Below are 72,089 nucleotides of genomic sequence, written 5' to 3'. Positions count from 1 at the left end.
CTTGAGGGGTGATCGTTGGCTCCCGAACGATATTGTGCAGCACTGTCGCCCAATGACCATTAGTGAATCCGGGGCCTGGGGTATGTGTACCCCTTGAGGTACGCAGCATTGTTCAAAGGGGTACGTGAGAAGATAATGAAAAAAATAAATATATATTTTTTCAAACTGTATCACATAGAGGTCATATGGCATCTTGGATCAGTAACTTTACTGAGCATACTCGTGTGCATTGGTGATTGTTTAAGGATATAACTGAATAACCAGAGAGACACATTATATATTCCTGTTTGATTTCTCCATGGAAACATTTTATATTCCTGCTTAACTGCAGCGTAACTGCATCAGTAATAGCCAATGAATAAAATACAACGCGACTACCACTCTGCGGCCAGGTTGTCTTAGGAAGCATTCTGCCAGTGCGTTTCCTGCATGTCGTAAAAGGCGACTAAAAGGAATGGGGTGAGGGGACTAGGGACCACCTCCTCTGTATTTTTAGTTCCTACAATGAGACCGGGCGTAGAAAGGGGGATTAAGCTATCTCCGTACCCTGAAGATTGGGTCTATGAATGTGCATGGATGTTGTGCAATTGAAGCTAAAAGGGAGGAGACCGGGAGAATGTTTGTGAGAAGAAAGTTGGATGTGTTAGCTTTGAGTGAAACAAAGACGAAAGGGAAAGGTGAGTCTAAGTTTGGAAGCGTGACTGGAATGATGTCAAGAAGAGCAAGAGAAGGAAAAAGAAGAGTGGCCTTGTTAGTGAACCCGGAAGTGCAGCAATGTGTGACTGAATGGACGGAGGTGTCATCGAGACTGATGTGGGTGAAAGCGAAATTTGGACGTGGGTTGTGGGTATCTGTGAGTGCAGATGGGCCTGGTAGTGAAAGATGAAGAGAAGAAGTCTTTCTGGAATGATGTTGATGAGTGTCTGCAGAGTTTCAGAGCAAATGTAAATGTGGTAATGATGGGAGATCCGAATGCTATAGTGAGAAATGTAGCAGTTGAAGGTGTAGTTGGTATGCATGGTTTGCCTGGAAGGGTGATTGGAAATACCACGTTTGAGAAGAAAGATGTAAGTATTCATGGGTGAGACAGGAGGGTGGAATGGTTGTTGATAAAGCATTGATGGACTAAGTGGTTGTGTCCAGGAATGTAAGGGGAAGAGTGTTGGATATGAAAGTTCTGAGAGGGAAGGGTGGACGTATGTCTGATGACTACCTGGTGGAGGGAAAGTTGAGAGTAGGTATGCGGTGGGTGAGAGCTAGGAGAGTTGGGTGTGGGTGGAAGGTTTTGAATGTGAGTGAGTTGGATAAAAGAGAAAATGTTAGAGTAAAAGGAGAGGAGTGGAACGCAGTGAGAGATCAGGAAAATGGCAGTGTGGAGGAGGAATGGCAGTTGCTTAAGAGTGCTGTGGTCGGGAATCCGGTAGAGGTGTGTGGTGTGAGACGAGTAGGTGGTGGTGTAAGAATGAAAAGTGAATGGTAGTGTGAGGAAGTATGGCTGTAGCTGAGATGTGCATATGAAGTGTGGCTGCAGAAGAAGGGTGAGATGTCATGTGAGAAGTATAAGGAAAAGAGGAATAGGACGAAAAGGGCTGTGCATGATGCTTAAGTGGCAGCAGATGAGAGGTGGGGTAGGCGGTTGACTGAGATTTTCCAACAGAATAAGAACATATTTTGGAAGGAGGTGAAGAGGGTGCGAGTGGGACAGTCTGGGAAGGAAGAGCAAGTTAAAGCAGAGGAAGGAGGTGAAGAGGGTGCGAGTGGGACAGTCTGGGAAGGAAGAGCAAGTTAAAGCAGAGGATGGAAGGCTAGTAACTGAGGTAGATGCAGTACGGAAGAGATGGGTTGGGTATTTTGAAAGATTGTTAAATGTAGAGGTGAAACAGGAGGCTGAGATTGTGGCAGATTGAAGGGTGCACAGAATAAACGTGTTAGGAGAACTGAATTATTCTTTGATCACAATGGAGGAAGTGCAGGAGGCAGTAAAGGAGATGAAAGCAGGGAAAGCTGCAGGTTTGGATGTGTGTGCTGTGGAATGTATGAAAGGTGGTGGAGCGATTATTCATGAGTTGTTAGTAAGACTCCTGAATGTGTGTTTTGTGAGCAGTATGGTGCGTGTTTGGCAAGTGCGTGTGTCATTCCGTTGTACGAAGGTAAGGATGATAAGGATGATAGCAAAAGGTATGGATATGTTTTGGGAGTTCATGGATTTAGAGAAAGCGTAAGACAGAACTGATATGGAGGTTTTGTGGACTGTTTTGAGACTGTATGGACTAGATGGCAGGTTGTTAAATGGAGTGAAAAGTTTTTATGTAAATAGCAGGCCTACAGCGTGTGTAAGAGTGGGAAATACTGTGTGTAATTGGTTTCTCGTGGGAGTGGGGTTGCGGCAGGGATGTGTGATGTCACCTTGGCTGTTTAAAATTTATATGGATGGTGTTGTAAGAGAGGAGAATGTGAGTGTTAGATGGAAGTTTGAGTCTGGTGAATGCTGATGGTAAAGAGTGGAATATGAATCAGCTGCTGTTTGCAGATGACTCTGTACTGGTGGCTGATTTGGAGGAGAGACTGAGACAGTTGGTAGAGGTGTTGGGAAAGTTGTGCAAAAGGAGGAAATTGAAAATAAATGAGAACAAGAGTAAAGCGAAGAAGTGTACGAGGTTGGTAGATGGTAGGAGGATGAATGTAGTTCTGAATGGTGAGTTGCTTGAGGAGGTAGAGTGTTTTAAGTATTTAGGGTCACATGTTGCTGTGGATAGAACAGATGTAGAGGTGAAGTTTAGAATGAATGAAGTAGGAAAGGTGCTGGGAGGAATGTAAGTGTTTAGATGTCGTTCGCTTAGAATGGATGTAAAGAGAAGGCTGTATGAGGGTGTAGTGGTGCCATCTGCATTAAATGGGGTTGAAACATGGAATATGGGTGTAGCACAAAGGAAGGGTTTAAATGTAATGGAGATGAGGTGTCTGAGAAGTGTGGAGTGACATGTATGGATTGAGTGATATAATGAAGTGCAATGGGGAATTGGAGTTATGAGGGAGATGGCTGAACGAGCTGATTGGAGAGTGTTGCGATGGTTTGGGCACTTGGAGAGAATGGATGAAGAGCAATTGGTGAAAAGGTAACTGAATCAGATGTGAGGGGGGTAACGCTGAAAGGAAGACCACGAATAGGATGGCTGGACAGTGTGAAGAGAGCGTTAGATGCGAGAGGGATGTCTGTTAAGCAAGGAGGAGCGGCTGCATAAGATGGCGACGACTGGAGAGAAATTGAATGAACAAATGGTGACGCGGCCCCGAGGGGATATTCTCCCACATTTGGTCTGATCAGCTGATCAGGTCAGGTGAGGGTAAGGGGGTGGGTAAACTAGCACTGCTGTCGGGCCCTGTTGTGGATGTCACTGACCGCACTGGCAGTTGACCCTCGTGCGGTGTGGTGTGGTGAGGATCTGTCGCTTTTCCCCTTGGGGCTAAGATATGAGTAAATGTGTGTGTGTGTGTGTGTGTGTGTGTGTGTGTGTGTGTGTGTGTGTGTGTGTGTGTGTGTGTGTGTGTGTGTGTGTGTGTGTGAGTAAATTGGGAGTGTGTCGTCCTGTCTCGGTTACCTCCTTTTTGGGGGGGAAGCAGCCAAGGTATACAGAGATAAACACGACAGAAATAGCTTCATAATCAGACATTCCGGTACCTACTCTCCTTGTCACTCTCTCCTACTTGTCATGTTCCCTTCTCTTTATTTCCCTTCCTACTATGAATCTCACCATTATAACTTTATTAGTAATTCGGCGGAATATTTGAAGAACACAACGGTATCGTCAGGAAGCCAGGACCATAAAATCTCATAAAAAAGCACAAGTATTCTTGGAATTTTAAGAGAAAAGTGTAGATGCCCAATAATTCACTGTTTAGTTTCCTATGACCATGATGTACAAAGCCTTCCTCAAAACAAAGGTGTAACCAGAAGTTTTATACTATACGTATCAACCCCCTGAGTGATCTGTGCAATCGACTCTTGATCTAGTGAAGTGAGGACTGACATCATCCCAGAGTCAGGAATCTGGTGTCACGAACCATGGATCTGTCCTCCCCTTTCCTCCCCCCCCTTCCCCTCACATCCTCTTCATTCAAATACCACCCAGTTGCTGTACTTAACCAGGTGATAGCTGAAGTGGCACCGACTATGAAGCATCTCGTGGTGGTGGCGGTGGCGGTGGTAGTGGTGCTGGAGGACTAACTCATCTAAGTGCATGCTCGTTGTACTGCAGGACGAAGTTGCCTCTCTTCTGCAGGCCACCACTCTCCCTTTGGGGGACAGGGGTGAAACTGAGGTGGTGTACCTGTGTCACACATTTCGTCCACGAAGGTCCTTGGTGTGACATATGACAATGAACTCATTTTAAAGGACCACATACGAAACATTGAGAGAAGATGCACCTCATGACTCAGTACATTAAGGGCACTTACATGGATAGACTCTGGGCAAGAAAAATAATTCTCCCTACTCTATAAACAATATATCATATCAACGATATCCTATGCATTCTCCGGTACTGGGCCCCATCTTGTCTAACATTCACTACAGCACCTGGCAGAACATACAGATGATCACTCAGTGTATCATCATTGGCGGCACCAATACCACCCCCATTGCTCACCCACATTCTGAAACTAAAGTCCTCCCTATCAGAGAATATACTGAGGCTTACCATTGTACGCCACAGCCTGTGCTAACAAACAACACCTCTGTCATTATATGACAAAGCCACAAAGCACAACAAGGCACATAAAGCAATCACCCAACAAACATTACTAGACCCTACTCAACAACATCCCACCTCTAGACATTCTGACACTAGTACTGCAGATATATATACACACTCATTTCACACGCAGGGCAATATATCATGTCAGTCAAAACAGTATGCTACAGGGCCCCTCCCCCCACCTTCAAACATCCATCCATAAGATGTATCGTTAAATAGAGATGATTGAGTTCTCCTGGCTAGGCGACATCACACAGTCCTCCTCAGTTACCAGCTTAGATTTGGGTTGGGTGTCCCAGATGAAATGTGTTCGTTTGTAGTCATGCCCACACAACCAAAGACACATTATGGAGCACTGCAAAGCACAAACCACACTAAAAGGCAGACACATCAATGGTGTAGGAAACCTATGGGACAACTTCACAGGGGGCAGATGTTTGGTTGCAATAGACGGGTTTGCTGGGTCAGGGTTGATTAGTGCTGAGCAACAACAATAATTTCCCAACAGAAATATAAGATTTTTAATATAATTTGCAACAATGAGTCTCAGCTTGTACTATGACTCTCTTTACTTGTGGGTGAGTGTTTCCTGCCAGTGATTACTGTACAGCTACACCCACTGTCAGACAACTTGTCCCTTAAATCCTGCTCCCCCTCCCCACACCCATCATCTGTAAAGTGGTTGCCCAGCTCTGCAAGACTGCAGACGCTACCATGCATTACTTTATCCCTTCTTTCTGGGTATTATGCAATATAATTACGGTTGCACTGGAATTGTTTTCTCAGTAAATTAAAATTTTTATTAATATGAATTAGTAACCCAACCTTCCAGTCTGCCTCCCCACTTCGAACTTCCTCTTGTGTTCCTCTCTCCCACACCTTATACTTGTGGTTTACCTCGCCAGGCATTCTCGCTTCAGCCTATAATCGATTTTTTTTTTTTAATGTGTCCGACTCTGGGAATAGACTTCACAGTCCGTTCCCAAGGGTCTGTAGTTCTCCTACATACCATACACCTCCACATGTCACCACTTCGGCGCTTAAACCCACAGTTCATACTGAATACATACTAGGACTCTCTCATACAGGATAGGTGGATTGGTATTAACAAGGGTATTCTTGCGACCCCCCTGTGGCGTGGGTGGGGGGACACAATCTGGGCCGCACTATGGGGTGGTTCTACTACTCTGCGGCCAAGTTGTGTTACGAAGAATACAGTAATCACTCCAATATCCGACGTAATAGAGCCATTGGTAGGTCCGGTTATTGGTTTTGTCCGGATATTGGGCCCCAGCTTATGGACTTGTACTTATGGACCCTAACTCAGAGAAACACCTATACAGTAAGCCCCCTCGTTTGGCGAATTTCAACTTGGCGAAACTCACTTTTGGCGGCAGGGTGGCCACGGACCACCGAATGCGCGCTTGGCGATTTGAATTCAAACTTGGCGGTCCCCTGGCGGCCGCACGTTGAACAATATCAAGAAAAATCGAAAATGTCAAAGCAGGCAAAAATAACAAAGTTTTTCTTAGAGAATCTGGACAGACAACGCAATATCCAAGACGTCATTGCCACCATTCCCGTAGACGATGATAACTGTGAAATCATTGATAACCCCCCCCTACTCGATGTGCCACTAGAACAGCCCCAAAAGCAGCCACAAGAACAGCCACAAGAACAGCCGCAACCTCCCCAGCCATCCCAACCTCCCCAACCTCCCCAGCCATCCCAACCTCCCCAACCTCCCCAGCCAAGCTTCGCTGCCCTCTTTAAGCTGGATGCTGACTTTTCTGGCTTCGATGAAGTGGATGATCAAGCGAGACAAATGGTTGCTAAGGGGGTTATGGGGGAGGAGGGGGAGAGTGATGAGGAAAGTGGTGGTAGCAACTAAGCTGCCCCCACTGCCACTCCGACGTCCCCAGCCAAGCAAGCCTATCTTCACTCTATTTACAGTTAGTTACAACCTTTATATCATGTCTTATTAGCTTTATTGTTTATTGGACTGTTTTCTACATGTGTATTAATATGTGAAGGCAAAAGATTTTATTTCAGCTCGAAAGATGGTGTTTTAGGAGTCAAAAGGGGGACTTTGGCAATGACCAAAGACTGATTGAGGCACTTTATAGGCAATTTATATGGTAAAAAGAACTCGCGTTTGGCGAAATTCGAATTTGGCGGTAGTTTCGCCAGACTAATTGGATCGCCAAACGCGGGGGCTTACTGTACAACTCCCTCTGGACATGCATAGCACCTATTTAAGACCCAAATCACACCAATAAGGCACATAAATGACTGAAATAAATGCAAAAGAAACATAAAATGAGGGTTTAGAAGTATGTTCATACATTAATAAACATTCTGGTACTTATGGACCCTAACCTAGCCTAACTCAGAAAAACACATTCCTACTGCACATGCATGAGGTAAGTATAGTATGGAAAAAAGTGCAGTATGAAACATTCTGCTAAGTATAGTATGGAAAAAAGTACAGTATGAAACATTCTGGCTACTTACAGCAAGTCCCTGGCCACCTCGATGAATAACCCCCTCCTCTCGGACTCTGACAGTAAGAACGATTTCCTGAAGCACTTGCAGTACACTCTTCCTGAAGTCTTGCACTGAACTTAGTCAATAACACACAGAAGTCCATTCTCTTCACAGTGTTCACTTTTGTCCAAATAATGCTCCATGTAACTTAGTGTTGCACATTAACTTTTCCCATTTTTTTCCAAATTTCAAAAGCCAAAACAAAGAAGTCTACTTACGTTAAATTTAGTTTCCACTGAGTCTTTTCTCTCAACTCGAAAACCTTAACACAACACACCGTTTTTTTCACTGCACAACACTCAAAATTCCCGTGTGGTCTAGTGGAGAAGTTCTTGCTCTTTATTCACTGTCAGAGTTCGAGAGTATCACTGGCAGGCGACCTAGGGGTGCATCGCTGGGTCGTGGTGATGGCGTACCCACTGCAGAGGACTCTGAGGAAAGCCGCAAACTCACGTCGAGCGGTGACTCCACCGTGGCTGATGTGCTGGGCTGTGGCTCGGAGCATGAGGGCCTGTCTTGGGGAGGCAATGGAGTGGAGCCAGGGCTGGGCACAGCGGGGGTCACGGGCCTGAAAAAACTGTCAATCGTTGACTGACACAAGGACCGACGATTCTGACGATTGATGATGCGCTGCCTGAAAGCACACACTTCCTCCACGAGTCCCAAGGGTCCCATCTCCCTGTCGCAGTCCGGGTGTTCCAGGTAGTCTAGGACGAACTCTACATGTTCCCAGAGTGCGCTCAGCTTGGGGATGGCTGGAGTAGTGTCCTGCTGAGAGGAGTCCGCATCATCGTTGCCTTCGTCGTCGGAATCTTCAAGTTCGGTACTGACACCAGCAACCGAAGACGCGATCTCGATATCAGACAACGTCTGATACCCAGGATCGCCCTCGTCGTCGTCCAACCACTCACGAACATCGTCCACGTCCACATCGTCGCCGTGCGTACATAGCCGTGCATGGAAGTCATCCACGTCAAACCCTAGAAAATCGTACTCCACATCTGTTCCGAGAAGCAGACGAGACCAACCAATTTCAAGAGTTTTCACAGGGACTTCCTTCCATGCACTAGCCCAGTTGTACAGCACAGACTTGATGTTGTAGCGGCGAAGGTTTTCCAAAGTCCGCTTGCCTCGTGTGTCCCGTCCTTCCCTGCGCTCGTCCTCGTCCTCGAGAACAACCATCACCTCGTCCAGGAACTTCCGATGGTATAGGCGCTTTGTTGCCACGATCACTCCTTGGTCCATGGGTTGAATGAGAGCAGTCGTATTAGGTGGCAGAAACATGCACCTAATACGGCCATTCTCAGCAACCAAGTCCTTGTCGCACGGGTGGGCAGGTGCATTGTCGGGCAGAAGGAGAGCCTTTACCTGGTCGCGAGGGATTCCCAGTGTCTTCGACTGGTAATCGATGACCTCCTTGACGAAGTGACGGTGAAACCAGTCTTTGAAAATCACAGCTGTGAACCATGCTTTCAAAGAATGGTACCAGACGACAGGAAGGACATCCATCACCCCACGAAGGCACCGAGGCTGCTTTGCACGGCCAACAACAACGGGCTTAAGCCGGTGCATGCCGTTAGCACTGGCACAACACAAAGCAGATATCCGTTCCTTGGAAAGCTTGCGGCCAGGTACACGCTTCTCTGTCTCCTCGGCCAGAGTGTTCGTTGGCAGCGAGCGATAGAATAGGCCAGTTTCGTCAGCATTGTAGACTTGATCGAGAGTTAGGCCCTCCCTGTCGATCAAGCCTTTCACCTTGTGCCGAAACTTGTCAACTCCATCCTCGTTAGCGTCCAATGCTTCACCATGTGCTTTACGGTTAGTAAGGCCATGTCGCAACTTGAACGCGAAGAGCCAACCCTCGGATGCCTTGAAGTCTGGGGCATCGTGAAGCCTTGCGAACTTCTCAGCAGCAGCCTTCAGCTCCGTTCCACGTACCATCACACCAGCTGCACGTTGCTGTCGATACCAAATCAATGTGGATCGGTCGATTTCTGCAAACTTGGGGGTAAACATAACCTTCCTTTCCACGTTGCGTTTGCTTCTCGACGAGAAGTCAGCCGTGTACTGCATGAGTTTGTCTCGGGAACGTTTGATATCGAACAAAGTCGACCGGGCCAGGTTATACTCGCAGAGAATGCGGGAAGAAGACCAACCCGCATCAACTTTCTCCAATATCTCCCTCTTCTTTTCCAGAGTCAACACCACTCTCTTCCTTTTCTCAGGTGGCGGGGCCATCATCACACACACTAAGAGGAGGCCCGAGAGCAGCAGGAGGCCCTGCAGCAGGTAGGGCACCACCACAAAAGCGAGCACATGGGCAGCCATTGCGAAAAGCGTAGGTCCAGTCGCGGTAAGAGACAGGCGGGAAGTGGGGAGGATGCAGCGGCGCTCTATCGGACGTTGGAGGAATGATGCACCAAAACAATGCTCTCCCGCGGCGCGCGCGGCAAGTTCAAATTACGGACGGGAAAAAATCGTTTATTTTTTTATTTTTTTGGGTTTTCGGACCATTTTGGGAATGTTGGATCCCAGGACGATAAGGTCCGGGTAGTGGGGATGTTCGGTTATTGGGCGTCCAGATATTAGAGTGATTACTGTACTGCCATCGTATTCCCTGCGTGTCGTAAAAGGCGACTAAAAGGCGCGGGGTGAGGGGACTAGGGACCCCCTCCTCTATTTTCCAGTTCCTAAAAAGAGACAGGCCAAAGAAAGGGATGGTGGATTGAGTTATCCCCGTACCCTGAAGATTGGGTCCATAAATGTGCGTGGATGTAGTACGATTGACGCTAAAAGGCAGGAGATTGGGAGAATGTTTGTGAGGAGAAAGTTGGATGTGTTAGCTATGAGCAAAAAGAAGATGAAAGGGAAAGGTGAGTCTAAGTCTGGAAGTGTGAATGGAAGATTGTCAGGTACTGATAGATGAAGAGCAAGAGGAGTGGCCTTGTTGGTGAGTTCGGAAGTACAGCAGTGTGTTATTGAATGGAAGGAGGTGTCATCGAGACTGATGTGGGTGAAAGCGAAATCTGAACGTGAGTTGTGGATGTTTGCGAGTGCATATGGGCCTAGTAGTGAAAGGGATGAAAAAGAGAGGGAGTCTTTCTGGAATGATGTTGATGACTGTCTGCAGTGTTTTGAAGTGAATGTGTAGGCATAATATAACACAATACTATTTGTAACTACTGTATATAGCTATAGGTAACAATATGTAGAACAGGTAGTTATGTCTGAGTCCTACAGGAAGAGTTAAAGAACACATCCCCTTGCCTAGACGAACCAGGAATGTCAATTCACACAATGTATATCCACAACCCTTGTTGTCCCAGACCACCAAGAATTCTTAAGCCATACGATGTATCTCAAACTTCCTCGTAGGCCAGAAAAACAAGAATTTCATGACGTATCCAAAATACGTGGAGTAACCAGCCCTAGCCAGTTAGTCCACGTGATAGGAAACTTACCTTACACATCCTCCCCACACTCTATATATATAATGTCGGAGAGATTCCCTTCAAATCAGAAGGGGGTTAGACAGAGAAAGGGGAGTGAAGGCTGGTGAGAAGGTCCAACATTACTATCATGTTCTACTAAACTGTAGCTCCTCTTTTATAACTTTTTGCAATAAACCTTGTAACCCGAGAGTGCTGTAACTCACCTCATTGAAACTTAACGATCCATAATCAAGTGCCCTATCTCACTACAAGTACCTAAAACTACGCTATCGATATTGGTGGCCAGATAACCTTCTCTGTATAATTACACCCTTCGGCTACGTCCTCCTCGTAACATAGGGTTTGGGTGGAGTCACCCCCTCCCTACACTATTGCCATGTTTCCTAACCCTACGATGTATAACGCCTGTGGTTTGTGTAGTAGGAATGATACATAAACATAACTCATACTAATATAACTGTAATGAAAGTGCTGACATGTATCAAGGAAGAATAAAACTATTCTGCATACTATATTATACGATAATAGAGAAACGTGGCATAAAAATTTGGCAGTGTTGCTCTAAAAATATTCTAATTATTATTTACTTCCCCAACACTTCTAACATTGCTAATTAATTTAGCAAGTATAATTGCAAGAAAATTTGAAGGGATAAAAGTGGGAAGAGGCGATCCTTTCATAATTAAAATAAATATATCAAACAGCTCTGGGGTGGCAGCACTCACGCGACACGTGTTTGTGTGTACGCTGTGGGAGGTCACCAACCCCCTACAGGATTTAGGCCTATTGGGGAAACCTCTATAAAAAAAACGCGCCGTGACTTTTACCTCAAGGGTGGTGCGGAAATAAAGTCAAAATTATAATCCATACATAAAAATGGAAGTAAAAAACCATGGATGACACATAACAAAATCTAGCGAGAGAGAGAGAGAGAGAGAGAGAGAGAGAGAGAGAGAGAGAGAGAGAGAGAGAGAGAAATAATAATAATAATAATAATAATAATAAAACTTTATTTCCACTAAACAGTGGGTATTCTTATACATTATACAGTAGTACAGCATACAGTATGAAAGTTCTATACACAATATAATACAAGTTGATACATATGGTGGAGAATAGTGACAGAGAGGTAAATGGTTTAAAAGGTGTGGGGACACTTAGGTTAAAAATAGATCAATTAAGGGATTTAGGAACGAAGGCAGTGGGAAGGATTAAGACAGATGGGATTGTAAGATTAGGGAGTTTGAGCAATAGGGTAGAATGTATGCTCTCAATAAAAGTATAGCAATTATCAACGGCTAATTATTATACAGGTGTTGATGGTGGGGGTCTATATTTATAGGAGGTGTTGGTGGTGGAGGTATAGCGGATGTTGTTGATGGGGGTGTTGTTGGGGGTAGGGGTATAGGGGGTGTTGGTGGCAGGGGTATAGGGGGTATTAGAAAAACGGAGATCACAAGAGGGAAACAGTGTCAAGGTCATCGCTGATGGAGAGGTCAGCTCGGAAACGTGGCAACAGTGCAGGGAGGGGGTGACTCCACCAAAACCCTACGTTTCGATCTGTCAGACTATACTTACGTTGGTGTGCAGTGAAACAAACGAACCCTCACTTGCATTGGTAGCAGCGGTTCACTTACGCCTTGCGAGTTTATACTACGATATCTACCTCACTACGTTCACTGAGAATGGTGGCGAGCTGTAAACAAAGCCGATTAACTTCTCAATCACAGTAATCTACGACACCGCACAAATTGGCGACTTCATGCAATCAAACAAAAAACAAGCAAAGCAGAGAGTGAGAGCAGGCGTCGCATCAACGCAGCTTAATTTCGTCCCTAATCGCTCCTAAATCACAACTCCACGATTATGAGAAACAGTATCAACGATAAACTATGTCTATCAACAACTCTACAGGCGTGCAAGTTAATCTCAACAAGTAAGGAAAATCAAACACTACAAGACGAAGAAATAAACAAGGAAAGAAGAAAGCGCATCTGTGTGTTGACCCTACTTCAGCACATTTTCTCCCTCTTAGAACCAACACCACCCTCCACCATGACCTCCACCTTCTCCATCCCCAACAACCCCCACCATCTTCTTCCCCACCACCACTACCACAGTGAGGCAAGCAGCTCAGCATTGTCATCATTTGCTTAAGTTGTCATGACCCGTCAATCAATCCGAGTGCCTGACAACACCAGCTTGCCATCCTGCATCTGCCTGCCTGCCAGCCTGTCTGCCTACAATAGCAACGACACCGAGTGCTGACTCTGTCATACCAGGACCTAACCTACCTCAACCAAACTCTAAGTGACGTGTGTGACATCTGACCTCCACCACCAGGAAGAGGAAAGCGAGTGTCTTGACCCCAGATGTAATCAACATTCAACAAACACCACGACTGTATCTCCACTGCTATTCTAGTGAGTTGATTTATTCAAACCAAGGTTGTATTAGTTAACACCACCAATTACATAACTATCCATAAAATACTATCACTTAGTTAATGAACCAAGCAATATATATATATATATATATATATATATATATATATATATATATATATATATATATATATAAATACTATCACTTAGTTAATGAACCAAGCAATATTATAATATATATATATATATATATATATATATATATATATATATATATATATATATATATATATATATATAAATACTATCACTTAGTTAATGAACCAAGCAATATTATAATATATATATATATATATATATATATATATATATATATATATATATATATATATATATATATATATATTTATCATCATTATAAATATTACAAACTACACAATGAGAAACAATTACACGATTTACACTTACATATGTGTTTTATCATTTTAATTTTATAAGCAATCAAGAGAGAAGTAAAATATGATTCATTGTGTAATCCCATTATGCTAAGTTCCACAATTAGTGCCCAAAGGATCGACATTAACAGTGACAAATACCCTGACACAAACACCAGAAAACTATCAACAAAATATAAATTCCGAAACACCATCAGAAACACAAGAACAAGTGGAAAAACAGACTCAGGAAACAAAACACACACTAGATAAAGAACAGCAAACAGATGCAATTTAAGCTGAAGTAAATGACGATGACACTTGGTCGGAAATTTCAGATGTAGCTAGTGAACTTTATAAAAATTCGCTTCCATTTTACTATAATTTAGACCATAGCGTATTAAGATCAGGGAAAAAAAAATAAATTGCCTGTAAACGACGATTGTAAGAAAAACACGGTAAAGATGGCTAATGTAGGTGAAGCACGTACTAGTGCAGTACCTTCTCCACAGAATTCTAGCAATACTCCATTTCCAGTGTACATCTGTCATGAAGACAATGAACTACCAATATTCTCTGGTACGGAAAAAGACAAGATTGACATTAACACACGTATTGAACAATGTCAGCAGTATTTCATTAGGAGACACATTACTGATGAGAAAAGAAAAATTGCCGTTTTTTTCAGCTAGAATAAACCGGGAACGATGTCCAGCAGGAAATCTGTTACGGTCAGACAAGCTGTTGAGAGCTTCAACATTTGAGCAGTTTAAGACAGAATTCCTTAGGAAATTCTCTGGAGGCAAGAATTTTCTTGGTGGTATAATCCCAGAATTACACAAAATTGTAGACTTACTTAGACAAACACACTCAGACTCAGATCTAGGGGAGATTACAGAAGATATTTCCACAATTAAGAAGACCCTTTTATCTAGCCTAGAAAACTCAGACTGGGTCACAGAGGATGGTAATATATCACCAGTGCATGTTGTTGACATCAATGGCTACATAGCAGCTCTATGCCAATCTCCTGACAGGATATTAAAAATCTCAAAAACCATCCCATATAATCCAGGGATGAGTTTACTTGATTTCATTTATGAGGTGGAATTAAACTGCAGTAAAACTGGTGTGACTGACACATCACAGGCAAACAGGCCAGGATCAAAGTGCCAGAAATCGCAGCAAGGATAAATAAGTCAAGTCCTGGCAAAGACCAGAGACAATCTCGACCACTTCAGAAACAAGCACACAGTCACGTTAGCTTAAGGACTCGTTCCCGCATACCAGGTAACAGGGCGGTACAAAAGTCTGGCCGAAGTCCCAGTAGACATCGATCGACACAAAGACAAGCAAATGGAAGATCACCTCATAGTCGAACTCAAGTAACACTCTCTGTTACTATTGTGCAAAGCCATGGTCACACAAAATCGGAGTGTTACATGAAAATGAAAGAAGTTAGGCAAAAGGCAAGAGGTTTCGAGGTATTTTGCAGATATTATAGGTCCACTGGACATTGGACCTCAGATTGTAGAATGATAGAAAAAATGTTATCTATCTATAGGTCGGGGGAAGATCGTACCAGCACAAAAGAATACGACACATAAAACACCCCCAAAAAACAAAAAAGTCAACATAGGAAGTCTCTTTGGAAATGAATGCATTTTGGTCTCTGCTTTATGTGAGGGGGAAGAGATTTCATTATTTTTGGATTCTGGCCCACCAGTGAATTTAATAACGCAAGATGAGTTAGCAAGAATTTTTAGAAATAGAAGAAAAGTGACGTTTTTGGAAAACTCAGACTTAAATTTATACACAGTGGATGGCAAAGAAATACCAGTTATTGGTATGATTGAGCTAAATATAAATTTCACAGAGACCACAAAATCATTCAATACCACCTTTTACGTAATAGAAAAATTATCAATTAGAGGAGAAATGCTACTTGGACTTGACACAATGAGAACATAAAATATAATATTGAAGCTACATTTCAATGGAATTCATTATGACAGCGAATTCATAGAGGAAATTTCATCTCCTGATAATACAACCAGCAATTATAGGAAAACTAGCGCCACAAGAACGATTACACACACAACCAAAATCGGGGAGTCCGACGTACAACTTCTCAAAGAAAATGGGCGCATAGACCATCTGCCACAACCCAACACCCACTCCTCACTCACTCACTCACAGTGCAAACGTGACTCACCCACTTACCCAGCCTGCATTATGATATAAATTTACCACCAAAATCATTCATGCAAGTTACGATTAAGAGTAAAATGAGAAATTGTAATGTCATTGCATTAGAAGAGACGGTTAGAATAAATGGCCTTTTGATAAAGAGCGCCCTGTGCTGGATGAATGACAAGGGTGAGACGAATGTCATTTTAGCTAACACCATGAATGGAGATGTGAAGAGTAAGAAAGGAACCTGTAGTTGTAGATTAGAAATTTCACACGCACAAAGACAGGACCCAGTATGGTCTAATGTCATATATCATCTCGAGTCAGGCGATGATGTACGATTACCCAAGTTACAGGTACTACTTGAACAATTCACAATGGTAAACAATGCCTTATATAGGGTAAATCCAGAACAAACAAATCATAAAAAAAATAAAAGGCAGTTAGTTATTCCAAGTACAATGATACCTCACATTTTAAGGGTAATATACGATAGTCCACATCCAGGGCATCCTGGCAAAGACAGGGCAGTCAGGCAGGCCCGGATGTCATATTATTGGCCAACGTTACGCAAAGACATACATAATCACATAGACAGATGCGAGTCATGTGCGAAACATAAAGGTTACACGTTATCACCTGCACCTATAGGACAATATCCTGTACCTAGACAACCGTGGGATACTGACGCGGTTGATTTACTTAAATTACCCTTAACTGCCAATCACAATCAATATCTCTTCGTTGCAACTGATCACGTCTCACGATTTGTAATCTTGGTTCCTAAAATGCCCGCCGTGCCCGCCGCCGGACCTCCCACCTCACCACCCCCCACATCACCACCGGGCCGCCACCGCACCACCACCCCAGGAGGACACAACGGTGGGATTAGTGACCTCAGTCAAGAGGGTCATCAGGACATTACGGTCCTAGGTCCTTATTCCCCGCAATTGCCCCAACCCCAGGTCATCAGGGGAAGTAAACTACATTGCGGGCGGAGCAGTGATCGACAGAATAGGGGTGGGACTGAACCAGATTCAGTCCCAGGTAACACCGTATTGACGGCTTTGTTACACCCTCTAGGGCAGGAGGCCCAAGGGCAAGAGGCCCAAGGCTACGGCCTAATAAAAAGTAAGAAGGGGAAAGCGACCCCAGGCTACGGCCTAATAAAAAGTGTGAAGGGGAAAGCGACCCCAGGCTCCGGCCTTAACACACTAGGGAGAGAGAGTTGCCCCAGTGCATCACTCTCTTGCTGTTCTCCCCTTCAGGAGCAACATCCCGTTGATGGTCCTACTCCGCGGCGTGAGGGCGACCCCGTTCGCCCGGCAGATGTTCCTGCTGGGGCTGATCAGCTCCCGGCTATGGCCAGAGTACGGATCAGGGTAAAGAGCCCCTGCTACCGTACGTGTAGCACTTCCCTATTATGGAAGCAACACCCCGTTGACGGTCCTAAGCCGCGGCGTGAGGGCGACCCCGTTCGTCCGGCAGTTGTTTTTCGTACGGGTAGACACTCGGCTCCGGCCGGGGCACGTACCAGGGTAGAGAATCCCCTGAAGGTAGACTCAATCCGTATTGGAGAGAGTGTGGCCTCTGTGCCCCTCACTCCGGCTTGTCTCCTACTACGGGAGCAACACCACACCGGCGGTCCTAAGCCGCAGTGAAATGGCGACCCCGTTCACCCTATAGGTGTCCCCCGTACGCCGGGCAAGTTCACGGCTACAGCCAGAGTGTGTGACAGGGGAAGGCGACCCCAGGCTCCGGCCTCCAGACACACCCGAGAGGACACGGGTAACGTGAGTCCTCCTCCAGCCTCTTTCCCTTCGGGGAGCCCTTCGTCACCACCCGGGAATACAGCCCCGGAGGAGACGCTAGAGTGGTGGCAAGGCCCGATATCGGGCTTACCGCCTACACCCGGGAGTTCCTTGTTCCTATCCGAGCCCCGTAGGAGTCGCTGCCGCAGTCCAGTCCTGACGGCGCCTCTCCCCCTTGGTGCCCGCAGTCCCAGGACGCCCAGGCTAGACTCTCCAACTCCCGACGAAGGTGATTCGGGCTCCCTCACTCCCCGGAGTCAGAAGAAGCAGGCCTGAATACTCCGGCTGTTTGGCCCCAGTCCCGAGGGCCACCTATCAGGTTGAGGCCCCCAGACCAAAGGGCCTCCCTGCACCCCACCGGCGCGGCCCTAGTACGAGGGCCACCTCCCAGGTCGAGGCCCCCAGACGGGAAAGCCTCCCTGCACGCCACCTACGAGTGTGATTTAGAGTGACTATTACCCAGGAAACAGGGAAAACAGTGACAGTGACTCCGCAACAAACCGTAGTCAATAGTGGCCCATCAGAACTCAGTGTTAACAATGCAGAAAGTGAACTTTGTGAATTATCCTAGTCCCTCCCCATATAAGAGAGTCAGAGAGTTTTCTATGAACACCTGAGGTAAGGGCGTGGGCGAGTCAAAAGCTAAGTGTACGTGTCTCCGTGACAAGGTGACAGAGTCGAGTGTCGCTGTCCGCACCCTACCTCTTTTATAGTAATATTCCCAAACCAGACTCCCAACCTTGTTTATTCCTAAAGTGAACAATCCCATTTATATATTGCCTCCAAGTGACATGTAAACCATATTATAGAAAACTCACAATCTCCCTGTGTGACCATTGTAGTGTGTACGATTGCTCTGTGGAGCCAAGTGTTAACTCTGTATCTCTGTGTCCCTGTATCTTAAATATCATTCTATGTGTATTGTTACGAGTAGGATTTAGGTAATAGATGTGTTAAGGTATACTGCCTGGTTTTTATGTCCTGTTCCTTTGTTAGTGCTTTACTTCCGGTCTAGAAAGAGGACCCCGCTTCAGTAGCTAGTGTTTTTATGACGAGAAGTCGCCTTAAAAACACAGCATTACACTGGTGGCAAGCGGTGGTTCTGGATCCGAGTAAAAGCACGGAGGAACGAAGAAAGGAAACTTGCACAATGGCAGCCAATCCGCACATCCAATTACCGGGATTCAACCCGGACCAATGCGACATAGAAGTGTATTTAGATATGGTCAAACCCCTCCTAGACATAGGGTTTGACTCAGACAGAGAAAAGATTGCAGTGACATTGCCTAACCTGGGAAAAATAATCGCCACTGTCACTCCCAAAATCGTCCTGAGACTAAAATGGGATCAATTCAAACAAATTGTGAAACAGGCAGCGACACCATCTCTGGACACAGTTGTAGCCTTGTCAGAACTAGACGCCCTCACATACGACAGAAGCCTCGATGACACCTTCATCCAGGCTAGGCGGCTCGTCACCGCTGTGTACCCGGGCACAGACGCAAAAACCCGGGAACAACTCACATTCCACAAACTCCTCAGGATCCTCCCCGACTTCATAAAAAACCACTTCATAATACATGAACCGACGGGAGACCTGGAAAAACAAATCAACTTAATAAGGCGCCTTCTAGCCGTCCACTCCTCCCCCAAACGCATCGGCAACATCAACCAATTCCCCACGGATCTCATCCCTGTAAATCCATGGGAATTTACTCCTTGCTGCCCTGAGTGCCCAATCCACGACATTCGTGAGCAGCTAAAAGCTGCCCAGGGCAGCAAAACAAAACAAGAGCACCCACAAGCCTCCCCACCATACGCCAATTGCCCCAAGCCTCAAAGAAGGAAAGTGAAACGAGGGAGGCACAGAAGGCACCCCCCCACTGCCCCCGCATCTCATCGTAATGACGGGGGCCACCTCACATCTCCCCCAGTCTATGACAGGGGAAAACGTCATCTTTCCATTTCCTCTCCTCTCACCATCTCTTCTATTTTGCCCTCCCCTATTCCTAACCCTCCCACCTCACGCACCACTTTCTCCACTACTACCGCCTCCCCCCTTCCTATTCCTCCCCAACACAAAGCCTGCCTCCCCCTTCACAGGCCTCCTAGAACCCTTACCTCATCTTTTCCAAACCCACTTCCCAAAACTGCCTCCTCCTGTCTACTCCCACCTATCACCCTGCACCACCCACCACCATCACATCCCCGCCACTCATTTTTCCCACCTACACAAACAACTCATTCTCCTTCCCTATCACACCATCCTCCTCCCCACCCTCACCTGCCTCTATTTCCTCGCTCACTTCCCCCACCCCACCCTCAACCTCACCATACCCACAAACCCCTTCCCCCACGTCACCCTTGCCTGACCCACCACCACCTTCCTCCGATTCTGATCCTTCACCAACCACCCCACCTCCTCCAACCCACCACTCTCAATCACCGCCCGCTACGCCCGCCACCAACACCTTACAACCAGAAACAAAAATTGAGAGAGTGCTATGGTGCCACCACGACCGCACACCTGTCAGAATCCAAGGGAACCACCACCTTCTCCGACTCCTACGCCAGACCGACCATTCATCCTCCCTCCGGCTCACTCTCAACCACCATCAGGAGCCTAACACCTTCACCACCCACTGGGTCAGCCTCAACCAACACCTCACCCCGGCCCACCAGACATCCACCTCCACCACCTACCACCTCCAGTCACGGGGTCGTGACTTCTACAACGTGGAGGGTGGTAAAATGCCCGCCGTGCCCGCCACCGAACCTCCCACCTCACCACCCCCCACCCCACCACCGGGCTGCCACCGCACCACCACCCCAGGAGGACACAACGGTGGGATTAGTGACCTCAGTCAAGAGGGTCATCAGGACATTACGGTCCTAGGTCCTTATTCCCCGCAATTGCCCCAACCCCAGGTCATCAGGGGAAGTAAACTACATTGCGGGCGGAGCAGTGATCGACAGAATAGGGGTGGGACTGAACCAGATTCAGTCCCAGGTAACACCGTATTGATGGCTTTGTTACACCCTCTAGGGTAGGAGGCCCAAGGGCAAGAGGCCCAAGGCTACGGCCTAATAAAAAGTAAGAAGGGGAAAGCGACCCCAGGCTACGGCCTAATAAAAAGTGTGAAGGGGAAAGCGACCCCAGGCTCCGGCCTTAACACACTAGGGAGAGAGAGTTGCCCCAGTGCATCACTCTCTTGCTGTTCTCCCCTTCAGGAGCAACATCCCGTTGACGGTCCTAAGCCGCGGCGTGAGGGCGACCCCGTTCGCCCGGCAGATGTTCCTGCTGGGGCTGATCGGCTCCCGGCTACGGCCAGAGTACGGATCAGGGTAAAGAGTCCCTGCTACCGTACGTGTAGCACTTCCCTATTACGGAAGCAACACCCCGTTGACGGTCCTAAGCCGCGGTGTGAAGGCGACCCTGTTTGTCCAGCAGTTGTTTTTCGTACGGGCAGACACTCGGCTCCGGCCGGGGCACGTACCAGGGTAGAGAATCCCCTGAAGGTAGACTCAATCCGTATTGGAGAGAGTGTGGCCTCTGTGCCCCTCACTCCGGCTTGTCTCCTACTACGGGAGCAACACCACGCCGGCGGTCCTAATCCGCGGTGAAAGGGCGACCCCGTTCACCCTATAGGTGTCCCCCGTACGCCGGGCAAGTTCACGGTTACAGCCAGAGTGTGTGACAGGGGAAGGCGACCCTAGGCTCCGGCCTCCAGACACACCCGAGAGGACACGGGTAACGTGAGTCCTCCTCCAGCCTCTTTCCCTTCGGGGAGCCCTTCGTCACCACCCGGAAATATAGCCCCGGAGGAGACGCTAGAGTGGTGGCAAGGCCTGATATCGAGCTTACTGCCTACACCCGGGAGTTCCTTGTTCCTGTCCGAGCCCCATAGGAGACGCTGCCACAGTCCAGTCCTGACGGCGCCTCTCCCCCTTGGTGCCCACAGTCCCAGGACGCCCAGGCTAGACTCTCCAACTCCCGACGAAGGTGATTCAGGCTTCCTCACTCCCCGGAGTCGGAAGAAGCAGGCCCGAATACTCCGGCTGTTTGGCCCCAGTCCCGAGGGCCACCTATCAGGTCGAGGCCCCCAGACCAAAGGGCCTCCCTGCACCCCACCGGCGCGGCCCTAGTACTAGGGCCGCCTCCCAGGTCGAGGCCCCCAGACGGGAGAGCCTCCCTGCACCCCACCTACGAGTGTGATTTAGAGTGACTATTACCCAGGAAACAGGGAAAACAGTGACAGTGACTCCGCAACAAACCGTAGTCAATAGTGGCCCATCAGAACTCAGTGTTAACAGGGCAGAAAGTGAACTTTGTGAATTATCCTAGTCCCTCCCCATATAAGAGAGTCAGAGAGTTTTCTATGAACACCTGAGGTAAGGGCGCGGGCGAGTCAAAAGCTAACTGTACGTGTCTCCGTGACAAGGTAACAGAGTCGAGTGTCGCTGTCCGCACCCTACCTCTTTTATAGTAATATTCCCAAACCAGACTCCCAACCTTGTTTATTCCTAAAGTGAACAATTCCATTTATATATTGCCTCCAAGTGACATGTAAACCATATTATAGAAAACTCACAATCTCCCTGTGTGACCATTGTAGTGTGTACGATTGCTCTGTGGAGCCAAGTGTTAACTCTGTATCTCTGTATCTTAAATATCATTCTATGTGTATTGTTACGAGTAGGATTTAGGTAATAGATGTGTTAAGGTATACTGCCTGGTTTTTATGTCCTGTTCCTTTGTTAGTGCTTTACTTCCGGTCTAGAAAGAGGACCCCGCTTCAGTAGCTAGTGTTTTTACGACGAGAAGTCGCCTTAAAAACACAGAATTACAGTTCCAATTAAGGATAAAACAGCAGATACAGTCGCACGGGTATTCATTGATAGAGTGATCGGTAGGTTCACCACATCAAAGGTGCTAATAAGCGACAATGGTGGTGAATTTAACTCTGAAACTTTACAAGAAATATGTAAACAATTCAATATAAAGAAAGTTAATATCTTGGCCTACCATCCAGCTTCCAATGGACTGGTGGAAAAGCAGAATAAAAAAAAAATATTAGATGTACTACGGCACATTCTCGATGAAAATTACGCAAACTGGGATGACTGGATCCCCAGAGTTGAAGCATCACTTAACTGTGCAATTAACAGATCAATAGGAGATACACCTCATTTCATCATTTACGGGTCAGACAAACGTCTCCCTTATGAGACGTTGGAAGGCGAGCAAATTCCCATATACTGTATAATTATGACGATTATCCTAAACTTCGCCTACGTGAATTTCAAGAAATACACACAAAGGTAAAGAAACAGTTAGCAATGTCCAAGGAAGAAATGACAGAATCATTTAATAAGAAGGCAAAAGAATCAAATATCAGCACAGGTGATATTGTCTATAGCCTCATTCACACTAGAAATAACAAACTGTCACCTAAATTTGAAGGCCCATACAGGGTAATCAAGAGACAATAAGATAGTGATTAAGTCACTATCGAGTGACGAAGAAAAAGAAACACATATTTATCACTTAAAAAAAGGTCTCAAGAAATTTATCTTGCAACTATAAAACACCATAAACGACCGAAAACCCTTGTACACACGGTGAAAATAAGCCTGAAGCAATCAACACATATCGGAATAAACTGCGGTCGCATACCAGACAGACAAGCATAGGTGCAACCAATATAGCTCTCACCATAACTTGGCATTTACATGACTTAGAAATCGATTTAGACGCCATTTATAGGTATTAGGATTAAACAGGCCAAGATATCTGTACTATTCATAATCACTATCATCACCCTTAGCATAACTTGCTGACAACAGTGAATTAGATCTCTAATACAGTTGTTCTTTCGGTAGGTAAAGATGAGGCGAATAATTCCATGGATCATGTTCCTGTTGATATCAAGAGGATCGCCTCACTTACATACTCAACATGTAGTCCGACAGGGTTGCCTGATAGCCTCAACAGCCTGAACAGTAATAGTGCAGGGCATAATTAAGTACCGAAGTTAGTTTGGACATACTGCAAAACATACCAGGAATGTTACAGAAGATATCAGGACCACTTAGAACTCTGGAAGCGGTATTAAAACACCCTTCTTCACATGATCACCCCACACAGGAAGCAGCTGAATTAATTAAATTAACTGACTGGAAGCTACAACAGGCTAAGCACGTGATGATCACCATGATCCAGGATATCCCATCAGCTGGGAGTAACACTGGAGACAAGAAACGACATCACAAATACACTTAACAGACGCGGTTTGTTCGACCTAGGTGAAGCAATTTTAGGCAACATTTTTGGACTGGCTACAGAAAATGATCTAAAGGAAATAAATAACAAATTTAACAAAATAACACAAATTCTCTCATACGAACATAAGTTAGCTTATACCCAGAACACCTTAATGTTGACGATTGTATAGAACCTAAGGAAGGCAGAAGCATCTAGTCTAGGAATTGTGGAGAAAGTAAATGCACTAGAAGGTAACAATACACTATTCCAACACCTCTCTGTGATCACAGAACAAATTGATGTAATAATACTACAGTTAGACAATACTAGAGCTCAGTATCAGGCCTTCATGAAAGGAATTGCTAATGCTGGTAAAGGAAGGATCACCATTAATTTACTACCCATTCACAACCTCCGGCAAATAATCAGTCAAGGCATACATAAGCATGGATTGAAACCTTTGTTTGAGGAAAAAAAATCTGATGTTATATTATCCATATTTGGAAGCAACACTCACAACATCAATAGTAGTTCATGTACCATTAATAACGGATGATTTTTTCACAGTCTATCAAATATACCCTTTTCCTTCTAAGAAAGATGACTCATTAGTCACCATCAACATCAAACAGAAATCATCATGGTCTCCAAGAAACAGGACGCTGTCACTTTCACTAGTGAAATAACAACTGAACACAAATGTCGCACATCATTACGTGCATTTCACCTTTGTCCTGTGTACATTTTCAAGTTTCAGCCAGCTGAGACAGTCCCTTGTGAAATGGCCATCATAAAAGATCATGACATCCCTCATCGCTGCTACTTCACATTTGCTCCAGATAAACTCATCCACCATCAACGCATTGGACATTCACAGTTCTTCTATTTCACTCAAAATTCATCGGTTTTTGTGACTAGCCCAGACACACTTCCAGCCCATACATCAGCATCTGGTTTATACATATCACCTGATTACGTCCAGTCCTGACACCTACACTATCCACCTTGCCCACTAAAAACCATTATGCCATTCTCAACCACACACACAAATACTTCCAGCCACTGCCTAGGATGAACTTAAATGTAAGTGCACACATTAAGTTGACATCACCCAAGTATGAAACCATTCAATTAATAAATCAGACAATACAACCTTGCGAAGAATACAGTACGATTATGTTTAACCCATATTATGTATACAGCCCAGCTCCAGTCAACTTTGTAATTTTCTCCATCATATTTACTGTATTAATCATGGCCATGCACAGAATGCAAGCAAGGATTGCTAACCTGGAATCAGTATTTAAGAACTGTTCTGTACAAGTGAGACAAAAATGAGTAAATATTGTAAATATTGTATATATATTTCATATAAAATAACAGAATATGGGTTACACATAATATAGGCTTACTTTAATTATATTATTTTATCTATATCTATCTATCTATATAGCAAGTCCTTCTCATATATATATTGTATGATTAACTACAGTAGACTTGCCATTGTATTATTTTAACATTACTATTATATTATACATTTACAATTTCATAACTACAATAACTACATTATCCCAATTATGTAATCTTCACAATATTATGTATTTCACTTACAAACTGACTGTAATGTGTATCTAGTATCCATTAATATGTTACGACTATTTACTGTCGATGGTACGCAAGTTTTGCGTGACCGAGAAATATGTAGGAATAATATAACATCATATTATATATGACTACTCTATACAGCTATAGGTAACAATATGTAGAACAGGTAGTTATGTCTGAGCCTTCAGGAAGAGTTAAAGAACAAATCCCCTTCCCTAGACGAACCAGGAATGTCAATTCACACAATGTATATCCACAACCCTTGTTGTCCCAGACCACCAAGAATTCTTAAGCCATACAATGTATCTCAAACTTCCTCGTAGGCCAGATGAACAAGAATTTCATGACGTATCCAAAACACGTGGAGTAACCAGCCCTAGCCAGTTAGTCCACGTGATAGGAAATTTACCATACACATCCTCCCCACGCTCTATATAATGTCGGAGAGATTCCCTTCAGATCAGAATGGGGTTAGAGAGAGAAAGGGGAGTGAAGACTGGTGAGAAGGTCCAACGTTACTATCACGCTCTACAAAACTGTAGCTCATCTCTTTTATAACTTTTTGCAATAAACCTTGTAACCCGAGAGTGCTGTAACTCACCTCGTTGACACTACGTCTCACTACTTAATTCTAGCTGAGCTTAACGATCTATAAGCAAGTGCCCTATCTCACTACAAGTACCTAAAACTACAGTATCGAGATTGGTGGCCAGATAACCTTCTCTGTATAATTACACCGCTCGGCTACGTCTACTTACAAACGTGAATGTGGTAATGATGGGAGATCTGAATGCTAGAGTGGGAAATGTAGCAGTTGAAGGTGTAGTTGGTATGCATGGTGTGCCTGAAAGAAATGAAAATGGGGATCGAATGATAGGAATGTGCACTGAGCAAGAGATGGTGACTGGAAATACCTTGTTTGAGAAGAAAGATATTTATAAGTACTGTATACATGGGTGAGACAGAAGGGTGGAAGTGTTGTTGATGGAACAATGATGGACTATGTGGTTGTGTTCAGGAATGTAATAGGAAGATTGTTGGATGTGAGAGTTCTGAGAGGGGAGGGTGGAGGTATGTCTGACCACTACCTGGTGGAAGGAATGGTAAGAGATGGGTGAGAGCTAGGAGAGTTAGGTGTGGCAGGGAGGTTTTGAAAGTGAGTGAGTTGGATAAAAGAGAGAAAATGATAGAGTATCAGGAGAAATTGACAGATGAGTGGAATGCAGTGAAAGATCAGGAAAATGGCGGTGCGGAAGAGGAATGGCAGTTATTTAACAGTGCTGTGGTGGAGCATGCGGAAGAGGTGTGTGGTGTGAGACAAGTGGGTGGTGGTGCAAGAAAAGGAAGTGAATGGTGGTGCGAGGAAGTAAGTATGGTTGTGGCTGAGAAGAGACGTGCATATGAAGTATGGCTGCAGAGGAAGTATGAGGTGTCATATGAGAAGTATAAGGAAAAGAGGAATAGGGCAAGAAGGGCTGTGTGTGATGCTAAAGTGGCAGCAGATGAGAGGTGGGGTAGGCGGTTGACTGAGAATTTTCAACAGAATAAGAAAATGTTTTGGAAGGAGGTAAAAAAGGTGCAAAAGGGAGAGTCTGGGAAGGAAGAGTGAGTAAAAGCAGAGGATGGAAGGATGTTAACTGAGATGGATGCAGTAAGGAAGAGATGGGCTGAGTATTTTGAAAGACTGTTAAATGCAAGAGTGTTAGGTGGAGGTTTGAGTCTGGTGAACGTTGATGGTGGAGAGTGGAATTTGAAGCAGCTGCTGTTTGCAGATGATACTGCACTGGTGGCTGATTCAGAGGAGAGATTGAGACAGTTGCTAGAGGAGTCTGGAAGGGTGTGTGAAAAGAGGAAACTGAAAGTAAATGAAAATAAGAGTAAAGTGATGAAGTGTACGAGGTTGGTAGATGGTAGGGGAAAGAATATAGTTTTGAATGGTGAGTTGCTTAAGGAGATAGAGTGTTTTAAATATTTAGGATCACATGTTGCTGTGGATGGAAGAATAGATGCAGAACTGAAGTTTAGAATGAAGGAAGTAGGTAAGGTGCTGGGAGGAATGAAAAAAGTGTTTAGATGTCATTCACTTAGAATGGACGTAAAGAGAAGGCCGTATGAGGGTGTTGTGGTACCGACTGTGTTATATGGGGCTGAAACATGGAGTATGGGTGTAGCAGAGAGGAAAAGTTTGAATGTAATGGAGATGAGGTGTCCGAGGAGTATGTATGGAGTGACGCATATGGATCGAGTGAGAAATGATGAAGTGCAAAGGAGAACTGCAGTTGTTTGGGAGATGGCTGGTAGAGTTGAGCAGAGGGTGTTGCAATGGTTTGGGCATATGGAGAGAATGGATAATGAGCGATTGGTGAAAAAGATAACTAGATCTGATGTGAGAGGAGTAAGGCTGAGAGGGAGACCACGAATAGGGTGGATGGACAGCGTGTAGAGAGCCCTGGATGTGAGAGGGATGTCTGTTGAGCAAGGAAGAGTGGCTGTGCGTGACAGAAATAAATGGAGCGAAATTGTGAATGAATAAATGATGACGCAGCCCTGAGGGGATATTGTCCCGCATTTGGTCTGATCAGCTAGACAGGTCAGGTGCGGGTAAGGGGATGGGTCTATTATGATGTGGCAGGGGTAAACCAGCTCTGCTGTCGGGCCCTGGTGCGGATGTCACTGATTGCACTGCGCAGTTGACCCTTGTGCGGTGTGATGCGGAGATGATCTATCCCTTCTCCCCTTTGGGGCTAAGATATGAATGAATGTGTTTGAATGGGTGAGTAAATGGGGAGTGTGTCATCCTATCTCGGCTACCTCCCTTTCCTTGGGGGAAGCAACCTAGGTATATAGATAGATAGATAGTTAAATGTAGAGGAGGAAAGGGAGGCTGAGATTGTGGTGGATGGAAGGGTGCAAGGAATAAATGTGTTGGGAGAGCTGAATGATACTTTAACCCTTTAACCGCGGGCATTGTTTTGCCCCGACTGTCCTCTCCCGCTGGGGTTTCGACCAAAATGTAAACAAACTTTAAACCTTTATAACTCTGCACAGAATAAATCTAGAGCGAAAAATAAGGTACCATTAGAAAGTACTAACCTTCGGCTTTGCAATGATGTAGGTTTCATGATTTCGTTGACTATCACTGGATGGGCAGTGCCATTAGAATTGAGCGATCTAAAATCACTATTTTTCGCTCACACACCATTACCTTCGCTCATACACCATTACCAAATGCCAACCTCATTCTGATAATAATACTATAAACATATAAGAACACTGCACATACGATAAACACCCACTCTGTGTTCACTGAGGCAGGTAAAAGGCACTGTAATTACCCGCACTTCACTGCCACATCAGCGGTGTTGTGATCACTATTTTTCGCTCACATACCATTACCAAATGCCAACCTCATTCTGATAATAATACTATAAACATATATGAACACTGCACATACGATAAACACCCACTCTGTGTTCACTGAGGCAGGTAAAAGGCACTGTAATTACCCGCACTTCACTGCCATATCAGCGGTGTTGTAATCACTATTTTTCGCTCACACACCATTACCAAATGCCAACCTCATTCTGATAATAATACTATAAACATATATGAACACTGCACATACGATAAACACCCACTCTGTGTTCACTGAGGCAGGTAAAAGGCACTGTAATTGCCTGCACTTCACTTCCACATCAGCAGTGTTGTCACTAACACAGCTGGACAGATACTGATGCGTGTTTGGTCTGGGGTGGAGTGGGGGGCCCAGGGGGTGGGAAGTGGGGCCCCAGGGGGGGAGGAGGGAGGTGGGGGTTGGCTGGAGTGAAAGAACTTAATAGCTACTCTCCCTTGAAACAATTGGCGCACGAAAAAAACGCGGGGTATTCAAAATATTCACAAACATTCGAGAATGACACCTGCGGTTTGGTCCAGTTTTTGCAATGTCATCCTGGAATGACATCCACGGTTAAAGGGTTAATCACAAAGGAGGAAGTGCAGGAGGCAGTAAAGGAGATGAAAACAGGGAAAGGTGCAAGGATGGGTGTGCTGTGGAATGCCTGAAATATGGTGGAGTGACTATTGTTGACTGGTTAGTAAGATTGCTGAATGCGTGCTTTGTTAAAGGTATGGTGCCAATTGACTGGGCAAGTGCTTATGTGGTTCCACTGTATAAAGGTAAGGGTGATAAGTATGAATGTACTAGCTTTAGGGATATAAGTCTGTTGAGTGCTGTAAGTAAGGTGTATGGTGGTGTTAATTAAGAGTGTGAGAGAGGGTACAGAGGGAGTGATTGGTGATGAGCAATGTGGCTTTAAGAGAGGGAGGGGATGCGTGGATCAGGTGTTTGCTGTGAGACAGGTATGTGAAAAGTATTTAGCAAAAGGTAAGGATGTGTTTTGGGCGTTCATGGATTTAGAGAAAGCGTATGATGGAAATGATAGGGAGGCTTTGTGAAATGCTTTAAGACTGTATGGACTTGATGGTGGGTTACTAAAAGGAGTGAAAAGTTTGTATATAAATAGTGAATCATGTGTAAGAGTGGGAAATACTGTGAGTGATTGGTTTCCTGTGAGAGTAGGGCTGCGGCAGGGATGTGTGATGTCGCCCTGGTTGTTTAATATTTATACGGATGGTGCTGTAAGGGAGGTGAATGCAAATGTTAGGCGGAGGTCTGAGTCTGGTGAATGTTGATGATAGAGAGTGGAATCTGAAGCAGCTGCTGTTTGCAGATGATACTGCACTGGTAGCTGATTCAGAGGAGAGATTGAGACAGTTGGTAGAGGAGTTTGGAAAGGTGTGTAAAATGAGGAAATTGAAAGTAAATGAGAATAAGAGTAAAGTGATGAAGTGTACGAGGTTGGTAGATGGTTGGAGGATGAATATAAGTTTGAATGGTGATTTGCTTGAGGAGGCAGAGTGTTCTAGTATTTAGGGTCACATGTTGCAGTGGATGGGAGAATAGATGCAAAAGTGAAGTTTAGAATGAATGAAGTAGGTAAGGTGCTGGGAGGAATGAAAAAAGTGTTTAGATGTCGTTCACTTAGAATGGATGTAAAGAGAAGGCCATATGAGGGTGTTGTGGTACCGACTGTGTTATATAGGGCTGAAACATGGACTCTGGGTGTAGCAGAGATGAAAAGTTTGAATGTAATGGAGATGAGGTGTCCGAGGAGTATGTGTGGAGTGATGCGTATGGATCGAGTGAGAAATGATGAAGTGCAAAGGAGAACTGCAGTTGTTTGGGAGATGGCTGGTAGAGTTGAGCAGAGGGTGTTGCGATGGTTTGGGCATATGGAGAGAATGGATAATGAGTGACTGGTGCAAAAGATAACTAGGTCTGATGTGAGAGGTGTAAGGTTGAGAGGAAGACCACGAATAGGATGGATGATCAGTGTGAAGAGAGTGTTGGATGCGAGGGGGGATGTCTGTTGAGCAAGGAAGGGTGGCTATGCACGATAGAAATGAATGGAGAGAACTTGTGAATGAATAAATGATGATGCGGCTCTCAGAGGATATTCTTCCGCATTTGTCTGATCAGCTGATCAGGTCAGGTGCGGGTAAAGGGATGGGTCTATTATGATGTGGCAGGGGTAAACCAGCTCTGCTGTCAGGCCCTGGTGCAGATGTCACTGATTGCACTGCGCAGTTGACCTTCATATGGTGTGGTGCGGTGAGAATCTCTCCCTTCTCCCCTTTGGAGCTAAGACGCGAATGAATGTGTTTGAGTGGATGAGTAAATTGGGAGTGTGTCGTCCTGTCTTGGCTACCTCCCTTTCCTTGGGGGAAGCAGCCTAGGTATATAGATAGATAGAGATTTTTACGACATGTCGGCGTGTCTTCTGGCAGATCAGTAAAGTCTGCTATAACGAAATTAAAAATATTTTATTATTATTGGTGAGTTTATAGTTAGCTCTCACCTTTACAAACTGCTTTCCTTATATAAAACTTCCGTTGGAAATCAATGATGGCGGAGATGCAGCACTCGTAATTAACACACTTTCCCCTTTGCATTTGGTTCCCTCTCGCCACTGCACAGGCGTGGCCTCAATATTTAGTTATCTACGGTGTGAGGTGATTATAATGGTAGGGGGGCCGGGGAGCTATGCGCCCCATTTAGGTTAGCAATTACATGCATAGTAGCGAAGCTAGAATCATATGCACAGAAGGAACCAAGTATTATTTACGAATGCTGTATTTCCATTACTACTGACTTCCGATGGACGTCCTATAGAGGAAGAAATGTTCAAGTAAGAGCTGATTATAGAACATTATAAATAACCAGATCAACGACGGGCTGAAACGAGAAGGTAACCAATCAGAGACATTTGATGCATTTCCCCATATGTGTCTTCTTATGAAACTTATAGTTGATGGTATTTTTTTTTTTTTTTTTTTTTTTACGTGTCCGACTCTGGGCAAAGGCTCAGGGCCTATTTCTTGGGGGCAGTCACCTATCCCAAGGCCCAGTAGTCCTCCTACACCTCCACATGTCACCACTTCGGTGCTAACACCCACTGTCCATATTGAATACATGCTAGGGCTGTCTCATACAGGACTGGTGTATTGGTATTAGCGGGGATATTTTTACGACATGTCGGCGGGTCATCTGGTAGATCAGGAAAGTCTGCCTTTTAGGAAATTCAAATCCTTAATATGTTCCCTGCCCCAGCCGGGATTCGATCCTGGGTCCATTAGGACTGCAGGCCGCCTCTCTACCGATTCAGCCACCGCCTCCCCCAATGTAAAAAAAAAAAAAAAAAAAAAAAAAAAGTTGGTTTATATAACTCAGAGAGCTGCACTCATTGGAAAAGAATCAGACAATGAATGTCGCAAGCGGAATACTACACGGTTTCGTTCTAGGCCCTGTTCTGTTCTTGATTAATAATGATGAAGGTCTGTGTTGCAGAATCTCCAAATTTGCTGATGATAAAAAAATTGGTAATAGAGCTGATACACCCGAACATAAGCTGATGATTCAATGGGATCTAGATATATTATTTCACTGGGATCAAACTTGGCAAATGGATTTTAATATTAAAATTTCATAGATTTAAATCTATCTATCTATCTTTTGCCAGACGCCTTAATTCCGTAAGGGGTGGCCACAAACAAACTGCCTCCATGTCGCTCTGTCCCCCCCCATTTCGCTGCCCTGCTCCCAGTTCACCCCCCCCCTCTCTCATATACCTCTCCATTCGATCACCTTGGGGTAAAAATGAAAAATTTTGGTACACTATGAATAAGACTCAACTCAAGAATGTGAATCAGGTAACATGTTTAGGAATAAGAAATGAACTTAAACAAAGTCAACAGCGCACAGCTGCAATAAGGATAGCTATTAAACTAATTGGGTTAATTGGGACAGCACTTGGATTCCAACTGGAGAGCATCACTCTCACTCTGTACAATTCCTCAGTACGACCCTATTAGAAGTACTGTACTGGTCACGTACAGTACAAGAAGGATATGGAGAAATGAGAGAGTGCAATGAAGTAAAAAAATGATACCCAGGTTTAGGGAATAACCCGTATGAGGAACGTTTAGAAAAGTTAGAGCTGTTTAACTCAGCGAAGCGCTGATTACGAGGGAATCTGATTCAAGTATACTAAATTTTTAAGGGCCATGGTTGACAAGCAATTCACAATTAACCAAGCAAATTACTAGAGGTTATGGTTATAAAATAATCGGAAAACGTTTCCAGTCTTGCGAAGCAAAACACTTTTATCTTCGAGTTGTCAACATATAAAATTAATTCCTAGAAATGTGGTAGACTGTATGACATTATAACGTTTAAAAGTCGAGACTCGATTGGACAAGTATACTGCCCCAGTCCTCAGTTAAATGCGTTCATGACTGAGTAATTAATCTGACTGACTGACTGACTTTCTTCTCTTGCAGATCGTGGAGATAAAGCATTAATTTTTCAGATATTGTAAATTTTACCCAACAGATTAAGTTACTGTAGGATTTAGCTCTTTCTTTTTTCTTTTCAATCATTCTAATGAAATTTCAGTGCAGCTTTTCTACGCTACATGATGGTCCTTCTTACTTTTCCCTACCGGTTTCGCTGGAGGGCTTGATGGGTGGGGAAGGGAGGGGGGAGCTTATTGCTTTGATGTCCTTATCTTCAAATTACAAAACTTGATATCATAGGCATACCTTACCTTACCGAAGTGCCGTGCCCCTGCAGACGTTGGCGACCATGGAATGTCACACCTCTCTATCTTCTGTCATTTGCAGCAGTTGTCCAGCCGTGTATCCTCCTCTTGCTGTTCTTACTATTCCATCCATATACTTCTCTCTTTGCCTGCCTCTTGCTCTATTACCTAGGACTCTTCCCGTTAAACTCAGGTTCTCTATCTTTCCTCTTCTCATAACATGTCCTAAAACTCTCACCTGTCTTCCTCTCACGTGCCAATAATTCTCTTCTGATATCCATTCTCCTTAATACTTTTTCCTTTGATATTCTCCCTCTCTCTCTTTTTTTATTTATTTATTTTTTTAACAAACAGCCGGTAAGGACCAGTAGGTCTGTTGCTGTTTGTTTTCCTTTGTACTCTTTTGACCAACCGTTCTCTTCACCATAACTTGCCAATGACTGTCCAACAAACTCTAGTTAATAACTGCCAATTTAAAACATATACCCTCTAATTTTTGCGTCCCGACCAAGTCTTCCATCAATATTAGGAATAAAATTTCACGAATCACTGAAGTTAAGCTGTTTTTGTCGTAACTTTTCACCACCCACAACCTCAAGGCCCTATTCCTTTCCTCTACTAACACAAACAACCCATAATAACCAATATCCAAAAGCGAGACTTTACAATTTTCATTTTTTAATTATAAATTTAGTAACAGTAAAACGCTTTACCTAATGCTGCTAAATGCTATTTAGCACCACGAAACTCCATTGAAGAACACAACTTTACAAGATCAGAAGAGAATACAGATTTAATCTGTGTGGATATTGGCCGCCGTGTTAATCTGTAGAACATCTTGTATTTTGGTGTGTTTGTTTTTATGTATTCTCGAGTTCTGAATAATTCGATGCTTTGTTGTTTCACTACCAATGCTTATAGTGTATGGTATTACTGTAAGTAGTATTATTTTACGCTATGCCAAATTGGAATTTGTTAGCTTCGCTGTATCGATAAGAAACAGCATTATACTGAGCTGATACAGAACTTGTCATTTTAAATCAGTGGTAATAAACGAAATATAAAGAAGCACTGAATGGTCTATTTTTTCAAATCTAGTATCAGTATTTATTTATAAAACGACATACTAATTCTTATGAATGTTTCTGTAAGCAACAACTATCGAAATGGTCTTAATACATACCTCCTATTTCCTTCTTTTTCTCTCCCCGCCCACCTCTCTTCTTCCTTCCCTCCGCCAACGTTCCGTCTTCTTTTCCAATCCAGTAGTTCCCGCTCTCTTCCTCCCCCTCCCTTTCCCTCCCACTGCCCCCCTTTCTCTCTCTCTCTCTCTCTCTCTCTCTCTCTCTCTCTCGTATTTTAATTGCCTGCTAGGTTTTTTTTTTTTTTTTACTTATTTTATATACAGCACTTCTTTCATTATAAAACGGTGAGTTGCAGATAAAATATGCAAAGACTTCAGCAAACATGTGAATAAATGAAAAATGAAATGTGTAGGTTAACGTTATCCATATTATAGTGCTATTAATATTCAAGAGATGTTGATTTCCTCTCCTCAACCAGGCAAGGGTGTTGGTTTCATATTGCTAGAGGGAACAAAAAGGACTATAAATGTCTTATTAGACTTCATCAAGAATTGGAGAATTCGTTCTATAGCAATGGAGCAAATTCTGTCATTCTTCGTTAATCAGACACTTTGCTTTTTGCAACAAAAGAACCTCGGAAGCATATTCCAAATCTGGCTCAGGTTTTCCATGAAGAGAGGAATGATAGAAAACTGAACGACTTCAGGCATTTGGAAGCTGCCAAAATCAGTGTTAGTGAGGCAAAGAAACAGTATTGCAGTTTCTGGAGTTCACTGTAATATGAGATTTTGTCAATCACGCAAGGGGGTGCAGGGAAGCGCATGGTGGACTAAAGAGGTGAGACAGGCTGTGGCACAAAAGATGAATGCATATAGTGAGCGGAGAAGAAACAGAGGCGTGGAAGAAGTTGAGAGACGGAAGAGAGAGTTATATGTAGAAAGGAAGAGAGAGGTGAAATGATTAGTAAGGGTAAGAAGAGAGTGGATGAGGAATTTGGAAGGACCTTGAGTGTAAAGTGCAGGGAATGTAAGAAAATGTTCTGGAAAGGGGTAAAGAAAGTTAGACAGGGTGCCAAAGAAGTTAGCTGGGGAGTGAATGATAAAAATGGTCGATTACTAGTGGAGATGGGAGAAAAAGTGAGCAGATGGAGGGAATACTTTAAGGAACTGTTGAACATACAGAATGAAAGTAATGCAAGTATAAGTGGCTGGGGAATGGCTGGGAGAAGGAGGGAGGTGAGAAGAGAGGAAGAAATCAATAGGATGGAAATTGTCGAAGCAATGAAGAAAGTTAAAATGAGGAAAGCCCCGGGAATTGATGGAGTGTGTGGTGAAATGCTGAAGCATGGGGGAGAGATAGTGGTAGAATGGATGTGGAAGATGTGCAGATTGGCCTGGGAGGAAGGTAGAGTCCCGGACGATTGGAAGTCAGGTATAATTATTCCCCCATACAAAAGAAAAGAGGAAAAAGAAGTGTGTGGTAATCATAGAGGCATTTGTATTCTTAGTGTAATAGGAAAAGTATATGGTAGGATACTTACTGAGAGAGTTAGGGAAATAACAGAGGAACTAGTTGGAGAAGAACAAGGAGGTTTTAGGAAGGGAGGAGGTTGTGTAGATCAGATATTCATTCCTAGATCTTGATTGGAAAAGTTTCTAGAGAAGGGAAAGAAGTTGTATGCAGCCTTCACGGATTTGGAGAAAGCATTTGACAGGTTGGATAGACAAGGATTGTGGAAAGTATTAAGAATATATGGAGTAGATGGGAAGTTGTTGACAGCCGTGAAGAGTATGAGGGTGCTAAGGCTGCAGTGCGTGTGGGTAGTGAACTTAGTAAATTTTTCTATATGAAGGTTGGATTGAAACAAGGATGTGTCATGTCTCCATGGTTATTCAATCTGTATATGGATGGGGTAATAAAAGAGATACAAGGTAGAGCAGTGTTGGAGCAGCCCTAGTGAGAGAGGGCAGTGTTTGGAAACTTCCCGTACAGCTGTTTGCAGATGATACTGTGATGTTAAGTGAAGACGAAGGGGAGCTGCAAGGCTTGGTGAATGAGTTTGGGAGTGTGTGTAAGAAACGGAATCTAAAGGTGAATGTAGGGAAGAGTAAAGTTAGGGTCTTCGAGACAAATGAAGTATATACAGTGAGATTGGATGAGGAGTAAATGGAAAATGTGAATGCGTTTAAGTACTTGGGTAGTGTGATGAGTATGGATGGAAGTTTAGAGAGTGAAGTGCTTGAAAGGGTGCGAAAGGGAAGAAAGATTGCTGGTTCCTCGAAAGCAGTGATAAGAAACAGAGAAGTGAGCATGGAAGTGATAAAGCTACTACATGACAGTATTGTGATACCAACTCTAACGTATGGAAGTGAAGCTTGGACCTTTCTGGAGGGACAAAAGTCAAGGGTGAGAGCAGTGCAAATGAGTTATTTGAGAGGAGCATGTTGAATCACATGGAGAGACAGACTGACATATAAGGAAGTGAAGCAGCGTTGTGATGTGGATGTGGATGTGATAGGAAACGTTAGGAGAAAAACACTGAGGTGGTTTGGACATGTGGAGAGGATGGAGAGCGAGATTTTTTTTTTTTTTTTTTTTTACGTGTTCGACTCTGGGTAAAGGATTCAGGGCCTATTTCTCGGGGGCAGTGACCTATCCCAAGGCCTAGTAGTCCTCCTACACCTCCACACGTCACCACTTCGGCGCTAATACCCACCATCCATATTGAATACATGCTAGGGCTGTCTCATACAGGATTGGTGTATTGGTATTAGCAGGGGTATTTTTATGACATGTCAGCGGGTCATCTGGTAGATCAGGATATTCTGCTTTTCAGGAAATTCAAATCTTTAAACTGTTCCCTGTCCCAGCCGGGATTCGATCCTGGGTCCATCAGGACTGCAGGCCGCCTCTCTACCGATTCAGCCACCGCCTCCTAATGAGGAGAGTGTATGTGAGTGAGGTGGAGTGGGGGGGGAGAGGGAGGGGGAAGCCAAGGATGAGATGGAGGGATGGAGTGGAGAGGTATATGAGAGAGGGGGGTGTGAGCTAGGAGCAGGGCAGTGAAATGGCGGGGGAAGGGCGACATGGAGGCGATTTGTTTGTGGCCACCCCTTACGAGATGAAGGCGTCTGGCAATAGATAGACAGACAGACTGCCAGGCTTATTACTGCCTTTGAGATTCTTCTTGACTGTCTGTATACTGCTTCGTGTAAAAGTTTTTCCAGACTGAAAAAAAAAAAAAAAAAAAAAAAAAAAAAAACTCTCCTTCGACCATAAGACAGACAAGAGTGACAAACCTGGCTTAACTTACAATTGGACATAAGTAGCTATGCAAAAAATATGAGTTATGAAGGTCACTGACCAATCTGAAGAACTGATGCTTCAAAGCAAAAACTGTGAATCCTCTCTATTTATCTTTGAAGAACAGGCTTTACGCTGAGGCTGAATTTCCTTCTTTTTGTATTAAATAAAATAAAGTATCACGTGTTCACTAAATTTTTAATGTCCTGCACTGTTCTTACTTCTAAGTGCGTTAGGTCGTACTGTATTAAACTGCACTTGCATACAAACTGTATCTTTTCTTGTATATAAATTTATAATTATTTTGGGTCTGTCAAAGAAAAGATCCACCTGGGTGCCAAATATTTCAGAACACAGTGTAAGGTACCCCATCCATATCTCTGACTTCCTTGGGAAGTTCCAGTGTACTTAAGTTTTTCTTTACAGCTCCGCCTGTTTACCCTGTCAGATTGTTTTGCTTTGTTAAGCTGCTAAGATCACAATCTTGTCTAAGTAACCTGTCCTATATCTCCGTGGACAAGAACCATCTAGATTTTTTTTTTTTTTTAATAACAGAATGGAGGAAGGAAAAACAAATGGGGGAAAAAAAAATAATCCATACACCAGATTACTGGTGTCCTCTGTTCATAAAATATCTGTAACAGTTAGACTTGAACAGTTGTAGGTTGAAATTTGGAGGAAAACAACTCTGGGGAAGCGAGTTCCAGAGAGATGCAGTTCGGGGAATGAAAGAATTCTGATAGGCAGAAGTTCTGCAATATGGTTGAGTGACATTCCAGTCATGAGCGCTACCAGATGCCCGTGTAGCACGAGGGAAGGCATGGAGAGGTGGCACCATGGACGCAACTTCGTCTGAGCATTTGCCAAAAAAATATCTGTAAAATAATGCAAGGGAGGCAACATTCCTTCTTACTTGCAGGGGAGGTAGTTTATATGTAATGGCAGGGTTGTTAATGATTCTAACAGCTTTATTCTGAATTTTGTCTAGTTGTCTTAATGCAACCTCTCCACAACCATTCCACAAGGGTGAACAATATTCAAGCTGATAGCACACATGACTCTTATAAATTATAACTAACTGCTCATCGGCAAAGAAGTTACGGACTCTGTACAATAATCCAAGTTTCTTTGAGGCGGTTTAAGCAAGTGATCTGACATGAGAGGTCCAGCTGAGGGCACTGTTAAGTGAGACACCAAGAATTTCAATATTTTTGGAGATGGGAATATTAGTAGCACTGAAGGTAATGTACGAATCTGGTAATACCTGTCTATTAGTAAACTGTATATATTTAGTTTTACTAGCATTAAAAGAGACAAGGTTGTTTTGTCCCCATTCACTGATTGCAGATAGATCTTGATTTATGGAGATGGCTGTACTGAGTTGAGAGGTAGAGATATTAGACTTTGTAAATGGATGTCTGAGTGTGAATGAACTATGTAGTGTTGAGTCATCTGCATATGAGTGAATGGGATTGTGAGTGACAGATAAGAGATCATTAATATGAACCAGAAATAGGGTTGGCGCCAGAACTGATCCCTGCGGCACGCCGGCGTTAATTGAGTGGAAATTCGAATATACATCATCTACTTTTACTCTTATTTTCCTATCACTAAGATAAGAAGAAATCAAAGGAACAAAAGACGTTAGTCCATAGCAAGGGAGTTTGGACAACAGGGAACGATGCCATACTCTGTCGAAAGCTTTAGAGATATCAAGAGCTACTGCATGAGTTTCTCCAAAAAGATCAATTGATTGATGGATGGTATGAGTTAAGAGATTGAGTATGTCAATGGTGGATCTTTCGTGGCGAAAACCGTATTGTATATCACTAATTAAGTTGCTGGATTCAAGATGTTTAACAATATGCTTATTAATTAAAGTTTCAAATACCTTACCAAGAGAAGATGTGATAGCTATTGGTCTGTAATTGGAGGGGTCAGACGAACTTCCTTTCTTCGGAACTGGGTGGATATTGGCTACTTTCCATGAATCCTCGCTTAAGGATATTATCTCCTTGGAACTGAAATCACTTTTTTTTTTTTCTTTCTGACTAATTCCTAAAAGCATTGGTTTAATAACACTTGTTCATGTATACCTGACATCATATCTGTTCTTAACAACTTTGTCTTTGTTTTCATTGCAATGAAGTTTCCCATACAAACGTTTCCCTCCCCTGCTTGCATCCTAGCAACATTTCCAATAACTCTGCGTCTTCATTCTTCCTTTATTTTTTCCCACCCAGATGGCTTGGTAGGATGAGCGTAGATTCGGAGGGGGGGGGGATGAAGGGTTGAATCCCCCCTCCGGCTGGGTTCAAGAGGGATATCGTATGTATTCACCCGGCCCCCCTACAATTCAGGTAATCCAGAATAAAATGCTAATTAAACCCACAACTGCCCTTAAAATACTCAGTCTTCACACTGAGAACGGTGTTACAAGTATTTGAAAAATACAAATGTGAAACTATAGTACAAATTATATCAGTTCATTTTATGAAGCAAGCTACCGGTAATATAATTATTATGACCGCCAGTGTGATGATGCACTGGTACCAGTTTTGGCTATAAGAAATGAACTGAGAAATTTTCTTGTGTTTGTGTAGCCTGATTTCACATTTTCCCCACTTTAATAATACTTATAATTATACAAACAACTGTATAGGCTTACGTCCCTCGGCGGTGACTGTTTCTTCTCTCGTCATATAAGTTCTTTTTAGTTTTAGAAGCCATCCCTCCTCTCCCCCAGTAATCAGAATAATGCTACGTCAGTGCTCAGTAGCTGTATCCTTCCTTGACTTAAGCTGAACTCTTTGCTCAAACCCTTGTACATAATTCTTATCCGGATGATCCTGGTTCTGTTACTCCATCTCCTTCCTAGATTTCCTTAAGTCGTTAAGAATTCTTCACAAGATGGAGAGAGAGAGAGAGAGAGAGAGAGAGAGAGAGAGAGAGAGAGAGAGAGAGAGAGAGAGAGAAATAGCTGGAAGTAGCAAGAATGAACTGTCTGATTCAGTGGGTTAACTTTCTTCACATCTTCCTGCTCCTTTCAGACGATTTTATTGAGATAATGGAATACCGTCCATATCGAAGAGGTTAGGAACACCATTACCGTCTCTTACATGTGCTGCTATTTCCTGGAGATTTTATTCACCTACTGAGAAAGTTTAAATACTTGCATTGCTTAGTGGTCTTGTAGGTTAAGGCGATCGAACCAGATGTGATCCATACAGGATTACATCCGAGGGGGACTAAGTGGCCTATCCCTACGCTCCTGGTGGGTCACTAAAAGACTGAATGATATAATACAGAGTACGATAACAACAACATTTCACTCCTGCTACCATCAAACAGTGTTGCTTAGCTAAGCACTGAAAGGTGAGAACATAGAAGTATAAAACCACGGCCGTGCCATGGGACGGGTTTGTAAGATAGGGTTAGAACATCACAATACTGTACTCGTATACAACCCTATGTATTAAATGGAATTGGTTTAGGTTAGGCTAGGTTAGGTTAGGCTTGGTAAGGATAAATTAGATTGGGTATGGTTAGGTTAAATAATATCGTCTCAGGTTAGGTTAATTAGAATAAATTAGACAAGATCAGGTTGTTAGGTTAGGTTAGGTTAGACTAGAATATCACAGTATGAATCCTCAAATAAGTTGTGGGCAGACTTGAGAGTATTCAGGTCAGGGAAATTCATTAGGCTTCATCCTCCTTCCATCCTCAATAATGAACCCACCCCCTCTTACTCTCCTCACACTTCCTTTTGTATTCCTCCTCCTTCCTTTTCTTCCTCTCCTCCTCCTCTTCCTCTTTACATTTACTTATGTTTTCTTCTTCCTTCCACAATGAATAATGCACTAGACTCCTGTTATTCTCCTCCCTCTTCCTCGTCTTCCTCTTATCTTCCTCCTTCGTTCTCTTTTTACATTTCCTTCTTTTTTACTTTCCTCTCATCTTCCTCTACCGCTTTCTGCTTCTTCCACTTCTTCCCCACCTTCCTTTCATTTCCTCCTTCTTCCTATTCTAACACTCATTCTTCTTCGCCTTCCTCTTATCTTCTCCATTTATTCTTGCTACACTTCTTTTTCTTCCTAATATCCTTCTTATTTTTCTTTTTTTATCTCCTCCTCCTCCTCCTCCTCCTCATCATCATCATCATCATCACCTTCTGTTGCTCTCCTTCTTCTTCACCTCCTCCTCCTCACCACTGCCATCACCACCACTACCACCACCACCACGGTCATCACCATCATCCTTCCACTTCTTGCACGTCTTCACCTTCCTCTCATCCTCCTTCCTCTACTTCATTTTCTTTATGATCTTCTTTTAATCCTTCTCATTCCCCCATTTCCATCCCTTCTTTATCTTTCATTTACACGCGTTCCTTCTTCTTATCTACTTTCTTTTTCACCTTCCTCTCATCCTTCTCCCTCTTCCCCTTCTTACATTTCTTCTCCAACAATTTCTTTCCTCCTCCTTCTTTTCCTTTATCTTGTTCACATTCATCTTCATCCTCCTTTTTAAATTTAGCATAAAACATAATAGAACAGTTACAGTTAAGTCAAAAACTATTACTGAAAAAAAAAAAAAAAAACAGTTGAAGACTCAAAACCTAAAGCCAGTAATCCTTCAATTATCCGGCCGCCCATTACCCGAACAATCCATTGTCATGATGCTATGGTCTGGCTGTTCGAAGCTATTATTTGTACATTTTTCCACTTTTTCCAGACAAAATGCTTGCGTCCGGGTGGAAATTATGGCCGTGAGAACATTTTCACCTGGCAGGGCTGTATTCCCACGTTTTTTTTTTTCATGTCGTTGAAGGGTATGGCCTTGCAGTGGCGACTGCTTGTCTGTGGTTGATGGGGCTGCTTGACCATGGTAATAGGTTGGCTGTGGTTTATAGGTCTGCTTGACCAGATGGAATAGCGTAAAACACCATGAACAAGTGTTATACAAGGTACTGTAGTGGCCTTTTACAATGGCTTTCAAAGTTAGGATATGTACGAAAGGGGGCCAGAGGAGACGTCCATTATCCAGACAGATCCACTATCCAGGCATGCCTTTGGTTCTGTTACATCGGATAATCGACAAATTACCTTTATAAAGCAATTTACATTCTACTTAATGGAAAACATGTCTCTGCTGAAGATATCTTTCTGCATACTCATACAGTAGATCTACTGTATATATAAAGCAACTCTGTGACTCAGTGGTGATGGCTCAAGACCTCCAGGGCTGTGCTACTTGTCACCAATGCTCTGGTGGGGTAGGCCTCCCAACGAGGATGCCGATTCAGTGATGGCAGCAGAGGCACCAAAAGCCTCCTGAACCTTCCGTAGTACCATGAACCCTGCCATGCCCCTTCATTACTGCAGACTCTCTACTCTTACCACTGTGACTGATCCTGCTATTTGTAAGTCTCATCACTCGTGCTTGGAATTTGTCTAGAAGAGTGAGATGTGTCCGTGCTGCTTAAGGGCAAGCTTGGCAGGTGTACTTCAGTGCTGAGTGGATCTGTGACGTACATAGCTGAGTGGATCCATTACTTGTTAGCAGGTGCATGATTTGTCATAGCAAAGCCAGTTTACATGAAGCTCCTTTTCAGTGTGTGTTCTGATGTTCACTGTGGTCAAGGTTTATGCCAAGAATATTTACAATGTCTCCTTTTTGTAGTGCTGTTTTTGGCCAGGTGGTTAGCTCTGCTAGCTATGGAACTGTCGAGCCGTTTGTACCACGGTTCAAATCCTGGTGCAAGCAGCTGGTGTCACGTGATTCAGGTTTCCATCGATCCTTTGTGGGTTGGTAAGTAAAATAAATACCTTCGGTTACACCCAGAGAGAAACTGGTAACCCGGGATGAATCCAAGAACAATAGATGAATTACCTGCCACAGGTTCAAAGGTCTAAATTAAGGAGATATGTACTGCAGCTAAGTACCTTATGGTGTCAGCCTCTCATCTGTACCTTCAGGCCACTCATCTGTAGAGTGCCCCATTCCCTGCTCACTTTTCACAGTTGTGGTAAGTGACTGACCCTTTTCTACAGCGAGTTTTATACGCCATGTCTCCCCCTAATGTGCAACAGAATTAATGAAAAATCGCAGCCAGTCTGTAGTGTTGTATGGTTAGATAATCAGCTTACAGTAGGTAATTTCTTACAGGATCATAATTATGAATGAGGTCATTGAATTAGACAAAATTAGCTGTCCTGTATGGGGACGCCTGCTCTGAGTTGGTAGCACTTTGACTCCTTGTCACTCACCACCACAAAGAGATGTCTTTCTCAAGATGCCTGTCGAGAAGTGTATAATGACTCCCCATGCTGCACAGACTCTCTATCTTGGAGAGGAGACCCTGGTGACACACAGTCAAACTCTCCAGCTCTGTCCACGGTAATTACTCTCGTTTCTTACTACTGTCAGGGTGGTCACTACATTTCTGAGACAGTAGAAGTACATGTCACAGGATTATTTGTTCTCTGTGAATACAAACATTCGCTGTGATGGAAGCCCGTTTAATCCGAGAAAATTTTTCAAAGTGCCTATGATAACTTTCGAAATAATTAGTTCGTGCTGAGAGAAAAAACACTTTTTTTTTTTTTTTTTTTTTAAAGTACTGAATAATTTTTGCATACAGAACACCTCAAACTTTCTTCCACATCCGTGCTCACATCTCCTTTAACGTGCAGTTTTGGTACAGAACAGTACAGGACCCAGTTCTGGTGCACACTGATAGAGGAAACGAGGATTTATCTCAACCAACCCCATGGCTTTGTTAGTGTCCAGTGTGCTTTTTTTTTTTTTTTTTTTTTCTGACCGATAAAGATAAACATATAACTTAAAAATACGAAAAGAGGGAAGGTTCCGCGAGAAGGTGGAACAGTAGCAGATTTCACTGTTGGATGCAGGAGAAGAAGTACAAAACAGGCTTGCTCACTTATTTACTCAATGTATAAAAAAGAAAATTCGAAAAACATGGTAATAATGCAATAGTTATTCTACTTTACAAAAAAGATGACTCAAAAGATCTTAGTAACTATCAACCCATTAGCTTCTTATCAGTCGTTTACAATAACTGTCAACCCATTAGCTTCTTATCAGTCGTTTACAAACTCTTCACTAAAGTCCCTACGAACAGAATAACAACAAACTTGGAGGAAACCAACCTCGTGAACAGGCAGGATTCCGAAGCGGGTATTCGACTACTACACAATGAATCAGCTAACTGAGAAAAATACAGAATATATTAAACCACTGTGTTTTGGTTTTGTTGATTATGAAAAAGCTTTCGATTCAATGGAGCACATAGCAATTATAAATTCATTGTGAGAAGGGCGTGCGTCAGGGAGACACAATTTCACCAAGATTATTTACAGCATGTCTAGAAAGTATTTTCAGAAAGCTAGACTGGGAAAACAAAGGAGTGAACATAGATGGAGAAAAGCTAAACCATTTAAGATTTTTTGATGACACTGTCCAAATCTCAGAAACAGCAGAGACACTACAAGAAATGTTAAATGACCTGAACAGAGAAAGTCTCAAAGCAGGGCTAAAGATGAACCGGTGTAAAACTAATGTTTAATCCACAAACACCAAAAAGCGTCACCAGAATAAGCAAAGAAATTCCTGAAGAAGTCGAGGAGTTCAAATACCTGAGGCAAATACTAATTTAACGAAAGATCATGACAGCAAATAAAGAGACGCATTAGAATTGGATGGAAAGCCTTCGATAAACATGAAGACATTATGAAAAGTAGCTTGCCAGTTTGTATGAAACGAAAAGTATATAACGAATGTATAATTCCAGCTATGACGTATGGGTGTGAGACCTGGAAACTGACAAAATCGATGGAAAATAAATTACTCCGTTCTCAGAGAGCAATGGAAAGGTCAATGTTGAGAATATCTTTTAGAGACGGGAAAAGATCAGCTTGGGTGAGAGAGAAGACTAAAGTCAATATTATAGAAGTTATAAAGGAACAGAAATGGAGGTGGTCAGGCCATGTAGCAAGAATAAGGGATAACCGATCGAGCAAGAGGTTGACTGACTGGACACCAAGAGATTGTAAGGTAGTAGAAAAAGGCCAGACAGGAGGTGGAGAGATGAGATAGAGAAGTTTGAAGGGAAAACTTGGCAAAGATTGGCTCAGTCAAGGAATTCGTGGGGAAGGTTGGGGGGGGGGGACCTTTGTTCAGCTGTGGCTTTGGGACGGCTGATGATGATGATGATGATGATGATGAAACAGATACCTGAGAGGGGGTGTTGCGTGTTTGCACTGGTAGCTCTGGTGTTGGAATATAATTATGGTTCCTGTAAGATCACCTTATTAGCAAAGTGTTCGACAAGAATTCTGTTTTTGCTTTGTTTTCAGAAGCAACAAACCCATTCTTGCAAAGTACAGTACATCGTCACAGGATGGGTCCTACAGAATTTTGGCTGTCTCAATACTTTTTTTTTTTTTTGTAGAGCCTTTGGACCTCCTCCGAAGCTTCTGTCACAAGTCTGTGATCCATTTTTTTCCGAGATCACGGTACAGTACAATTTAAGTTTTCGGAGACCTCTATTCATAATCTATTTATAGCACTAATCACTCGCGTATCCGAACGTGCTTTATACGAACCTTGACATCTTCCGAACCTCCATATTGAATAATTAATAAACTTAATAAAAAAAAAAAAAAAAAAAAAAAAAAAAAATTCGTTCGCATGGCGAAACTTATGCGGTGGCCGGTAGGTGACAGTGAATCGAAACAATAACCTGCTGCACCTATGGCTAAGGCTGAGAAAGTCAGGAAAGCCTATGAGAACCTCACTGGTTACCATGAACACCCAAATGATATACCTTTCTAAAAGGCCTCAAGCTCCATCCAAAAACTTCGTGGCCTGTTCATAAAAAATCAGAGCAACTGGGTGTTAAAGCAAACAACAATCGACACTTTTTCAGGTCAACCACTCCTGTAACATCGCCTTCACCATCATGCAGCCAACCATCCACCCCAACAACAGCTCATCCAACCACAATACCCATGAGTGACAATGACAGGATGAAACTGAGGAGGCTGGCTTGTAAACTGGTGAGTAATGTAATGCACCTATACTGTCTATACAGTACAGACAATAATGTGTATGCCCAAAACACTGTTTTGTCGTTATCCGAGCCTCCATTGACCCTATTAGTTCGGATACGCGAGTGATTATTGTACTTCCTTGTGACTCGTTTTCTGCGATTTCCATGTCACGTATTTTGAAGAAGCAGATTTTTGACAGGGGTATCCGAAACACGGTTATCTTTCAAGGCTCAGGCACCTGCTATTCAGGGGATATGTGCTCGTATTGGAGGGTCAGTAAAGTGTCAAATAGACGTTTGACTTGTTCATCATCTATACAGTAAAGCATCACTGACCAGTCTACAGTATACTTATCAAATCCTGTCTAAAATCTTCCCAGTCAGCTTTTGATCCACTGTGGACGGCGAGGCAATCCCTTCCATCTTTTTTGCAACCGTCACACGACTTAATTCAATTCTGAGATTGAAGGCATTAGAAAATCTCCCATGAACTTTAGGAAGAATATGGCAGTTTTATTTACCATAATTCTTGCTGAGACGACGTTATTCGGGTAAGGGAAAACTACAGTACTAAAGTGGTTCATACTGTCTTAATATTCCAAGCGATCACCCTGAGCTAAATAAAACAGTCTGGTGTTGGCAGAAATAGATGACACCAGTATCACTCTAAGGCTCCCATGACTCACTCAACTGAATAAAGACGTCTGGCGTCAGCCGGAAAACAATACTGGACTCATTCCGAACATAAGAGGGCTAACATTATCCTCCCTTACTCTCAGCCCCCTTCTTCCCCTTCCTCTTTATTTTCTTCTTTCTTTTTATCTGTTACACTCTTTAACTTTCTATTCCTCCTCTCCTCCTTTCCACTCCCCTTTTTTTCTTCTTCCTCCTCCTCCTTCACCTCATCGGCCTCCTGCTCCTCCTCCTCCTTCATTTCTTTTTGGCCATTTCCTCTCCTCTTGCTTCAGCCTCCAGGGCTCTCACTTCCACAAAACTTTCTTCCTTGTTCTCTTTCTTCTCCTCCGCCTCCTTTTATCCACGTCTATCACATTTTATTTATATTTATTTTTTATCACTCCTCTCCTCGTTTTTCTCCTTCCCCTACATACTCCTCACTCTTTCTTCTTACAGCACCTGCTCCCTTCACTTTCTTTCTCCTCGTATCGAGACCACGAAAATCTCTCTCTCTCTCTCACTCAAGAAAAGCCACTCAAATGCAACTGTGCATGAGGCAGTCGTTAAATATATCCACCCACTCCTCACCCACCCATCCATCCATCCACTCCCCACCCATTCACCTACCCCGCACTCACTCAGCTCTCATGCATTCACCCACTCCCCACCCATTCACCTACCCCGCACTCACTCAGCTCTCATGCATTCACCCACTCCCCACCCACCCGCTCTTTATGCATCCACCCAATACCCACCCACTCTCTCTTCTCGCATCCACCCCCTGTCCATCCACTCCACACCCACTCCCCACTCACTCCTCACCCACCCACTCCTCACGCACCCACTCCCAACCCACTCCACGCTCATTCCCCATCAACTCCAAACTCACTTCCCATCCACCCATTCCCCCAAAACCCACTCACTCCTCACACATCACTCACTCCCCATTCGCCCATTCTCCATCCATTCACTTCCTACACTCTCCACTCATCCACCCATTCCCCACTCATCCACCCATTCCCCTCTCATCCCCCCCCCAACCGCCTCCTGCAGGCTGTATAAACGGATTTACTGAACCTACGCATTAAGTACGTTTTTCATCTGCACGTTTGCAATAATAGTTAAGCAGTGTGATGTTCATAGGCTAATAGTGTGTGCATCATTTTATTTACACACTTTCATAATCGTGTATAATCCACCTATTATTTTAATACGTTATGCCTGTAGTACACCTGGTTCATTTGCAGATGAGCCTGGAGCCGCCGCCACTACCACTATCATTACCACCACCACAACACCACCACCACCACCACCACCACCACCATCATCATCATCACCACCACCACCACCACCAAAACAACAACAATACCATCAACATCACCACCACCACAACACCACCACCACCACTACCATCGCACCACCACCACCACCATAACAACACACCATCACCACCACAACACACCACCACCACCACCACCACCACCACAACAGCAACATTATCATTAGAATTATGATCATCATCGTTGTAACTCAAGTACCACATTAAAACCTTCCGCCCGAGGACGTCATACAGCTTTGGTCTTGTTATCTCTTGGCGATTTTATTCAGCTTTTGAGAGAATTTTCGTATTTATGGCGTTATATAGTCATCAAACCCTTCATGTTTACAGGGCTCTCGTAAGCTAAATACAATCTTCTGGTAACAGCAGAAATAATCAAAACACGTCAACGCACTGAGGATGTTCAATTAAGGTGTGTAGATCCAAAGATAAGAAGGATGCAGCACTGCGGCGAAAAGACAGGCTGAAGGGAGTCACTGGGAAGACGGTAACAAATGAGACGAATAATTTTTGACTCCATCCTGTTTGGAAGTGCTATTTGTGGTAATCCCCTCCATACATGAGTTGCACTCCACACAGGGGCGACTAAGGCCTCTGTACAATGTAAGAAAATGAGCAGAGTAAAAAAAAAATATGGATTCAGTTCAGCATATCTAGAGTTTGTGAAACTGCTTTTGCATGAGAAGTAATGTGATCTTTCCAAGACAGATCAAGTGAAAACAAGGTTACTGAGAGATGAAGAAGCCATAATTGTAATTCTCTCCCTTCCTCATGTAGTGTCTAAGGTACGAGGCTGCTTGCGACAATAGTCTTGGTTGGTGGGATCGCCAAATCCCAATGCCAGTACCTAGAGGAGGTGCTCCACTCTCTCCAATTTTAACACTTTCAGCTTCTTGGGATTTACTGTAGATGAATCATATCGTCTACTATTAGCTAGAACAGAATGTCTCAGTTCTTCCGATCATATGAGGATTAAGGATGACAGCATGAGCACTTCCAGTCTCCTATGACTCACCGTTAACTGACAGAAGCGTATGGTGTTCATTTGCATATATGACTGCAAATGACACGAGGGTTAGTTGCCATTTATAACACGGAAGGAACATGTGGGTAGATTTCTTGGCCCCCTTCCACTGGGGTGATGATGATGATGATACTGGTGACTGTGATTCATACTACTTCCACATCCCAACATATACCAGTATCTGAATGACCATGAGGACAACTGTAAAGTGTTATGCTGTGTGCACGACAGCAATGTATCATGTGGCGAGAAGTGACTGCCCTGCCCTAGCCTCAGCTGCCTCATTCCTCCTATCCTAGCCTCGCTGCCTCACCTAACCTAATTTATCCCTCCCATCCTGGCCTAACTTCCCCATCCCAGTTCAACCAAACCTAACCTACTGTGACCTTATCTAATGTAATCCAACCTAACCTGATCTAACCTAATGTAATCCAATCTAACCTAACATCTCCACCAGAATATAATCTAACTTAGCCTACCTTAACCATCTAAGCCTAACATAACTCTCATCCTAACCTATTTTAACCTGGTCTAAGCAACTAAACCTAATCCAGTTTAACCTAACCTAACCTAGCCTAACCCAACCTTACCTTTATCGTAACCAAACCTGACCTAGACTAAACCAACTTAACCCCAAGGGTAACCAAAGCTAACCGCCTTAACCGAACCTAAGCTAATTTAACCCCTGTATCCTAACCTATCCTAACTTAACCTAACCTTACCTTGGCACCTGATGATGACGGTTGCTCAGGTAGGATAATTCTCCCCAGGGTTACAATCAACAGATGTGTATGTCCACCACCATCTCACACACTCAAGGTACAGGTAGCGCGCGCGCGCGCGCGCACACACACACACACACACACACACACACACACACACACACACACACACACACACACACACACACACACACACACACACAGTTTCACCTGTACTTTATTCATAAGCTTTAACGCCTTCCCTACGATGACATTACTAGTCTTACTGTTTCCTCTGGTATTATTAATATTCCCGCCTCAGAGTCTCGCAACGATTCCAAGAGAACCGGACTCTGAAGGGCATGGGCCACTGCTGATAGAAAAAAAAAATAAATCTCCCCAACGGGGTCAAGGGACAGTAGCAGGAAAGTAGTGACTGTCTAGAGGACAGTAGACGAAACTTTGCGGACCGATTCCTAAGAGTTAATTTAGTTTCGTTACTGGTCTCCACCTACTACACAGGTGGCGACTATTGTTCTCACTGGTATTATTAGTCTCCACCTACTACACAGGTGGAGACCATTGATTTCACTGGTATTATTATTGTTGTTCCGGCTTCAGAGTCTCGCAACGATTCAAGGAGAACCAAAGACTGCGCAAGGAATCTGACGGGCCCAGTTTACGTGTGCTGGCATGAGCCACTGCTGATAGAGAAAATACCCAAATCACCCCAGTGGAGTCAAGGTCATTGTAAGGGACAGTAGCAGGAAACTAATGACTGTCTGGAGGACAGCAGACGAAACTTCGCTGACCGGTCCTAAGAGTTTATTTCCTTTTATTATTAGTCTCCACCTACTACATACTGTAGGTGGAGACTATTGTTTTCGGTGGTATTATTATTATTATTATTATCATTATTATTATAATTATTAATTATTTTTATCATTATTATTATTATTATTATTATTATTATTCCGGTCTCAGAGTCTCGCAACGATTCAAGGAGAACCAGAGACTGCACAAGGAATCTGAAGGACCCAGGTTATATGTCCTATACCTCATACCAATTAATCTGGCCAGGCATGTATGGCAACACTGTTCCTGCCGAGATTCTGATTGACTGGAGGTGTTTGTTCAATTTCATTGTTGCTAAAACTGATACTCTTTTTATTATCAGATGTGATAATGAGTTTGTCGACAATACGATCGTGAAAAGCATAACGAAATCCGTTATATACTTATCAACAATGAAATTTTCGTAGGAAGATAGAGATATTGAGTCAACAAAGTATTATAACAGTCCAAGTCAAGGTCAGCATTCGAACAATTCCTTGAAATCTCTGACACTTCGTCATATAACAGAATATTAAGGAAACCTGCTTAATCTAAGCGTTGGCATAACACATCAAATTTTTAAGATCAGTCCGTATTGTGATAATAGGTGAGATATAATGAAACAGTTTTCCTTTAGCCTACTTTGATTTTTCGCGATTTTTTCAAACCTCCCTCCCCGCAGAACTCGTCTTTTCATTAGAATTTTTAATTATTCAGAGTTGTGGCACAATTTAAGGGTGCGGACTGATCTTAAAATTTAAATGTGTGTTATACCAACGCTTAGATTAAGCAGGTTTCCTTAATTTTCTTTTATATTACGAAGTGTCAGAGATTTGAAGGAATTGTTCGAATGCTGACCTTGACTTGCTCTGTTATAATACTTTGTTGACTCAATATCTCTATCGTCCTACGAAAATTTCATTGTTGATAAGTATATAACGGATTTCTTATTGCTTTTGATGATCGTATTGTCGACAAACTCAGTATCATATCTGATAATAAAGAGTATCAGTTTTAGCAACAACGAAATTGAACAAACACCTCCAGCCAATCAGAATCTCGGCAGGAATAGTGTTGCCATACATGCCTGGCCAGATTAATTGGTGTGAGGTATAGCATGGACCACTGCTGATAGAAAACAAATTTCAGATCTCCTTAGTAGGGTCAAAGTCCCTATAAGAAACAGTAGGTAGACTAGTGACTGCCCGTAGGACAGTTATATATATATATATATATATATATATATATATATATATATATATATATATATATAGCTTGGGAGACACCTTGACACTTTCTGTACTGGAGGAATTACATGGTCTTCAGAATTGGAGAAATGAGAAACTGGAGAAGTTAGTAATGGTCCTTTACCCCGTCACTAAACAAGTTTTCACGAAATCTGAATAATACTGTCTGAAGGTATCAAGAATATACCAACAGAACACGTCACCTGACTGAAAGGGGTAATACATTCCCTACTGACCACCAGCTTCCTCCAGAATGTGGTCAAACTTTCCATGTCCATTCACTACTTTTACGGGAAAAATTTTAGCACCAATTATGCCCAGCAACAAACTTACAGTCGACGTATCAATCTAACATTTTGCATATCGGTAGCAGAGGCCTAGAAGATTCGATCCAATTAGAATCGAGATGTATCAAACTGCTATGGTACCTTAATCTACCAAGTGAAATGTGTCATATGCAGTCTCATGACCTTCATAGTAAATGTCGATGACTACTAAGGGTTACATTTTTGACTCATGCATGATCACATCACTGGTGACTGAAAAAGGATTAGATTCTTCAAGCGAGGTACCCTGCGTGCTGTGCCAAACCCGAGCTACGGGGCGGACGTTTTTGTCTCGTTTTAGCTTACTTCTGCTACTTCCAGCCACTTTTATTTAACTAACTAAAGACATTTCGATCTGAAAAAATAGACGATGGCTGCATCTAACCTCTCCATTTCTAAAAGTCTCCTAAGCTGGAAACAGTTTTATTCAGGGACGGATCAGGAATATTTCTGAGGCGCTGCCCATATCAGCTTCCACAGTAATGCGGGTTTGGTATCCTCTTTCTCTTAGCCAAACAAGTAACATTTGTCAACCACGAATGGTTTGCATGAATCTGTATGGGAGAAATAAACATGACAACCAGTGACAGATGCGGTCTAAGCATGTAAAGTACTGTGTACAAATCTTCAGTGTGAAAAAGGAGGAGTGTTGCCCGGGGAGATTGGGCAACACCCCTGGATCCACTCATGCGTCTGAAGGCAACAAGAATAAATCAGAGAACGCTTGACAGGCCTGATCGAGTTGGATACTGGGTACAGTTGAGTGCAGGGTGGTCCAAATACTGTCTCCGCTTACCAACGGTCGTGTGTTGCGGGACTCTCTCTCTCTCTCTCTCTGTGTAGGAGTGGGTGTTGATATGTACCAGTGGTTATGATATTTTCTTATCCCTTCAGCTCGGGGGTGACGTTTATTTATTTTGCTGCCACCAGACAGCTTTATTCCGCTTTGGAGAGCATCTTAGTAGTGACAGAATTGATGAAGGCAATACCCACCCCCCTACCCAGTCTGATAATTCTCTCCTACGCTGAATGAGGCTGTCTGGCGATAGCAAGAATGAAATATAAAAATATCTCCTCGGACTGAAAGGCTTAATGCAAGGTAGAGTAGACACTGGTGAGGCTAAGGGAGCGTTACACACGCGATATTTGTTAAGTTGCACAATATACTGACCACCCTGTACTTCTCGCAAGCAGCCGAAACAGACAGACAGATCGACACAGACTGACAGAGAGACGGACAGACGGGCAAACAAAGATATATTGACATAGAAAGACAGACAGATAGAGACTGATAAACAGATCAACACACAAATATATACTTACCGTATATATACTTAAGAGAGAGAGAGAGAGAGAGAGAGAGAGAGAGAGAGAGAGAGAGAGAGAGAGAGAGAGAGAGAGAGAGAGAGAGAGAGAGAGAGAGAGAGAGAGAGAGATCCCCAAACACTATAGTTCATTCCCTTTTTGAAAGAGATATTCGACTATTTGCAGCCTATTTGCCGTAGCTCAGTGTCAGAATAGGACAATACTATGGACAATACTATGGCCCTGCATCCTCTCCATAGCTCTTCTTTGTGACTAACACCATATTCTAGTGTTAATTTACCTGCTACATCTCAGGATTAATGATAGAGAGATGGAACATTTACGCCTAGTTAAAGTGAAGAGAGTACATTGACGGTTGAAGGAAAATATGTGGTGTGTGAAAAGGAGGGAAATCAGGAAGGGGGCAAAATCAGGACATAATGGAAATGAAATCTGGAAGGCAACTACTCACAACCCCGCACACAATCTCTCTCCCGCCCTGCCTGCTTCCCTTGGGGGCTTTATGGCTCTCTCTCCCTCCCTCCCTGTGTGTGTGTGTGTGTGTGTGTGTGTGTGTGTGTGTGTGTGTGTGTGTGTGTGTGTGTGTGTGTGTGTGTGTGTGTGTGTAACCTTTCTCATTCAGTCAGCTATCCTTCCCGCCCTCGTAACTTTCCCTCAAATCCATCTCCTCTTGTTTTCTCACTTACTTCACATACTTTCAAACATTCTTCTTCTCCCTTTTTCTTTCTCTCTTTCTTCTTTTCTGCTTCTCTCCCTGACTTCCTATCTCCTAAATTTCTTTCTTCTACTCGTCGCTCCTTCTTTCTTTCTCACCATTTCTCCCTCCTTTTATTCCTCCCTCCATCCATCTTCATCTCCCTTCTTCTCTCCCCTCCCCCTTTCGTCTCTCTCTTCCTTCCCATTTCCGTTCATCTCATGCCTTTTCGCCCTCTCTCAGTTATCTATTCCTCCCTGGTTTTGTCATTTCAGTTGATAACTTCTTTTCACCTTTCTCCAAAGTTTCTCTCTTTCCTCTTTAATCTATTCTTCTCTCCTCTCTTCCTCCCTCCTTCCATCTTTATAACCTTTCTCTTTCACTTCTTTGTCTTTCCTTTCCCCGTATTCACTTCCTTTCTCTACCATCCTGTACGTTACTGTGGCAGGGTATGATGACACTGGAAATAAATAACATATCATGGTTTAATCTGCAACATAAATCGCAAAGAAAATGTTACGAAGTCACCTTTGCTGCCTAGAATACACCCCTTACTCCTACCTGCTTCGACTGGTGAGTGAATAAAATCATCTAATTTCAGACCATTTTCTTTAACCCCTTACGATAGATACCATACTCAAACTCTATTAACCCTGGATAAGGAATACGGGGTAAGCAAGACCCCACCCTATTGTGGAATTATTTCTTATACTTCCTATCAACGCAGGGGCTGAGACTCCATGTACCTTCCAAGTTCCCTGAGCTGTCACAGGGGGTGACTGTATAAGTGCGCTCTTTTGGCTGAGTGCAACCTTGCAATATGCTTTAGGTTTGGCAGCACCGCAGATTACCTACTGTGTGTTGCTTCCCAGATTTCCTTTAGTGTGTATTGTGGTGTAACTAACGATGAATTTCCTCTTCACGCGCACTTTTTTTTTTTTTTTTCATATAAATAAATATATTATATTTCAGTAAATTAAAGACAGACGTCATTTTTACATTTTCTAAATGATGTTTATCAGAACATTAACTAAATAAAACGAATAAATACGTGCATAAGTAAATAAATATGTACATAAATAAATAAAATAACTAAATATGGACATAAAAACACAGATAAATACATACATATGTACATATGTCAGGACTCTATATTATAATAATACAAATCATAATAGATAGGAACATAAATGTTTAGTCTTAAAGGTAACATGAGAGTCAAGCTAGGTGTGGGAAAGGAAATGTGTTTGCACATTTCTGAAAGGAATGCCAGATGTGCAATGTGTCACTGGAAACGCTACATACACACAGACACGCAGGCTTCTAGAACTTTCACATACGTCCAGTACACGTGACACAAGTTCTCCTATACAAGAAAGGAGGAATCAGACAGGCAGAAGGAGGCGAGCGACAGGGGCGAGAGGTTGTCGAGACAGAGCGAGATAGTCTGAGACGTAGCTAGCAGGACTCTATACTTCACTCGTGTGTGAGAGACTTTAATCTTTTCAGGATATAAAAATTATACATAGTCCCATACTCATCTTTACCTCTCCTGTCCTTGCATGACAAAGGGAACTAAGTTTATCAACTCACAAACCTACTCACGTATAACTACAGCTCGTCCACGAGTACAGTATAGGCATATGTATTCTACAAAACCCACAACAAGCCGCTACGAAGATACTACAAAATATGGTGACAGCAAACGGACGAACCTCGTCTACGAAATTACAGTGAATTTCTACAAAAGCAGGAGAGACGGTAACCAAGATCAGCTTTAGTTCTACCTCTAATTCTACATTATCAAGATAGAAAACAAACAATACTACAAGTTGAGCCACACGACGCCTTGACAGTAGTTTAACAAACTATTGTTATAAACAATCTTCCAATTTCAACGAAGAACCAACGGCTATGAGCATACAAGCCAACAAGCCTACAAATCAACAAGTCATCGAATCTACGAGTGTACATTATCATGAAACTACAATTCTACGATCAAGTAACCACAATCGAGTATACAGTAAGACGAACGAGTTACGAGTGAGGAAAAACAAGCTCTACGATTAACTACAAGTAACAAGTCTACGAGACATCTCTATAATCTTCTACACGCACCTACATGTACAAGTAGCGGCAGTCTTCATCCCATAACAAGTAAATCACAAGAAGAAAGAACCGAGAATACATCGAAAAAGAAAAACAAAACAAGCAAACGAAGAGCGAGAAATGACTCGCAACCACCTCACCCCACTCCTCTCTTCAACCACCCTCCGTCTCCATCACCACGCTGATGCAGGGCTGAGCATGGTCAGACGACGGCAGCAAATATCAGAGCCCTCATTCACCACTCATCTTACTCATCCTTCTTCACTCAAATTACTCATCGTTACTCACCACAGCTGCCAGAGTGAGAAGCTGCTGTGCTATTGTTTTGCTGAGAAGCTGAGAGCATCACACGTCAATCAACCCGTGAAGGACAGCACTATCACCACCTGCACCATCACTAACACCATTCCCACCATGGTAAAAATTAGTGAGTTACATACTTACTTCATTTATACAATACATAGCGATGGATACAGTGGTAGACAAAACCCTCTGCACAACCACATAAAACGTGCTGTATAGTTACAACTTACGTACACATACCTACTTCAGTTATATGCCTAATTCAATCACTAAACACTTGCACCAACAATAACTATTATGCATTGTATATATTCATGCATTTATTATAGCATTCACTTATTCCCAACGACTGTTATCATTTTACATACATAAAATACGTGTTTCATACGTACATCTACAAAGTAATAAATAAAATATACTATCACACTTAGTGAGCGATTAAATGAACTGTAACAAACATTTATTAAGTAAAAGCTACCTAGTGGAACTAAACAAATTAAATTACAAGGAAAATCAGGAAAAAAAAAAAAAAAAAAAGGCCAACCCACACAATCGTGAAGACAAATATTTCCAGACAGTGCTGACACATACATTGCCCATGATAGGTACAAACGAACAAGTGAGTGTATATAATTAATGCTGTATATAGTGTATATATATTTTTACATGCCACAATACAGCATAAACTCCTTCTGTAAGTGAAACAAAGAGCAAGTTATTGTTCTCCGCAAGCCAGTGGTTAGGCACATCATCGCTACCATCGACCGCAGCATGACTGAATTGCTACTTACATGATTCACAATACAATTTATTGCTGCTAGTGTGCTGAGATAGATGAGAATGGGAGTGCGTTAGTGGACATTTGTGCTGGGAGGGGGTTGGTGGTAGCCAATACCCTCTTCAGGCATAAAATGATCCACAGGTATACATGGCGAGTGATGAAAAGGGTGGGTGGTGAACTGAATGAAAGGAGGGCAATGATTGATTATGTGTGTGTGGATGAAAGGATGCGAAGATCTGTAATGGATGCAAGAGTTTATAGAGGTTGGGGGAGTGGACTTTCTGACCACTACTTGGTGGTGGCCAGAATTAGAGTTCAAGTAAGATGGAGGAATGGAAGAAGGGAAAGACGAGAGGAAGGAGTAATTGCAAGGAGAGTGGAAAGGTTACAAGAGGATATGAAAAAGGCAGAGTATAAGAGAGAAGTGGAGGAACGATTGGGCAAATATGAATTGGAGCAGATGGGAGACGTGGAAGGTGTGTGTAGAATATTTACAGAAGAAATATGTGCAGCATGTGATGTGGTGTGTGGAAGGAAGAGAAGACGGAAGGGGGTGCAAGGAACAGCGTGGTGGACTGAAGAGGTGAAACAGGCTGTGGCACAAAAGAAGAAAGCATACAATGAATGGATGAGAAATAGGGGCGTGGAAGAGGTTGAGAGGCGGAAGAGAGAGTTATATGTAGAAAGAAAGAGAGGTGAAAAGATTAGTAAGAGAGAGTAAGAAGAGAGTGGATGAGGAATTTGGAAGAAATTTGAGTGTAAAGTGGAGGGACTGTAAGAAAATATTCTGGAGAGAGGTGAAAAGAGTAAGACAGGGTGGAAGTGACGTTAGCAGGGGAGTGAAAGATAAAAATGGTAGATTACTAGTGGAGAAGGGAGAAAAAGTGAGCAGATGGAGAGAACACTTTAAGGAATTGTTGAACGTAGAGGATGGAAGTAATGCGAGTATAAGTGGCTGGGGAATGGCTGGGAGAAGGACGGAGGTGAGAAGACAGGAAGAAATCAGTAGGACAGAAGTTGTGGAAGCAATGAAGAAAGTTAAATCAGGGAAAGCCCCAGGAATTGATGGAGTGCGTGGTGAAATGCTGAAGCATGGGGGAGAGATAGTAGTAGAATGGATGTGGAAGATGTGCAGATTGGCCTGGGAGGAAGGTAGAGTCCCGGAGAATTGGAAGTCAGGTATAATTATTCCCTTGTACAAAGGAAAAGGGGAAAAAGAAGTGTGTGGTAATCATAGGGGCATTTGTCTTCTTAGTATAATAGGAAAAGTGTATGGTAGGATACTTATTGACAGAGTTAGGGAAAGAACAGAGAAATTAGTTGGAGAAGAACAGGGAGGCTTTAGGAAGGGAAGAGGTTGTGTAGATCAGATATTCATTCTTAGATCTTTAGTGGAAAAATTTCTAGAGAAGGGAAAGAAGTTGTATGCGGCTTTCATGGATTTGGAGAAAGCATATGACAGGGTGGATAGACAAGGATTGTGGAAAGTGTTAAGAATATATGGAGTAGATGGGAAGTTGTTGAATGCTGTGAAGAGTATGTACGATGGTGCGAAGGCTGCAGTGCGTGTGGATGGTGAACTAAGTGAATTTTTCTCTTTGAAGGTTGGGTTGAAACAGGGATGTGTCATGTCTCTATGGTTGTTCAATCTGTACATGGATGGGGTAATAAAAGAGGTACAAGGTAGGGTAGTGGATGTTGGAGTGGCCCTGGTGAGAGACGATAATGTTTGGAAACTCCCTGTACTGTTGTTTGCAGATGATACTGTGTTGTTGAGTGAAGACGAAGGGGAGCTGCAAGGCTTGGTGGATGAGTTTGAGAGAGTGTGTAAGAAACGGAATCTAAAGGTGAATGTAGGGAAGAGTAAAGTGATGGTCTTTGAGAGAGGTGAAGTCAGTGAATGTACAGCGAGGTTGGATGGTGAGGAATTGGAAAATGTGAGTACGTTTAAGTACTTGGGTAGTGTGATGAGTAAGGATGGAGGTTTGGAGGGTGAAGTGCTTGAAAGGGTACAGCAGGGAAGAAAGGTTGCTGGTTCTTTGAAAGCAGTGATAAGAAACAGGGAAGTGAGCATGGAAGTGAAAAAGTTACTACATGACAGTATTGTGATACCAACTCTAACGTACGGAAGTGAAGCTTGGACGTTGTTGGAAGGACACAAGTCAAGAGTGACAGCAGTGGAAATGAGTTATTTAAGAGGAGCCTGTGGAGTCACATGGAGAGACAGGCTGACGAATGAGGATATAAAGGAGCGTTGTGGTGTTGATCTGGATGTGATAGGAAGCATTATGAGGAACACACTGAGGTGGTTTGGCCATGTGGAGAGGATGGAGGGTGAAAGACTGACGAAGAGAGTGTATGTGAGTGAGGTGGAGGGGGAAAGAGGGAGGGGGAGGCCGAGGATGAGATGGAGGGATGGGGTGGAGAGGTATATGAGAGAGGGGGGTGTGAGTTGGGAGCAGGGCAGTGAAATGGTGGGGGACAGGGGGACTTGGAGGCGATTTGTTTGTGGCCACCCCAAACGGGATTGAGGCGTCTGGCAATAGATAGATAGAGAGATAGTGTTATTATTGTGTTACTATTTGCATGTGCACACAATTATGTTGCAACTTACAATGTAACAAACACTGTAATTGTGCAATATAACTACATTTACTACATAAACCTACAATATTACTGCAGTTACTACTATATCAGTGCAATTACTACAATTATGTAACGACGAATAATTGCATTACTGCAATTATGTTACAGTTGCTATAATTATGTAACTACAAACGATATGTAAGAATTACAATACAATTATGTACAATAAAATGCAATTATGTAGCAATTCATACAATCTTACTACAATTCTGTATTACCAGAATAAGCATACAAGTTAAGTGTAATATTAGGTGTGGGAAATATTTTCCCCCAGAGCATCGTCCCTGGTTAGAGAGCAGAGGAAAACCTGAGATCGTTAATAACTTTCAAGCGGTTTTTACAACCCAGAAATTACGTTCTCTTTAATAATTCTTATTATTAAGAAATTAAATGCTTCTGTGTCTAACCCTTGTGGACAACTATCTTGTAAATACATGTAATTATCTGGAAAGTTCCATTGACCTAAACTGTGTCTGCACGTTACATGAGTGACTAGAGGATGAGAAGCCTCACATGAAAAGCAGATGTGGGTTTAATATAATTATTTACATAGGTAAAGGGAATATTTGGTTTGGCTTTAGTTTAATTAAAACCAAGATTAATTAGTTAGATTCGCCCTGTATATATCACGATGTAATATAACTGTATTTAGCATTGTAGTTAAATAATAGTTGGCACCTCTACAATTCTATGAGGGAGATAGAGGCCCACCATTTGCTCGCACTTTGCTCCTAGACTTCGTCGAGTTAACATTGTATATACACACCTCAAGGACGCTTGGATGCCCAGGCAACCAACTTAAAGTCAGGCTCGTCGTCATCTGCTGTCCAACTCTTTCTAGCTAGGTAACCTTTACAAACTGGCCAATTCACTGGGGGATTAGTGAGGAGATAGGAGAGTAATAATTAGGTGAGTCAAGGTATCAGTTACGGTACACTTAAACCTAAGAGACTTACGTGAATTTACTTAAGGATAAATTTTTGGTGCCTCGAGTGAGGACCCACGATTTGTTTACCAGAGATTTCTTACACACTTTGTCGAGGGAGGATACCAACTTACATATAAAGTCAAATATTTCTGACATTTTGGTGCCCCCCAGGGAGTGAGGAATGCACATGTGTGCCGAAGCACTGAATGTGTTTGAAGTCGCTTTTGTTGGGCATAGGTCGGTTGAAGTGGACGACGTGGAAATACATACCGGTATATACCGAGCTCAGGGTGGAAGGGCAAGCTCCTTCTCCAACGATGAAAGGCTGAATGCCGTATTGGATTGGGAGCATGACTGCACTATCCTTTTCCTGGGAAGGACTGATATTCATAAAGATGTGGAAACAGAGTGTGAGGATAAGATATAACCTTGAGGTTTAACATCCCAGAGGGATAGGTTTGATACTCTGCACCTAATCCCCAAACTCCTCAACATTTAAATGACTAATTAGCTGAACTGGAAAATGAGTATTTTAGAAATTGAGTGCGGGGATAAAATATAACCCTAGAGGTTTAATAACCCGGCGGAATAGCTTGATATAGCTGACCTAATCCCAACACTCTTCAAAATTTAAAATAATTAGATAATTACTAAGCTGGGGTAAATCTGTGTTTGAAATTAATGGCTAAATTATTAAAACAGAAATCAGTCAATATGTCTGTTTCCTTGTTGCAAAGATCTAGCAGTAAGGCCGGATGGGTAACAAGAGCCATAAATGATTGCAAACAATCGTCGAACGAAATACCTTTGTCCAGGGAGAAGAAAGTTATATAAATTTAGAAGCGGCTATAGTAAAGGCTGACGATAAAGATCTCTTAGAGTCAGAGACTACGAAATTTGAAGGTAAATTAGAAGAATATTTAACCGTAGTAGAGTCACTAGAATAAAAATTAGCTAAGACTGCCACGGAAACACAAGTTGTGGAACACCAGAGTAGAGGTGTACTACCACAAATAACCCTTCCGGAGTTTAATGGTGAGCAGAATTGGAAATCCTTTTGGGATCAATTCAAATACTTTATGATAGAACAGATCTCCCTAAGGTGAGCAAACTCACATATCTCTTAGGACAGGTCAAAGGAACACCTTACCAGCTGATAAAGGATTTACCAATAGAAGAAAATAATTATGAGGTGGCCTTGACTATCCTTAGACAAAACTACGAAGATAGGGAACAAGTTATTACTCAATTACTCAAGGCTCTAACTGAATTACCCATACCTAAACACGATTTTGATTCCTTGCAAAAATTTAGAATTGCAATTTGTAATTCAAAGGCCTTAGGTACTAACGAAGGTATTAAGGCTTCAGACTGGGTGCTTTCAAGAATTGTGTCCTTAAAGCTAATACCAAAGACCAAGGATGCCTTGTATGGAAGGTACCAAAAGGATAATTTCTCCTGCAAAGAAATTGAGGAAGGTTTGGTGCAACTCTGTAAACATTTGCAAGGAACATTATAATCTACTGAGATTATGCAGAAGACTGAAATAAAGAAAAAAAAAAAACACTAACCCATGGTTGGGAAACTTAAGTCAGAGAAGACTAAGTATGTGCCTAAAGAAGAGATAGGTACTTTCCATAGTTCCTTCAAGGCTGAGGATAAAGTATTAAAGACAAGGAATAGATAAGCTGATGAAATTAAGGAAGTAAAACCTTCCATGGTAAGGGACAGGAAAGTTTGTGTACAGTAGGTTCGCACAGTGTGCATCATCACAGTGCGCGATTTGCATTGTGCACGAGTGACCAAAAATCATAACCAAAAACCCTTGAATGCGCGAGTTTACCGCACAGAACGCGAGGCAGAGGCAAGGAATGGCTAAAAATTCCATTTTCTATTAGTGCGCGACCACCCCTCACACAGCGCATCACATGTCTTCATGTTGATGCGCAGAAATTCCCGGGCATTCTACTGCACAGCTTAGGGTTCAAGGGAGCGGGTGCGCCATAACAGTCCTGGCTCGTGCACTGCGCGGATCCGCTCTCTACAGCTAACCTGTTGTGTACAAAGTGTGGTGTGTGTTGGTGCGGTGGGAGGTGCGGTGGGGAGTGCAGCACTGTAAGTGTTGCCGTGCCTCAGAACCCCTGTTATTTAAGGTCATCAGGCCGGTTGTCTACTGTTGTTAAGGTGACTACCCATATTTTTGTTATTGTAGCTATAGCTTTAGTACAATGTCTGAAAAATATGACCTTTATTGTGTCTCTAAGGGCCAAAAAATGTCCAAGTATGAGCGGGTACTGCCCATATGTAATTATTCCCATAAGATTATGTATTCCCAGTACGCGAATTCCCAGTGCATGAGGTCGTGGACCGCCCAATCTCTCGCGCACTGTGTGAGCCTAATGTATTTTGTGGTAAACAACATTCCACTGCATCTTGTCAACACTATCCTGATTTTGCTTCTAGAGTAGGAAAGCTTCAGGAACTGGGGTGTTGTATAATCTGTATGAATTCCGAACACACTTCCACGGACTGCAAGACTAAATTAAATCTTTGTTTTAAATGTAAAAAGGATCATCATCATAGTGCTTTATGCCCGAGGATGAAAATTGAGGCTCCTAAACCTGCAAGCGTCAATATGACAATTGCAAGGGGGAATGCTCCAATAGTAATGGCAGCTGCAGTTCCAAAAGCAGATGTGAAGGTATCGATTGAGAATAGAAACTTATTAATATGTACCCTTTTGATGCGGGTGCTCAGAAAACCTTTTCTGAAGACATTGTGAAGAAATTAAAGTTACCTATTATTGGCAAGGTAAATCTAGCCATTACAGGATTCTTAACTACTAAGAAAGCTCAATCGTTTGATTTAGTTAGACCAGTAATACAACTAGGCAGATATAAATGCCGTATATATATATATATATATATATATATATATATATATATATATATATATATATATATATATATATATATATAAAGGACTGAAGGAAACCTCAGATCATCTACAAAGTTCAGGGATAAAGTTGGCTAACCGAAATGTGGAATCAGATACTGTGGGTCCCATCAAAATGATAATTGGTTCTGATTACTGTGGGAGATTCCTACATAGGACTTTCAAGATGAATAAGGTACAGTTGTTCAAGAGTCGAGGAGGTAACCTTATTATGGGTCAGTTACCTTTTCCAAAACAAGTTAAAGAAGAGGCCAAACTAGTAGACTCGGTCTTTGTTACCCCCGCACAGTCATTCATGGTAGCTAGAATACGTGCAGAACTAGAACCTACTCAGATAAATGACTTGCTGGATGAAAATATTGAACATGTACACAAATTGTGGGACCTAGACAGTGTAGGAATACACTCTGAGGAACCAACCCCTGAAGATAAAATAACTTTGGATTTGTATAACCAGTCTGTGGAATTTAAGGATGGACGTATGAGTCTGGGGGAAATAGCAATCAGATAGATTATTTTCCGGTTAGGAGGGCCGATAGGAGGTTAGTGAGGGATGTTAAAGTTATAGGAAGTGAGGAGTGTGTGCTGCAGCACAAACTATTGATTTGTGATATGGTGCTAAAGAACAAGTGATGAAAAAGAGGACTTATGTACCTAGGAGGAAAATATGGAAACTGAAAAACCAAGTAGTAAGGGATGCCTTCTACAGCGAGTTGAGGAGAGTGGTGACTGAACAAGGAGCTGTAGACAGAGGCGTTAATGAACAGTACAGAGCCCTCAAGAACAATTTCTTGAGAGTTACTGACGTAACATGCGGCTGGACAAGAGGACCACCAAGACATAAAGTAACATGGTGGTGGGATGAGGGTGTAGAAGCTGCAGTTAAGGAGAAAAGAAGGCTTTTCCGGGAATGGAAGAAGGGTGGTACCAAAGAGGAATACTTGGCTGCCAAGCGCAGGGCTAGATGAGAGGTATACAGGGCAAAGTTTGAGTCACAGAGACTATTACTTGATAACCTATATCATGGGGAAAGGAAAAATACGATATTTAGGGTGGCAGGTCAAGTGAAGAGGGATAATCGGGATATTATAGGTGAGCAGTGAGGGAAGAATGATGAAGGAAGGGTAGTGATGAACAGTGAGGATATTAAAGATGCATGGAGAGAGCATTATAACCGGTTGTTGAAAGAGGAGTTTGACTGGGACAGGGAAGGTTTGGAGCCAGCAGATCCAGTGTCTGGCCCTTGGCTTTTGATTGATACTGCTACTGTGATTGAGGCAATAGGCAGGATGAGGGTGGGGAAGGCAGCAGGTGTGTCTGGGTTGACTGCCGAAATGTTGAAGGCCTCAGGCGATACAGGGGTGAATTTAGTCACTGACCTGATAAATAGGATTATTTATGAGTGTGTTGTCCCAGATGATTGGCTGAAGAGTGTAATTGTAAATGTGTATAAAGGGAAGGGTGATGCCCTGGAAAGAGGAAATTATAGAGGTATAAAGCTTTCAGATCAGATAATGAAGGTAATGGAGAGAGTTTTAGAAGGTATGATTAGAGAAAAAGTGAATATTGATAAGATGCAGTTTGGGTTTATGCCAGGTAGGGGGACCACTGATGCTATATTCATTGTTCGACAGCTTAAGGAAAAATATATTGGTAGGAGAAGGGATCTTTATTTTGTTTTTGTTGATTTGGAAAAGGCCTTTGACAGAGTCCCTAGAGAGGTGGTGAAGTGGGCAATGAGAAAGCTTGGCTTGGAGGAGTGGCTGGTTAGGGTGGTTATGGCTATGTATGTGGGTGCTCACACCCAGGTAAGAGTGAATGGAGATTTGAGTGATTTGTTTTCCGTGAATGTTGGTGTGAATCAGGAGTCAGTCTTTGAGTCCCATGTTGTTTATCATGGTACTTGAAGCCCTTTCACGTGACTTTAGAAACGGACTCCCGTGGGAGTTGTTGTATGCTGATGATCTGGTGTTGATTGCAGAGAACGAAAGGGAGGCGGAGGAAAGGTTTAGGAAGTGGAGAGATGGTATAGGGCACAAGGGTTTAAGGGTAAATGCAGATTAAACAAAAGCGATGATATCTAGGGTTGGTGGCGGTACTGTCAAAGACGAGGGAGAGTGGCCATGTGCAGTTTGCCACAAGGGCATGGGAAGTAATTCCATCTTGTGCGGTGTGTGTGATAAATGGGTGCATAAGAGATGTAGTGGTATCAGAGGTAGACTGCGAGATAATGCTGATTTTATGTGTACGGCATGTCGGGGTGAGCAGGTGGAGATTATCAGACATGAAAGGATTGAACTTGCTGGTGAATCTCTTGAGTGTGTGGAAGAGTTTTGTTATTTGAGAGACAATTTGTGTGCTGGAGGTGGGGTTGGAGCTAGCTCTGTGGCTAGGGTTAGAAGTGGTTGGAAGAAGTTCAGGGAGCTCTTGCCTCTCCTGACATTGAGAGGACTCTCCCTACGTGCTAAGGGGTCTTTGTATGTAGCATGTGTTAGGAGTGTAATGCTGTATGGTGGTGAGACCTGGGCAGTGAAGGAGAAAGATATTCGCTGGCTCAGACGTACAGAAATGACAATGATTACGTGGATGTGTAGTGCGTCCCTGCGTCCAAGGCCTGGAGGGGCTGGGTTTACAATGGAAGAGTTGAGAGGTAGGATGGGACTGGAGTGTATTGGTGTTGTGATGAGGAGAGGTAGATTGAGATGGTTTGGACATGTGGAGAGAATGGGGGATGATAACTGAGTCAGGAAGGTGAGAAGTGTAATACTGGGGGTGGGGTTATGAGGGGCAGACCGAGAAAGACATGGGACGAGGTCATTAAGTGTGACCTCAGGGTTAAGGGACTGAACAGGGAGGCTGCAATGGATCATGCATCGTGGAGAGCCGCCATTAGGAGACCAAGGCCAACACATCCAAGCATGATGGAGCCTTTAAAAACGAAAACGAAAACAATTTTGGGTAGGATTACCATGGAAACTAAACCATTCGGAGTTACCAACAAATTACCAAGCAGCTAAGGCTCAGTTAAATTCTCTTTTAAGAAAGCTGAGAGATAAACCAGAACATCTAACCATATATGATATCATAAAGGATCAATTGAAGAAAGAAGTAGAACTCCCTGTTAACCACAAAGAAGGACATTATTTGCCACATCATGCTGTAAGCAAGGATTCAGTAACTACTCCCATAAGGATAGCTTTCAACTGTAGTAGTAAAGCATCCAAAGGATCAGCTAGCTTGAACGATTGCCTATACGCTGCACGTACACCAACAGTGGAGTTAGGGAATGTGTTACTAGGATTTAGAATGAAACCTTATGCTTATACAGCAGACATTAGTATGGCTTTTCTCAGAATAGGACCGAAAGAGGAGAATAGGAAATTTACAAAATTCCTCTGGCCTCATTATCCTCAAAATGAGGATAGTCCATTGAAGACTTACTGTTTCCGATCGGTGCTCTTTGCAACACTTTAAAGCATTGTTCTGAAAATGCCAAATGCCCAGAAATAGGGCAGGTTTTTTACATGGATAATTTGCAAGGTGTTGCTGATACAGAGTCGGAAGCTGTGAAGGCTTATGAAATAGCCAATTCCGAATGTGGCAAGGCAAATTTGCCGTTACAGAGCTGGAATACAAATTCACCGCTTTTGAGGAATAAAATATATGAAGACTATCCAAATTCTGACATTTCCAAAATTCAAAATGTGTTAGGTCTTAACTGGGATGCAACAGCTGATGAAATAAGTCTGAAACCAATTAAGGTCTCTGATGTCACTCTCACCATGAGGTCCTTGTTAAGTCAGGTCTCCACGTTATTTGACTCATTAGGGTTGGTCAGTCCTATAGCTATTAGGGGCAAATGTTTAGTACAGGACGCTTGGTGAGAAAAGTTAGACTAGGGCACGGAATTAGGTGAAACATATGTGGAACTATGGGAACAGATTAGAATGGAGTTTGAAACCACATCAAGCATATGTATTCCCAGGAAAATAAACAGTAACGAGAAGTCGCATTTACACATATTTTGATGCTTCTCAAAGGGAATATGAAGCAGTAGCTTATTGCGCAACAGGAGAGGATAGTAAGATTATAATGTCCAAAGTCAGAGTTGCGCCACTTAATGGAAGAACCCAACCTCAAATGGAATTGGCTTCCGTAGATAGTAACTAAATTGGCCAGGTATTTAACCACTACTCTTAACACTTAGTTTGAAGATATTTATATATGGACTGACAGTGAGATTTGTCTTTACTGGATAGGAAAGGAAGACAGTAAAATTCCTTTCGTCCACAACAGAGTGAAGACTATTAAAGAACTGTCTTCCAAATTTAAATTCATGCATCCTCCAAACAAAACCCGGCTGATCTGCTCTCGAGAGGTTCGACTGTAAAGCGACTTATCAAAGATAACTTGTGGTTTAAAGGTCCTAAATGGTTACCCACTAAGGACTGGCCTGAGCAGAAACAGTTTAGTATTGCTGAGGTTGGTGTAGTAAACTTGGATCCTGTAGTACCTGAGCCAGAAGTAGCCTAATTGACATCAGCCGATTTTCATCAATAAGACAACTTATTAACACTACTAAATTATTTGTTGAATTTTTGAATAAGAAAGTAGGGTTTCAGAATTTAGATCCCATGGAATATTGGCTGAAAAGGATACAAAGGAATTATTACAGAGAGATATATGACCTTTAGGCCAAGGCACTGGGAACAAGAATGAAGCTGATAAGAGATTTAGGCTTGTTCTTAGACGGAAAGGGTCTGATTAGATGCTGGGGCCGAATAATAAAGGCTGATTTGCCTCTCCAAACTAGACATCCCAAATTATTACCCAAGAGTGGATACTTTGTACAGTTAATTACAAAGGAAGCCCATAATTTGACTCTTCATGGAGGTGTCCCACAGACTTTGGCCCAAATCCGGGAAAGGTATTGGATCCCTAAGAGTAGACAGGTCATAAAGAAATATCTCATAGGTTGCATCACATGTAGGAGGTATGAACAACGACCATATGACTATCCAGGACCACCTGCCTTGCCAGGGGATAGGGTAAATGTGAGTCGGCCCTTCAAGATTACACAGGGGCTGTAACTGTTACGGGTGAGGGAAATCCCCATGAGGTTTACAAATTTCTATTTACTTGCACCTACACAAGGCAGTCCATCTAGAAATGGCGGAAGATCTGAGTTCAGAGACATTCCTGAACGTATTTCGAAGATTTGCCACTAGAAGGTCTTGTCCTAACAAATTAATAAGCAACAACAGAAATAATTTCGTTAGAGCAGCACCTTTACTTTTGAACATAATGAATGACCCAAAGGTTAAGTCGGCACTGGGAATCCGAAATTGTACCTGGCAGTTCATAGCTGCAAGAGCACCATGGCAAAATGGATTTACCAAACACATGATTGGTATTGTCAAGAACTGCCTAAGGAAAACATTACATAGAACTAAGATCACAAGAGAAGAGTTAAGAACAGTGATAACTGAAATTGAAGCTAGGATTAATAATAGACCCCTAACCTATTTAGATGACACTAGCGTTTCGATTGAGGCCTTGACACCGGCTCATATGTTATATGGCAGAAAGCTCCATCCGGTGCCTTGTGTGGATAGCTAAGAAGAAGTAGATGATCCTACCATAGAAAATAATGAATTAGGACAAGATCTGAGGGATGGATATCAACGTCTGAAAGGGGTATTGGATACTTGGAACAGACACTGGAGCGAAGAATATCTTTTGAGCCTACAAGAAAGATTTTATGGGGCTCAGGCTGCCAGTAACAAGTCTGCTACAAACATAGGAGATGTGGTCTTGGTGAAAAAAGAACAACCAAGATCCCAGGGGCCATTAGCTAAGGTGATCTCCACGCACCCAGATTCAGAGGGGGTGCTGAGAATCGTAAAAATAAAATGTAGGGGACTACCAACATAAAAACTATTGATAAACTGGTACCCCTTGAGTTAGCGGCTACCCCAGATACAGGGGATGGTGGAGATCAGGCGGGTCAAGATGCGTGACCTAGAAGGGCCACAGCACAGAGTTCTCACGACTAATGGAGAGAACTCCTGGCTAAGGGTCACATAACATGATACAGCGTATCATTTTTCGCCCGGCCCCAAAACTGTGAGAAATGTTTTCCCCCCGAGCAGTTGCACTCTCTACTTTTTAAAACAGTCGTCCTTGGGTAGAGAGCAGAGGAAAACCTGAGATCGTTAATAACTTTCAAGCGGTTTTTACAACCCAGAAATTACGTTCTCTTTAATAATTCTTATTATTAAGAAATTAAATGCTACTGTGTCTACCCCTTGTGGACAACTATCTTGTAAATACATGTACTGTACTTATCTGGAAAGTTCCATTGACCTAAACTGTGTCTGCACGTTACATGAGTGACTAGAGGATGAGAAGCTTCACATGAAAAGCAGATGAGGGTTTAATAAAATTATTTACATAGGTAAAGGGAATATTTGGTTTGGCTTTAGTTTAATTAAAACCAAGATTAATTAGTTAGATTCGCCCTGTATATATCATGATGTAATATAACTGTATTTAGCATTGTAGTTAAATAATAGTTGGCACCTCTACAATTCTATGAGGGAGACAGAGGCCCACCATTTGCTCGCACTTTGCTCCAAGACTTCGTCAAGTTAGTACGTTGTATATACACACCTCGAGGACGCTTGGATGTCCAGGCAACCAACTTAAAGTCAGGCTCGTCGTCATCTGCTGTCCAACTCTTTCTAGCTAAGTAACCTTTACAAACTGGCCAGTTCAATGGGGGATTAGCTAGGAGATAGGAGAGTAATAATTAGGTGAGTCAAGGTATCAGTTATGGTACACTTAAACCTAAGAGACTTATGTGAATTTACTTAAGGATAAATTTTGGTGCCTCAACTGAGGACCTACGATTTGTTTACCAGAGATTTCTTACACACTTTGTCGAGGGAGGATATCAACTTACATTTAAAGTCAAATATTTCTGACAGTAGGCATTACTAAAGGAATAACTCCATACGAAATGTAATGACCTAGCAGAATTACCATTGCACAATTATATGCATATGTCTGTTATACATACACATTATACAATATGTTATACAATATTCTATAATCAATTAAACTATAGTGCGTTTGCT

This window comes from Coenobita brevimanus, chromosome 54, assembly GCF_032717465.1.
Source record: "Coenobita brevimanus isolate Jiangsu-jjx chromosome 54, ASM3271746v2, whole genome shotgun sequence".
Lineage (NCBI taxonomy): Eukaryota > Metazoa > Arthropoda > Malacostraca > Decapoda > Coenobitidae > Coenobita > Coenobita brevimanus.
Note: the sequence above shows the minus strand (reverse complement) of the source record.